General features: G+C 41.9%; 1 protein-coding gene across 3 annotated transcripts; it reads left to right on the top strand.

Annotated features, from left to right (window-relative positions):
- Positions 1-2,945: 2,945 nt before the first annotated feature.
- IL6ST (interleukin 6 cytokine family signal transducer) lies at positions 2,946-40,018 on the top strand. 3 transcript variants are annotated; one of them, XM_076363083.1, is made up of 16 exons: positions 2,946-2,967; positions 10,319-10,399; positions 11,523-11,834; positions 13,780-13,912; positions 15,191-15,351; positions 15,694-15,845; positions 19,197-19,356; positions 24,656-24,738; positions 25,940-26,159; positions 27,314-27,490; positions 28,230-28,331; positions 28,897-29,043; positions 30,004-30,144; positions 31,422-31,518; positions 32,887-32,968; positions 33,816-40,018. In XM_076363083.1, the coding sequence occupies exons 2-16, from the start codon at positions 10,333-10,335 to the stop codon at positions 34,539-34,541; spliced, it is 2,760 nt and encodes a 919-aa protein (XP_076219198.1). In that variant the 5' UTR covers positions 2,946-2,967; positions 10,319-10,332; the 3' UTR covers positions 34,542-40,018. The 3 variants fall into 3 exon arrangements, with proteins under 3 accessions (XP_076219198.1, XP_076219196.1, XP_076219197.1); XM_076363081.1 differs by lacking the exon at positions 2,946-2,967 and adding an exon at positions 3,431-3,524; XM_076363082.1 differs by lacking the exon at positions 2,946-2,967 and adding an exon at positions 4,741-4,778.
- Positions 40,019-57,548: the final 17,530 nt, after the last annotated feature.

Below are 57,548 nucleotides of genomic sequence, written 5' to 3'. Positions count from 1 at the left end.
ATGCTTTAAGGGCTTAATTGTTTTCTTTACCTGGGATCCCTAATGTCCTGATTCTATCAAATGGCAGTCATAATGCTATTAACTTGTTTTTACCTGCTTGCACCAGAAAATGTCTAATGATGTTGTAAGAACAGTCAGATTTTTGGTGTTACTGAAAGTACAGTCTGTATATTTTAAAAGGCCACAGTCCAGGCAATTTATTTTGTACTCCAGGCTACAAGACCCTGTGCCAGAATGTAAGCATTTACAGCTCCCATGGACCATGTTGTTTATGCCAGCAGAGGTTTTGGCCCAGTGTTCGTGACCACAGTTGAGTTTCACCTTCACCAACGAGATTGAAAATGAAGCACTTATTACTAGAGAAGATGCTGACACAGAACGAGAAATCACTGCAACATGAACAATCCTCCTGTCAGATTAAAACCCTAGGTTTCATAAGAATAAAAACAAAACTCAACCCACTGAGTGATGTAGCATAATTGCCCAAAACATTCAGTCCTGCCTGTGAAAGAAGGAAAAGATTAATACAAACCACATTTGGGGTAGATGGTGATCATTTAAGAAAAATATAGCTTACCACATTTAATTCCACTTCCATTTGCAACATGGATGTCAAATTATCTCCTCTGATAGCATAAGGCAAGCCAAACAGCAGCCCTGACTGAGAATTACTGGACTAACAAAATCAACAAGATCAACTAAGTGATCAACAGGGGCTATTACAACTGTCTTCAGGGCACCCACAAGGACAGTGGCTACCCCACCATCCATATCACCGTTGCAGTTAGGGCTGGTGGAAAATACAGGACTGACTTGTGCCCGCTGACTGATACCATAGAGAAATGAGATGCAGTCTGTCCATAAGGCTATTTCTTTATACTTTTGAGGTATCTTTCCATGCATCTAGAGTTTGCAAAAAGTTCTGAAGGGGAGATAAGGTATATAGGCAAGCATGCTATCATCACTTTCCAAACGTACAAACACTCTTTGGGAAAGCCAGTCATCTTAGAAGAAGAGCTCACACAATAGTGAATACAGCAACTAAACTGTTACTACATTAATGGTATTTTGTGCCAATACAGAAAAAATTAAGTACAATTGCAAACAAATTGTTCTGTTCTTCTGTGCAAATTCAGCTATGTGAAAATAGTTTTAGATTGAGTCTGTAAATAGCCTGTGAAATACAAGAGCTCTTGCTCATTTGAAGAGTTACAATACATGTCATATGTAAGTGAGGCCTGAGACGGGATTGGTTTTGAAGGGGGGGGTGTTGTTCTACAAGTTCTGGCAATAAACCAGGAATCGCTTCAGGCTATCAGATTTCGGAATGAGAATGTCACAAGAGGCTTTCTGTTGGCTGGGGGAAGGGGGGAGTTGAGCGTCTACTTCTGGAATGTCTATTTAGCAGCAGAACTCTAATGATCTTACAGGACACAGAAGATATGCTAAAACAAGAGAAAAAAAAACCATTATTTTTGCAGTCCCTCTAGTTGGAGCCTACTTCCACTTAACCTTTTGTTGCCAAACACTGATTTTTTTGAGGGTACTGAAGCAGGGATATCCATCCAAACTGGAAATCTACCAATTATACATGATTCTCAAACTGTAATCGTACATCAACATAAGCACAAACACACCACCCATAACTTGAACAGAAAGCCAAAGTGACAAATTGTAATGCTGAAGTACTTTTTTTCATAATGAAAAACTGTGAAACTTATTCCCCAGATGTCAGTTGTCCTGATACATTAAGAAGGATTTGAACACCAAAAACCCTCTGAGAAATGGAAAGGACTGGGTCTATTGAGTGTAGAGACCACCAATGGGAGGAACAGCAACACTACAAGCATCTAAGGTTGCTAGAAAGAGCATCAGCTGTGAGTAGGGTCATGAAGTAATAAATTTAATCTGCAGGTTAGATAAATACCTATCAGAAACTATTTAAGTATAGCCAATTTTGTCTTGAGGAAAGCAGAGGAACTAAATGGTATCTGAAGTGCCCATCCAGCTTTACTCTGTTATGTATAAAATACACAACATTCTCAGAGTTAGGAACAACAATATTTTTGTTGGGCATATTAAGCCATCTCAGAAAGTAAACCAAACATAACCAGAGACTGGTACTAAACATGTGAGAAATAGGTTCTTCCTATTTCTTTTCTTTCTCCAAAGTTCTTAATCTTTTCTCATTAGCAGATCATGCCAGCCAGTGTTTGAAACAGGGTATTGGATAGATGCCCTATTTGTCTAGCCAATCTGCCTATTCCTCTAAAGATGTAACTAAAAATATAATATAGCTCATATCCCACTCGAGCCCAAAGATAATCTAAGAAGTAAATGGGCAAAAGCCTAAAGTGTATGGCAGGGAGCAACTTGGGCATGCATCAGTGATGTCTGGTACTTTCCTGACTAGAAACAGCCTACTCTGACACTCTTAGTGCATAAGAGTAAGTTTGTGGATGTGGCACTGAAATATGTTCCTTCTCACTCGTGAACTGGAAAAAATTAATCTGGAATGAAGAGGACATCTTAGAGCACATTACTGTGTCCCATTTACAAAAGGCATTTTTCAGGGTTACTGAATGAAGAACTGTACAAGGATAACCATTGAGGGAACCCAGAGCCTTCCCTGGATCCTGATCACATGAACGACCTATATTAAGGACCGTTTCCTAGCAACCCAGTCTTCCACAAACACCTTTTCTAGGGACTGCTCCCGATAACAGCGTTTTGCTAACACCGCTGCTGTTGATAAGAGCAGAATCCAGCCGCCCGTGCTCCCAGGGGAGCCTTGCGAAACCATGCTCCCTCCTCAGGCCTGCCCGGGAGGACAGCCCCGCCGCGCCGGCAGCGCAGGCCCGGCCGGCTTAGGTCCGGGAGAAGCTTCCAGAGGCCTCGCCGGCGGCGGCCGGATCACGGGCCGGCTCGCCTCAGCTAGGGGTCCCGCGGCTGCCACCCACTGCGCTGGTAAGAGCCGCAGGGGGCGCGGAGGCGACTGCGCTCCCGCCCCCCTCCCCGGGAAGCGGGGCTCTCCAGCCCCTCGTCTGTTCTTGCACACCCTGAAACACACCTTGAGGGGAAAACCCTGCGGGGAGCGTTTCTCCGGGGGGGGTGTTGTCCACGCACCGCCCGAGGGGGGCGAGGAGCGCCGGGCAGATGATGGCGGCGGTCGAGCGGGGAGGGGGGGGGGGGAACACCCGCCTCCCCTCACAGACCGCCGCCGCCCTTCCCGCCCCCCGGCGGCCGCGCGCGCCCCTCGCGCCTCGGATCCTGGCACCGGCCGGTGCGTTACGGGAAGCTCCGCCCCCCCCGCCCCCTTTCGGTTCCGTCACGCCCCCAGCGCGCCATTGGCGACGCGAGTCGAGGAGGGAAGGGCACGGGGGGGGGGGGGGGAGCGTGACCGGGCGTGGGGCCGTGCGTGCGGGACGGCAGCGCGATGGTGCGGCGCGGCGGAGCCGTTATTTAGGGTCTGTCGGTGGGGTGTGGGGCGCCGTGAGGTGGCGGCAGCAGCGCCGCAGCGACAGGTAAGGGCCGGGAGGCTCGCGGCCGAAGGCGGTTTTCCCCTTCTCTTCGGCCCCCCTCAGCTTCCCCGCCGCCTCTGTGTGCCCCTTTCCCCGAGGGGCGTCCGCCGGCGGGGGCCACGTTGGCCCGTTCTTCCCCTCCGGGCCGCGGCCGGGCTCGGCAGGCCGGGCCGTGCGCTGCGGGCGGGGACGCCGGGGCGGGCGGGTGGGCGCTCGGCCAGGGCTGACTGAAGACGGGGGGGAGGACGGCAGCCCTGCGCCACTCGCTTCCCGAGCCGATCCCTCGCCTTCCCCCCGCGGCGGGGGCGTCCGGCGGCGGTCTTCCCCGCCCGCGCCCCACGGCCGTGAGCAGTCCTCCCCGAGGAGCGCCCGGCCTGGCGGGCTGTGAAGGGGGTGCGGGTGCCGCCGCCCGCTCCCCGCAGCGGCGTCTCGCCTCCCCATGGCGGGCGCTGACGGAGCTGGCCCGGCCGTGGCGCTTAAAATGCAATATGGCCTCGCCCACGGCCGGGCCGCCTGGGGCCTCCTCGCTATGGGGGCCTGAGGGGCTGTCGAGTCCTTTTTCTTGCCGGTGTGCGTAGTACCAGCTGCTGGGGGTGCCCCATCTGCAACCCTTCCCCTGTCTTGATGCGGTTTTACTGACTTGCTGGCGTGGCACAGAGGGTAAGACTGAAGATTATCCGGGTTTTTCTCTCGTGTGGTGGTTGTTAATGCCGACAGTTATAATAAAGGTTCTGCGACCCTCACTGGACTCGTGTCTTTAGGATTTTTTCAACTCTCTGGTAAGCTTGGCCGTATTATTGGCAGGCGTTTTCTTGTTGAAAAGCGTTGCATTTTGTTGGCTTCACCACAAGTGGTCTGTTCTTGCTGCCTGTAGACCAGAAGGTAAGAAAACTGCTGGCCTTGAAAGAAAAGCACAGTTTGTTTTATACCTGGTCCAACTACCAGAGGGATTCCCTGAGGTATTAGGGAAGAGCGGGTACAGTGAGTAGCCTGGATTGTCTGCTAACTTCCGACGTGCTCCTGAGCACCAGTCATCCTTGCAGTGGGTCGCTGGTGCTCCTCCTAAAGAAGAACGGTGTCGTTATTTTCATCTTCCAGATGATGAACCTGAGGCACAAAGGAAAGCGGTCTGCCAAGTGTGCTGGCAGTGCAGAGGAGAATAAATCCCAGTCTCAGTTTTCATCCTTGTTTTAGGCTGACTGATTGCCAGCTGGTGGCAGCTTGTTACTTCTGAGGCATTTCTGAAGGAGAAACCTGGTAATAGAATTATATGGGATTATAGTTTTGTTATTAGTGATTTGTTCTGTCACTGGGGGGGGGGGGGGGGGGGGGGAAGCGTGTTCCACAACCTGAAGAGGTCAGATACTTTTGGGAGTTACGGGCTTTTTTCTTTCACCCTCTTTTTCCCCTTATAGAACATAAAATTTATACTTCTTTTCCTAAATACTGTTACTTTCAGAAGAATAATGATACATAAAAGGTATCTGTTGAAAGCATGTAACTTCTGAACTTAACAAACTTTTAATGTCTATGTTGGTGTATCACAACAGGAAAGTAGGAGAGGATGATGAAAATTTGAGATTACTTCCTAGAAGTTAAGCATTAAAAATAAATATTTGGATCTTGTTTACATGTCTAGAAATGTGATCTCTTCAAGTAAAGCCTATACATACATTTGGGGGGGGCGGGGAGGAAGATACATGCACATCTGTAAGTCTGTACACAAAATGGAGATACACTGTCTCCCATGCTGCTTCTCTGGAGGATTAACACTAGCCCAGTTGTATGAAAATAAATAAACCTCTTGGCCAATTATTTTTAGAATGATTCTTATATTAGCAAGAACTGTCTAAATTAGGGAACCAGCATTGGTGGTTGTCTGTCTTGAAGGTTTGACTTCAAGATGAGAACATGGCATGCTAAGACGTTATTTTGTACAAATACACTTGCTTTTTAGACTAAAGCTACTTGCTAGCTGCAAAAAAACCTGAAGTATTTCAGAGAAAGTGATCTGCAGTTTAAGAAAGTACCAGAAAGAAGAACTTAATTCTTGCAAGTAAATATTTGGTGCCTCTAATGAGGTATTTCAGTCATTTTAATCTGTGCACTTTTGTTTGGGTTTTTTATTCTGAGTGCTATACTAAAACCCCAGAGGTAGGGAGTAGCCTCCTTCTAGAGGCAAAGGAATGAGTAATGTGGAGAAATGACTTAGCTATTTGGTGAAAGGGAGAGCGATATCATTTGTGTATAGGTATTTTAAATATGAAAATGAATTTCAGAATATTCTGTGCATATAATGTTATGTAAGACTTTCAAGTGATTCTCTTAGAGGTGTTTGGGGTTTTTTGAGTCCCCTAAATACTTCCAAGAAGGAAGGAAGTTTGGAGGAAGGAAGGATGCTTGCATGTTAAATACTCCTAATTAGAAAGCAGTTACAGCTTGAGTAATCAAAATTGCTTGAGGATAGTTACAGCCTTTAGATGGGCTTTAAGTACCACCTTGCTTATTATAAAACCTCAAGTAGTAGCTGCTATGTGCAGTATCACTTTTATGTACTGGTTTCTTGCTCCATCTGCCTGAGTAATGTGGATTCTTAGTGAGAGATTACCACTTGAAGCTGTAAGCTTAGCTCTTAATTTTTTTGAGGAATTTTTGGAAATCCATTTGCCAGCAACCTTTGGGCTTTCATGATTGATGTGATGATGAGCCTTAGCCTAACACCTTCCTGTGGTGGTTGTGGTGATATCTATACTTCCTGACTTGCAAGCTGGCTTTGCTGGCAAGAACATGTTATTTTGGCTATAGTCTCTTAAACTGAGATTGTCATTTGTAGGTCACTTGGATGATAATTGTCACCTCTCTGAGATGGAGAGGTGATAACTCATCATGTGACATATACCTGTATTCATTTTGGGGTAGTTCTCATCATATATGAAATAAGATTAATTTGTAAGACTTCCGTCTGCTCAATATAAGTAACGATACCCGTTTTGCATGAATGCCTGACATTTCTTCAAAAACTGTTATTCACAGGTTAGTCATAAAACTCAATGCTGTTGCTACTTTGTGCATGTAAAGCTTGACTTTAGGGTCGTTAATAGCTTTTCATAGGACACTGCCTGAAGCATCAGTTTAAGGTTCAGGCATAAAGGCTTAGTGCTTTCCTTTCAAAATGGTAGCAGGATGTGAAGAGTAACAGAAGTCCCATATGATTTGGAGATTAAATGGGGTGATCTCATGGCATATGAGTTTCATATGTCTGTCTTTACTGAAGTAATCACAGCATTTTAACAGTTTTTTTCCTCTTCAAGATAACTTACGTTCTGCAAGTTAAGGACTGTCACCAGCAGCAGTTCTAAATTGACCATGTTGTTTTTACTGTGTAGTATTTTGATGGACTTTGATCCTTGCCACTTTGGCAGACTTCACTATCAAAGTAACCTGACAAACTTGTAACATCAGTTTCTTTCTCTGTCCCCCTTTCCTCTTCACTTAGTGGTCCACAGCAACTACATAGCATAGATAAAGTGTTGGTTTGGCTTTTTTTTTAAATAAAAAGCTTCTGAACTGACTAGCTGCTTCAGCATCAGGTTGAACTTTCACCTTACATTCCTAATACACTACACCACTCTGTAAAACAGAAGACATTGGGCTTTGCTGCGTAATCGCTGAAACTATTGAGTTTTCTGTTGTCCAGACTTGCAGCTTACTCTGACTTAAAGTAGTTAATGGTGAACAATTGGTGTTTAGCAGCATTTCTTTTGAATTATGGCACTATGTTTTTTTGAAGTTTTGGTATAGCTTATATGCAGGGTTTCTGCACCATCTGCACCTGAGCATCTTTATATGTTCAGATTAGAAAACACTAGTTTCCATGGAAGTATCTTCCTCACTCTAATCTGAAGTATGGCTCCTTGTTTTGTTAGTTATAAGCCCCATGATTTTTTTTTTTTACAGCTTTCATCTAGGCAAGATGGATGGAAGTGCTTAGTGTAACTCTGGTTCTTTCCCCTAGAACTAAATTGCAATTAAGAATCAGTCTTGTAAAAGCCAGAGAGACTAATGTTTTTAAAAATAGCACATATTAGAAGGGATTGCAATAGCCCCTTTGTGGGTTTGGAGGTATGTAGCTTCAATCTTCTTCACACTGCATTGATCAGCAGGGGGAAAAAGTAAAATACATCAGAACAGCATAAAAACAGATATATGCTGAACTGTAGCATGATTTTGACACTATAGTCACAACTGCTTGTTTCCCATATAGTAAGTGGGTGGGCTTTCCACTTCCCATTGCAGGTGATGGAGCATGAGTGTCAGTTCTCTTGCCTTTCAGGAGCTGAGTGCAAGTGGAGTAAGTACTATAAACTGTGGAGGGTTTCTTTGCTCCCTCAAAACACATACTAAACTTTCCGAAGTGCAAAGTAGTAGAGATTTGGACTTCAGCTTCCCATGTGTAAATGAATCTGCTCAGGACAACTAAAACGTTGTACTCCAAGTCTGGAAGACAGTTGAATATAGAAATGGCACTCATTTAAAAAGATGAAGTCATTTTATTTCTTATGAAAAACATTGTACTTTGAGCAAAATATGTGATAATTCTATATTTTTGTTGAGTTGGTTATTGCTTTTTAAGTGTTGGCTTTTATGTTCCTTCAGGTGTTTCACAGTATTTTTTAACCTGAGCCATACTTAATATGACTTAATATGATTTTAAGACCAGCAGTTCTTGAATAGTTTTGTGGAAATATTGTTTAACCTGAAATAAATAATTACCAAAAAGAAAACCAGTAACTTTGTAATGATGTAATACTTAGCTTAGCTGACACTGCCATTATTCTAATGTGATACGAAATGGAAGAGAAATGCTATATTGAACATTCTTTAAAAAAACTTTCCTCTCTGCCTTTTCACATCTGCTTCACTCTTTCTTCTTCAGTGTGGAAACTGCTTCTGGTGTCGTTTTGCAGCTTTTGGCAATTAGCAGGGAAGTGGCTAGCTTTCCCCCTAGCTTGTCGTTGCCCTTGGGGTTCTCATGAGTTTCAGATCTTCTGCAACTCAGATTGTTCAACTTAAATAGCTTTAAATGAATCTTGCTTAAAATAACAAATCTTAAGGTCTATCCTTAATAGAGCACAAAAAGCTTTTGGTAGCAAGCAGTATTTATGTTAGGGTAAGTCAAGACACAAAAATAGAATCCTATGTGCTGGTTTTACTCAGTGTCTGAAGACCTAAATCAAAAAAGAATACTCTTCTGAGTTTGGTTGTATTCACCATGTGAATTTATTAAAAGTTGTGAAACCAATTGGGATTTTAAAATGCAGAAAGGCATGGGTGGGTAGAAACGTTATTTTTCAGATATTAGAAGACGTAACATCCATAATAAGCAAAAATCAATTGGTTTTGTTCTCTTACTGTACACTTGTAATAAATATCTAAAGATGTATTGCACTTAAAACTGTATAATGGTTTTCATATCCAGCCCAGTGAGACTACTTCAATGTAACATAGAAAAAATGAGTTGAGAATCAAAAAGCTATTCCATACAACTACAGTCTGATTATAAATAAGTCTTGTTATTTAGTTTAAAAAAACCCAACAACCTCTAGTGGTAAATATAAATGCTTGTTAACATAATTAAGTCTTTTAATCAGCAGTATTTCTAGTATAAAATTTCTACATAGGAAATTTTGGTGGGCTTTGAGTAATGAACTCAGAAGTATAGATGCAAATAAAGATACTGCTGAGTGATTCTGATGGCTATTATTTTAGTCCTAACTGAAACACATCTATGTTGGTGAGCCCTACAAGGACTCTGCTGAAAAGGTTTGAGATTGGCTTTTGTTTAGTTGTTGTTTTCTAATTCTTGTGAATCGACTTTTCTTTACATTATACTGTTTACCTTGATTTGTAAAAAAAAAAAAAAAAAAAAAAAAAAAAAGGCTTAGATGTGCTGATGCCTAAGGAATGAGGTTCTAGCTTGGTATTGATACATCAGTGCTTAAATATCTTGTCTAGTTTTATTGATCTATATGAAATGCCTTGCATCTTTCTGTCATTATTGTAAAGTAAACTACATGCAATCAAAGCGAAGGAGTATTTCCTGTCATAAACTGCAGTTTGTTTTCTGTCTGATAATAGTAAATGTAGCTTTTACATTTTCCTTTCTAGGGAGTACTGTGGAATTCCTTTAAACTTCTGAGTGAGTTGCCTTTTATAGGGGTAAAGCTCAGAATACCAGTTTCCAAAGAAGTTTTATCAGTTTTTGATATGGAAGCGTTGTACTTCGTAATTCTTAAATGTATTTTAAGTCAGTCTTGTGAATGAGACACACGGTTTTGTGATAAGTTGTTCTGAACCTTGTGCAAAGCATTTATATTAGTGCCTTTGAAAGCTAGGTAAGTATGGTAACCAACATCAAATTCATAGGGTTCTGTTTTAAAACCTGAGCCACAGTGTTATGCTCTCTATTCTAACTGAACCTCCCACAGAAGTACCAGTGAAGTTTGTTTCCATATATGACATGAAAACCTTAAGCTCATGCATTTCTTAAATTTGTAACTAAAGAGGCTTTAAACTGCATCAGTTGTCTTAAATAGACATTGGATTTTGTTAGAGCAGTGAGTAAAATGGAAATAATATGCCCATTCTTTCTCTAGAATGAGAAGATACTAATTCTTTAAGGAAAGTAAATGTGCATACCTGAGAAATTGTAATAGATCAAATACAGATCTGAATTTGACAGTGATCTAAAGTGAAGAGTAATAGTTCAAATTTAAAAAAATCTTTCTCTGTTACAGGAATTCTGTGCAGCATGTTTTCTGCATGGAACTGGGTGGCCCATGGCTTATATCTGCTCTTGAATATTTGTTTTCTTGAAGGTAAGACTTCTGTGTCTCAAACACAAGAGACTTGTAGAACTTCTTTAATCGGATACTTGAAGCACATACTTGCTTTTTGCCTAGATACTTGTGGGGTGGGGGCAGAAAGCAAGGTGTATTAGGATACAGAGACTTAGTCTTTGCTCTTAATACTATGGTAAAATAATGCATGTTAAACCAATACTCACTTCTGCTTCTATTCATTGCTCATCTGTGTACAGAGATAGTGAAGAGTGACTTTGGTCAGTGTTAGGTTGCTTTGGTTCTACTGGCATCACTGGAGCTGGTCACTGTAGCAACCTGAAGTTTAATTTCACATATGCCAAACAGTATCTAAATGAAAGTATGTCTTGGTCAGACTAAATGCTGTTAAAGCAGTAATCTACCAGTGAACTAGTGTAGTAGGCTCTATGATCAAGTTAGAGCTGTGGGCCACTGCTATTGTGTAGCAAATGATCATCCTCAAGATGTTTAGTATGGCTGTTGATTCAAGGCAGTATTTCAGCCATCTATTTCATCTCTAAAACTTGACACTTTTCTCTTTATGTGCCTCTGTAGCAATAGTCACAATCTTATTGTTGGGTTGAAGTTCCTTTGTAAAAAGAGTACTATCTATAATTCCCAAATATGCTTATAGTATACACACTGACGCTTTTGAAATTGACAACTCAAGTATTTAGCTGTTTGCATGCAATTCTTCTAAAACTAGTCCACCACAACAAAGGTGCACACTTATCCCAATTTTTTGTTGTTAACTTTCTCAACAGAAAATACCTTTTTTAACTGCAAGAGTAACCTCAAGTATATTGCCTTCCTCCTTCAAAACATACTAAATATTCAATCCTTGACTCTCCTCTCTCTCTCTAAAGGCCCCTGTTTATTAATAGAGCTTTTCTTGCTTGGTAAAATGCTTTTGGAAAGCCTAGGGAACACTACACTGGTTTTGCCCCTTAAATCTCCTTGGTGGTCCACTAATGCATTTCAGTTTTATAACTGTCAAGTAACTAACTCATTTTCTGCTTAGACACGTGGTATTTTTAACATTATACTAGTGTTGATCAGCAATATTGATTATGGTATGCTCTGTAGTTTTTAATAAAGATGCAATTCTTTTTCTTTTTAGTTTCAGGTGGACTTGTACAGTCATGTGGTCACATCATCCCAGAGTCTCCTGTATTGGCCCTTGGTTCCAATTTCACAGCATTATGCATTTTGAATGAGAGTTGTCTTGACTTTGGCAATATCTATGCTAATCAAATTATCTGGAAAATTAAAAATAGAGTGGTACCGAAAGAACAGTATCGTGAAATAAACAGAACAGTTTCCAGTGTCACATTTAATGACACTTCTTCACTAGCTACTCCTCTGACATGCAACATTTTAGCAGATGGACAGATTGAGCAGAACATCTATGGAATTACAGTTACAATAGGCTGTAAGTACCACATTTCTTGCTTTTCATTCTGGTCTTAAGAAAATTGCTTCTGAGAAACAGGGAAGAGAATGCAAACAATAGAAAGTGTGCACATTTTGAGACACTTATTTCCATTCCTTCAGTTCCTGGATAATTGTATAAAAACATTGTCAAATTACATGCCATCAAAGCTGGTAAATATGCACAGAATAAAGTTTTCTAAAAAATAAAAACAACTCTGGAGTATTTCAGTGTTGAAATATGAAGAAAACGGAATGACAGAAAACAGAATGACAGAAAACAACAGAAAAATGTTGAAGCAGTAAGATTTAAATTACAGAAAGACGATGTGAATTTAACTGAAACAGATCCTAGGAAATAAACTAACTTTTCCTGACTTCTGTTTCAGTGTTCAAGGAAATACAATAAGGTTGTATGTCCTGCTGTCATAATAACACTATGTCCTGGTTTCAGCAGGGATAGTGTTAATTTCCTTCCTAGTAGCTGGTACAGTGCTGTGTTTTGGATTTAGGATGAGGTTAAACCACGACACACTATGAAATTAATGTTTTTTTAATTAATGGACTGAGAAATATTTAGTCCATCTGTATCACTAAAGCTAACCTGAAGTGTCTTAAGGATGGAACGTACTATTTGGATTACTTTACCTCTATACATAAGAAAATACTTTTAACTAATTATAAGTTTTCCTTGTTCAAGCATGATAGCACTTGCATAGTTCTGAGCAAGTGCTCTTTGAGACAAGACTGAGCTCTTGAGAAGCTAACATGAATAACTTAATATACTACTTCTTAATTAGTTGGTGGACTGTTTATAAAATAAGTGTTCAAGTGTCCTTGATAGAGTATGAATAGCTGATGAACTATGTTTCCTCCTACTGTTGGCAAAAGGTATTGCAGTTGTTGCATGGTCTGTGTACAAAAGGCTGGCTTGAGTTCACAATTTAAACTAATGTGGTTCTAGCATAAGTTACAAAATGCTTTCACAGAAAAAGTGTTTTCTATTTCAACTTCTAAGGTGTAAATTTCTTACCAGAAAAGATGTGACAGGCAAAATATATGGAAAGGTGAGGACAGATACAATATCCTACGGTAAACTGAATGACAGTACAGATAACATTCTACAATTGTAATTCACGTATGAATCTTGAGATGCATTTGTATTTAAAGCTACTGTATTTTCATACTGTCAATTAAAGAAAAATTCTGTAAATAATGAGAATAACAACAGGTTTGAGAAGAATACAACTATTCAGGAACAAAACTCTAATGTTCATAAGGTACTTCAGTTGAAAATAGCATTCTGCTTGAAAGGAAATAAGATTCTTCAAGTACATTATACTCTTGTAAATAGTGATATTCTAAAAGCTAGAAACAAACTTTTAGTGTGCTATGATTTGAATTAAGAAGGAAGAAAAAATATTCAGCTGCACTCTGAAAGTTTCTTACGCTACTAAAGTGCATTGATGAAGATCTCTTATCTTTCTTGTAGGTGTTCGCAGCTAAAGCATCCTTCTTCCATAGCTCACGTGGGGGAGAATAGACCTATCACAATTGCCTTAGAGCTCAGTTTATTGACAAAGTCAGCATATGCCACTCCAGCTGTAGTGCTCATTAGCATTTTTCTGTGTGAATTAAAATAGATTTAGATGAGAAATGGTTGATACCAGGTTTTCTGTCCTAAAGAATGAGAAATCTTCTATGCTGTTCCTTACTGTCACGTACTTATTCCTTATACAGCCTGCTGTTTCTCAGAGCAGCTGGTTAAGCTTCTTGACTTCCATTGCTGGATGGTATCTAGCGCTTTTTGTCCCCTCCTTTAGAAATAAATCTGACTATAAATACTTCTGATGTTCACTGAAATTGCTCTAATGAGATGCTTAACGTGATTCTTACTGGATTGAAATGTGTATATAGATTAATTATTGCTAACTTTTTCTGTACAGTGCCCCCAGAGAAGCCCAAGAACTTAAGTTGCATTGTGCATCAGGTGTCAAAACTCACATATCCTATGACTTGTACCTGGAACCCTGGAAGGCATACATTCCTGGACACTCACTTTAGGTTGAAATACAGATGGTAAGTAGCCCTCTATAGAATATCTAAATAATTTTGAAGAATATTTGTAGGCTAAACCAAACTTCCTTGTAATTCCTTGATACTTTGGAAGAGTTCTTAACTTAAATCCAGTTTTCTGAAGCATTGCTGTCTATTTTGGGGAGAAGGGAAGAGTTAAGTTCACATTTAAAGTAACTCTAAGTCAGACTTGAAATTTTGTTGCTGCACTTGTTTTGAAGTAACAGCTATCTCATATTTTTCCATTATTCAAATACATGATTAGTGTGGCTTGAGTACAATACACCTAATTATTAGGTGGCTGGACCCAAATTACATATTTTATGTTTTTCTGTGGTGACTGTTCTATCCCACTCTAAACAAATAGATGTCTCTGCTCATTGCAGGAAGGTCAGACTAGATGACCTTTAAAGGTCACTTCCAACCCAAACCATTCTATGATTCTAAGTAGAGACACCCACATACAATGACTGATTTTGTAAAGGTATTATCTACTCTGTACTTTTCTAAGAACTCAGGATGGTGTTTGTCCATGATTAATCCTAACATGAAAGCTTCAGCGAAAGTATTTCTCCTGTGAAAGCAAATTAACTTAAGTATTTTTCAAACTCTTCAAATGGTCTCTTGTAGTTTAAAATGGAGTGGACAGAATTGTTGCTCTGCTCTGGAAACAGGAATGACTGCCTACAGCTTTCCATCTACCCCATTCCACTAAAGTGTTTTGGTAACAAGTGTGGTAGAAAGTATGGCTAGATAGAAAACCTTAATGCTTTGCAAATCTCTTGATGCCCCTAGAAGTACCTGCTGTTAGTGTAGCAGAAGATGGTGAACAGAAATAATGATGTGTTGCAGCCGTAACGCTGTACTCTTGAAGGGTACGTAGGTAATACTGAGTACACCTTTTAATGCATGAATATGCTTCCAGTTACTAGCCATATTGCTTTTGATTAAATGTATCAATTCTTGATCTTTATTTTTTAAGCTAAGTCAGTTTTTTATACAACTTTATAATTACAATACAATGGCTTGTGCTTTTGAAGGTATGTGACTTGAAGTCAAGAGATTTTATTCTAGTTTCTATTCTAATGCAATCATGCATTTGTGGCTGAACAAGCCATTCTAATCTCTTCACCTTTTCTTCCCGTGCCTCTGCTTACAAAGATAATGGCAGAGAGGAAACATGATCTAAACTGATTGATCATTCTGATCTAATTACAAATATTCTCTAAAGGAAACCAAACTTACTGCTTTATACCTTGTTTTTCCTTCTCTTTTATTTAGGCCACAAGAGAACTTTCCTGACTGTATACCAAAAGATGTAAACAATTCTTGTACAATTACTGATGTTCAGTTCTTTGTTAACCTGGAGGTCTGGGTAGAAGCAGCAAATGCTCTTGGGAAGGCTGAATCTGATCCTCTTGTTCTTGATCCCATTGAGATTGGTAACTATGTGCCTCTTAATAATGCTTTAGTAGTACATAACTGCTGCTTCTGTGCATATTGCTGAATTGGTATGTTAATGTTTCTTCACTATAAAAACTAACACTGCCAAAATATTGTTGACTAGAACTTGAACTGTGCTGGACAAAGGTAGGGAAGGTGAGATATTTGGTCACAATTCAGATAGCAAGTTCTTGTTGAGTAGTCTGCTTTAGAAACTAGTGTGAAGTAGTGGCTATTTGAGCTTATGAAAGGCTCTAATGGTAGTGTTACAGCATAGCATACCAACTGCTAGAGGCATGATAAAATACCTGTAGAGTTGACTGTAACTCCTTCTCTTCTAGTTAAACCTCTGTCTCCACATAATTTATCAGTCAACTCAGGAATACTACCTACTGTTCTGAAGCTTTCTTGGGAGAATCGGATTTCAGCCGCTGTGATGAAGCTGAAATTCAATATTCGCTATAGGATCATTGGTGACACAAACTGGATGCAGGTAATACCACTAATGTCCCTTGTCACTTTCCTGCTGTAACCCAGCCATTTGTCAAACTGCAGAAGAAGTTCCCTCACTGCTGCAGTTCAGAGGATTCACTTTATTATCCTTAGGCCTTATGTGGCCTCCCAAGGTAGTTTACCTGGCCTGTTCATGAAGGCTGTGATACAGGTTTTTTGGAACAATCTATAGTACAGTGACCTTGTCTTTTCTTTGTGGACTTCTCTGCTGTCCTCTTCATCATGTTGCATTATGTTTATTTTGAATTTTTGTTCTGTACATGCAACATCTAGAACGTTGATGAACTTTCATCTTCCCATGCACATGCAAGACTACTGATCTAAGTGTCATTTAAAGCTTGGGCAAACACTGTAAAATGCTGGGATGCTTTTTTGAAATTGCTGTACCTGCACTTGAGTCACAACAACCCTATGCAATGCTACAGGCTTGGGGAAGAGTGGCTGGAAAGCTGCCCAGCAGAAAAGGACCCCCTGGGGGTGCTGGTCAACAGCCAGCTGAATATGGATTAGCAGTGTGCCCAGGTGGCCAAGAAGGCCAACAGCATCCTAGCTTGTATCAGAAATAGTGCGGCCAGCAGGAGTAGGGAAGTGATTGTGCCCCTGTACTCAGCCGTACCTTGAATACTGTGTTCAGTTTTGGGCCCCTCACTACAAGAAGGACGTCGAGGTGCTGGAGCGTGTCCAGAGAAGAGCAACGAAGCTGGTGAAGGGTCTGGAGAACAAGTCTTATGAGGAGCGGCTGAGGGAACTGGGGTGGCTTAGCCTGGAGAAAAGGAGGCTGAGGGGAGACCTGATCGCTCTCTACAACTACCTGAAAGGAGGTTGTAGCGAGGTGGGTGTCGGTCTCTTCTCCCAAGTAACAAGCGATAGGACAAGAGGAAATGGCCTTGAGTTGCGCCAGGGGAGGTTTAGATTGGACATGAGGAAAAATTTCTTTACTGAAAGAGTGGTTAAACATTGGCACAGGCTGCCCAGGGAAGTGGTTGAGTCCCCATCCCTGGAGGTATTTAAAAGACGAGTAGATGAGGCGCTTAGGGACATGGTTTAGTAGTGGACGTGGCGGTGTTAGGTTTATGGTTCGACTCGATGATCTTAAGGGTCTTTTCCTACCTAAATGATTCTATGATTCTATATAGTATGGCTGTCCTGCATGCATGCCGTAAGCCTGATTCAGTCAAGGAACTGGAAAAGAGTAAGGAATGTGTTATCTGTAATGTACTATAGTATGTTCATGTCATCAAGAGTTGTGGTGGTTTTTTTTCTTCTAGATCAGTCTATGGACATATTTTCAATAGCTCTCAGTTTTGCCTTTTTTAAGCCTTCTCTCAGAGCAGCAGTATTCCAGAAACAGTCTTTTCATCAAGATTTGGTTGGTTCATTGATTGGTTCAACAAGGCCAAGTGCCGGGTCCTGCACTTCGGCCACAACAACCCCATGCAGCGCTACAGGCTTGGGGAAGAGTGGCTGGAAAGCTGCCTGGCGGAAAAGGACCCCCTGGGGGTGCTGGTTGACAGCCGGCTGAACATGAGCCGGCAGTGTGCCCAGGCGGCCAAGAAGGCCAATGGCATCCTGGCCTGTATCAGAAACAGTGTGGCCAGCAGGAGTAGGGAAGTGATCGTGCCCCTGTACTCGGCACTGGTGAGGCCGCACCTCGAATACTGTGTTCAGTTTTGGGCCCCTCACGACAAGAAGGACGTTGAGGTGCTGGAGCGTGTCCAGAGAAGGGCAACGAGGCTGGTGAGGGGTCTGGAGCACAAGTCTTCTGAGGAGCGGCTGAGGGAACTGGGACTGTTTAGCCTGGAGAAAAGGAGGCTGAGGGGAGACCTCATCGCTCTCTACAACTACCTGGAAGGAGGTTGTAGCGAGGTGGGTGTCGGTCTCTTCTCCCAAGTAACTAGTGATAGGACGAGAGGAAATGGCCTCAAGTTGCGCCAGGGGAGGTTTAGATTGGACGTGAGGAAAAATTTCTTTACTGAAAGAGTGGTGAAACATTGGAACAGGCTGCCCAGGGAAGTGGTGGAGTCCCCATCCCTGGAGGTATTTAAAAGACGAGTAGATGAGGCGCTTAGGGACATGGTTTAGTGGGCATGGTGGTGTTGGGTCGACGGTTGGATTTGATGATCTTAGAGGTCTTTTCCAACCTCAATGATTCTATGGTTCTATGATCTTCCCATCTTTGTGTCAGTACAGAGGCCCAAAAGTATTCTGAATTTCATTACTTGTTGGAAGGAAGATTGGCTTCTGACTTACCAAAATACAGTGTTTAAGCAGGTAGCATAACACAGCTGCTTGTGACTGATGTAGTGTATTCCTTTGGAAGAACTTTTTGAGCTTTAGATGCAGAGATTAATTATTAAGGTCACCTGTATTGATATTTTAAAGAGCAGAGTCCCACACAGCTTATTCTGCAACTCCAGGATCTGTTGATACATTGTCCTGTTAAGTCCTTTTAACTTGTCTTGACCTTTTAACATGTGCACAAGACCATTGAAAATAGTGACTTTTAAAACAACTGAGCTTGCTTAGCTGTGGTAAAATTTGAGTACTTTGACAATTCTTTGCACTCGGGATTAACCTCTTGAGTGTCCTGCATGTGTGTTTCAATCTGCAATCGTTCTTCTTGCAGGGTTGCTCACTATAAAAAAAAAAACCCTTAATTGCAAGTGGAATAATGTGATGGAGTCAGTGTGTGTGTTTACCTACATATATCTATTATCTACATCACACTTCTGTTTCTGTACATATGCAGTAAGAATATTTTCTGGCATTCAGTTGCTAATCTAAGATAAAGGAAAGATCTTATGAAAATAAATTCATTTATTAGCGAAAGTATAAACAACTCTAAAACAAACTATTTCCAATATCAGTTAAGAAACACTGTTCTGTGTCAACGGAAGCAATGATCCTGGATTCTCTAGCTTTATAGGAGGTTTCTAGCACAGGTATTTTGCAATCAATAATCAAGCAGATAACCTAGCAAAGTTCTGAAATGTGAGGCAGAATATTACAGATCAGTGAGTAGAGGAATTATATGGGAAGGAAGGAGAGGTAGACATAAACTAATTAAAAAAGAAAACAGAATATGAGAGAGAGCTGCTTACCTATTCTAGTGTATGTATTATATTACACCTGGTAAATATACACAACTATGATCCCTTACCAAACCATGGTTGAGAATTGAAGCTTTTGGAAATAAGAGGGGAGAAAAACTATATTGTTTGTATTGGGTGTGTATGTGGTGGGGAGCCTTTTTGGGTGGGAGCTGTAGTAGCACAGAGCTCAGCTTTTCAATTTTTGATCAGTGCCTTTAAAATCTTTCTTCCATTTACAGGTTCCTCCTGAAGATACAGCTTCACCAAGAACTTCATTCAGCGTTCAAGGGCTCAGACCCTACACAGAGTATGTCTTTTCAATTCGTTGCATGAAGGAAGATGGAGTGGGCTACTGGAGTGACTGGAGTGAAGAGAAGACTGGGGTCACCACTGAAGATAGTAAGTAATATATGAAAGTAGGTCACTGATTTTCAAAATGTGTGAGTGCTCAGCAATTTGGCAGCCAGATGAAATTGTGTATCCTTGCTTGAGCTGTTTGATTATACATGCAACAAGACTCTACTGAGTTACTTTCTCTACTGACTGACTTGACCCATGCATTCCAAGGAACATTAGAATAGCTTCCCATAAAGCCAGTCTAGAGGTGCTCCCTGAAAACAGCTAAAACAGGAGGTGGGGAAGAAAAGCTTTCTTCATAGAAAGTTATATTCTCAAAGTATTTTAGAAAAGATGTAGGCTTTCTGCTTGGGTTTTTTTTTGTTCTTAAGGTTATCCTCTGTAACAGAAGCTATTCTGCCTGTGTGAAAGTTGGGGGGTTTTTTGGTAGACAGACTGCCTTAGTTTATGAACAACTTGGTGTTTAGGAGGCCGTTAGATAAAGTCATAGGTGAACAAGCATCAATAAGTGTGAAACAGAAGATTTTAGTTGCATAGGATACATAGACTTCTTCACAAACTTAGTAAAGCAATAATACAAAATAATGTGCATATGGGAAGTATAGCCTTTTATGCACCAAAGCATCTAAATAAAACCCTCTGGTTTACTCTTAACTTTTCCCAAGGTATTCTGCATGTACACCACGTTCATTCTTGTCAGAGTCACTTACAGCTGCCTCTGTGCTGTCTTGTACCCACTTGTTTACAATATTCTACGCGCAGTAATCAAGAGTCTTGCTGCTCATCACTGATACAGTTGTCACTGTGGGAGCCGTAAGAGAATGCCATCTATAAACCACTGACTTTAAGCAAGATTGAGTCTGTGTGTGTAATGGTTTTATTTTGGCTATATTTAATCACAAAAATCACCGTTTCCTTGAAATTTCCCTTCTTGATGACATAATCATTGGAGTTGTCATCTTGTAGATCTGGGCTTGTAAAATCCTGTCCCTCTGCAGTAGGGGCGAACACTGAATTGCTGCTACCATGATTTAATGAGGAAAACTTCTTAGCAGCATCAGCTCTTTGGGGTCAGTATTTGGATCATGTTTAGTCTTGCACAAAACGACTTTGCAAGCAGGATATATACAATTTCAAAGTATAAATAGATCACTAAAGATACACAAAAGATGGCAAACCACTAGGTTAAGCTTTAAGTTCACAGCCCTGGAAGAAAAACTGCTTAAGAGTCTCAGTCAAATGTCAGCCCTCACTGCTTTGTGGAACAAATCCTCAGCATTGCAAAGTTGTTGCCATGCACCAAATCTGTTCACACTACAACCAGCTCATCAACTTGGCTGGCCTTTAAGCTCCTTGTGATGCTCCAGTCAGCTGTTAATGACATTGTCTGTTTCCACTGAACTGTATGTTCTTCAGGTGTGCTACATCGCCCTGGACTCATTCATATTCCTGCAGGACGATGGCACTGAGACTGTTACTGCACTCAGTGTCTTTGAAGATCTGTGTCCGCTGTATTCCACAGCATGTTTTTTAACTTCATTGATTGCTTCCAGTTGCACATTGCTTGAAATGTACTGTGGCATTAAAGTAACTACAACTCACTGTTAACAAATTTAATATACTTCACAGATCATAGAACTCATTGCAGTATTTCCCCACTAGAGAGGCTCTCCTGCAAGTTTGTTCTTAAGTACAGAGGCTGTGCCTTCTGCCACTGAGTTGTGCCAAAACGATTAGTTGAGTATGTTTTCTGTTACTGATTTTTTTATCTTGTTTGGCTGTTTTGCTTTGCAGCATTTCATGACTTAGCAATTGTTGCAGCAACTGTAAACTTGTACAAAATAAAGTTGCGGTAATTATTGGAACACTAACATTAAAATCATACCCATGCATTTGTTACAGTATGAAAAATCCTGTTCTCAAATAGTGGATTCTTACATTTTCCATTAACAGAACAAAAATACATGCAGTGTGTATACAAACACAACCTAGACCTACACATTTGGCCCTTTCATTTGGCCCTTTCATTTGCTCTCCAAATAAAAGCCCCGGGCTTTGATGTATAACTTAGCTTTCTGTGGTCTGTTTTCCTTTTGTTATTCATCTGAATAGCCCACTTAGGCTGAACTGTGACTAATTTAACGTCTTCAATAGATGCTTGAGAGGTGCTAACTGGTATCTTCTTGAATCTGAACCTCTGTTGGTGTCAGAACACCCTACATGAGTGTCTTGCTTCTTGCTAAAATGAACTAACTTCAGTGTGCTGAGCTGTTGAGGAATACTGTGCCATTAGTTGTGATATACTGCAAATGTAAATGCAGTCTGTTTTCTGCTGGTAGAACAGCATTTTAACAAATTGTTGTAGCTAGCCTTCCTAATGATAACAGGATAGCCACACTTTTTCTGCATTGCTTGCTAATCAGTTAGCATTCTTTCACATTGTAGCAATAAGTTGACAGTAAAATAATTTCCTATTCTGAGTTTGCTTACAGACAACTTCAGAGGTGTGGTCACCTCTTGCAAATGCCTAGATACACTTGCAAATTTATAGGATAGTGGGATACCTTAAGTTGGAAAGGAGCTCACGAGGTCTGTAGTTCCCTGATCCTTTTTCTAGCAAGTGTCAGGCTCAGACAAGGGACTTCAGGTTGCAATTTTGGCAAAAACCGTACCAAAATTTTATTCATCAGTTTTTACTGTACAGTTGCCTATTGCAAAGATTAAATCACACAAGCAGACACTGGACACTTATGTTACTTACACCATTATTATTACCCTCAATCAAACTATAAAACTGACATTTAGATATTGTGCTTTGTCTAAGACTGTTAGACCCATATCCCAGAAGATTCCACAGCTGCTTGCCTTCTCTATTCAAAAGACTTGGTGTTTGTCTCAATAGCAAGCTACCAAGATACAGGTGTATTTACTGCTACTATATTCAGGAAGGTATAATTCTATATTTCCATATGGTTTTATCCAAGTGTTATGTTTCCAGGTGTTAAGTACTGTAACTGTCAAGTGAAGTTTCAACGGAATCCTTAAATGCCTTGGCATTTGTGCCACGGCACAAATGTACAATCATGATGCTGAAGAGTAATGCAAGCATTCTGGCAATTTTGAAATCTTTTGGCAATTGTTTTACTACCTAATCCTTATCAGGAAACATCTACTTTGTACCTCCAAATAGTGACTGTAGCCAAGGGTCTTTATATCCAGCAGAGCAGGTTGCTGCATAGCTGTGTATACTACAATAACATGCATTGCGATTTCTCAGGATTCTAGAATCAGTAAATCACCCTCAAAGAGATTTGATTTTAAAAGCTTGTTTGGTTTCCTCCTGAATCATCAGTAGCAGCAGCACTGGGAATCACTTGCTGATTTCTGACTTCAAAGAGAATTAAACAATGTGGGGATTTTAAGTCTTGTTTTTCCAGGAACTTGGTTATTATCAGTTAGAAACTTTTCTGTTCCAATTCTAGGGTTGTGAGAAGTGAAACTACTTTAGCGTGGTCCTGTTTCCATTTCACTTCTACTTTGAAAGCCTGCAAGATTGGCTTTGTTTCTGGCCTATACTGATCCTATCCCATATGGAGCCAATGAATGGACCTTCTGATTGTGTGCTTGATACCCAGTAGGGAATCTATTCTTCTGTTTGACTACTACAAATACTTTGTGATATCTGTTTAGCTTCTAAGTCAGCCTGATTGGTCTCTTTTTTTTTTTTAAATGTGCTTTAGCCTTTCCTGCTTGCACTCTTTCTGGTCTCCTTTCTGTAATATCCTATTTGTTCCTTAGCGCCTTCCAAGGCGCCCTCTTAGGCAGTCTATTTCAGTGCACGTCTTTAAACAGTTAAACCAATACAGGCTTCATTATCAAAACATCACTTTGTTCTTGGAGCTTAACTGCACTGGATCAGAAATCCTTCCTTATTTATCCTAACTGAGTTCCCAGTAATGAGTTTTGATTGAATTCACATGTCATCTTATATTGGAGAAGTAAGAAGATTGTAGTATATACCCTGCTTATTTAAACAAAATGGAATTTATGTGTACATAATGGCATTGCTTCAGCTCTATGCAAAATTTACTTTCTCTGGGGGAGACATTGTAAAATATTATTTCAATATTCTAGTCACTTTTCAACTCCTAATGACAGTATAGTTTCTTTTCTGTGGTTACTATCTCAACCTGAGCAATGAGGATTTCAAGACTGCCTACCTGTTTAGGCTGTGGTGCTGTTCTGCTGTGGTGACTGGCTTTGCAAAAATACTGCTATTAGTGATTAAGTACCCATGTCTTATTTTAGCCTCAGAACAAAGGTGTTATAGTAGGAAATGAACATGAGGGAGGTCATGTTGCATTCATGATCTATATTAGGCAAGATGTACAATTGCTTCTGTTTCATGTGAATCAAATCAGGGTACTCAAATGAGATTAAGAGCGAGCTCCCTTTGCTGCAACTCCCAGTTCTCTTTCCCTCCTGATGTAAAGCATGAGAGACAAGATGCGCACTGTAGACTTGATACTGTTTTTTGGAGGTAAAACAGCCAAAAATTTGTAATTATTAATATAAAAAATGCAATAAAAACTCCCAGAGAAAATAAAGTCTAGCAAGACTATAAATGTAATTGCATTTTAAGATCATCTTTCTATTAGGGCTAAGACCCTCACAAAGGATTGGCCACTTTTTATTGCTTTATGCACTGTAATAGGTCGATTCATTCTACTTTGAAATTAAATTTGTAGTGGAAACACCACTTGAATTTTTTTACAGTACTGACGCCAGAAAGTATTGTACAAAAGTACTGTGGTTCTGTTACCCTTTTTAGCATAAAGGATATAGGAAACTTGGGGAATTCTGGCAGGAGAAATTTGTCTCCTTGTTAACTTTTCTGCACTTTCCTTTTTTAGGTGACTTGATATTGAGGGGTAGGGAGAGTGTTGCAGCTACAGACCATAGCAAGGTTTGCAGTATACAGATGTGCAGGGCTGTGCCTCTGGACACAGGCTGCATGGTGTAGGTTTGGTCGTGCCTCACTCAGCACTGTCATCTTCAGCACATTGTTGCAGATGCTCAGCATGGGGACTCTCAGTTATTTTGATACTGTATGCTTAGAGCAGAATTGGTGTTTTGCTCATCCCTTGAGGAAATCTTTCCATGCAGGTGTTCCACTTAATATATCAAGCATTATTTTCTTTGAGGAACTGAGGAAACACTCTTTGTATATGCTTTTATTTAAAAAAAAAAAAAGAGGTAAGCATCTAATGATAGTCAAAGGATGAATTCAAACAGATTAAATAAAAATATTTCTGCTATTAAGCACTGTTTCTTCCATCAGAACCATCTAAAGGACCACCCATATGGAGGATCATTGATGCATCTCGCTCACCAGCTTCCTGGACTGTGCATCTGATGTGGAAGGTAAAGCAACATGATAAACTGCAGGAATTGAGCATTCTTTTAAAAACGGAGTTTTTAAGTGGCAAAATTTACCTCAACAAACTTGAGTACGTAGCCGGGATAGTAGAGGTTTTATTGATATGAGAAGTGACTATAGTATTCTTATTATAATAATTAGTTATGAAATATTAAAAGTACAGATGTAAAGGCTATCAGTTAACTGACACACATCTGTGATCCAGTGTATACAGAATCCACTTTCAGACTCCTGACTTGCTGTCCTTAAGCAGTCTGTGGAATTGGAAACTTTCACCTGAACAAAGTAAACCTTCATGTTATGCCTTCTGCTGTATCCTAAAACTTTTGTAACACTGTTTGGACAGGGTTACTCAAGCTGCAAAATCCATTAAGCCTACAGACATTCTAGAGGCCAAACTTATTAAATACAGCACTGCACGTTTGCATGCAGTGGGTTGCTGTGTCTAGTTGGCTGATTAGTTCGAAGCTGAGAAAGTGAATGTAATTATAGTCAGTCCTCATCTCCTGCTTTCTTTTGGTCTGTGAACGTTATCACATTTGATCTAGCTGTCTTTTTATTACTACTTTTTCCCTATTACTAGGTGGCTTGTGTGAAGTTACAAGTATATTGATATGGCATCACTTTCTGATGTAACTCATATGCCACGTGGCACTTCTGACATTATTTAACTTAGAATTGGAAAACCGGTGCTACTTTACAGTTTCAACAATTTTCTCTAAGTTATCTGAAAACTAATAGTTACACAGAAATATAGTATTTTTCTGTGTTATCTAATAACACAGAAACAAGTATTTTTCCATGTCTAATAAAAGAAACTACTCGGGCTGTTTTGCATTCGGGTTCAACACAGCTTAAGATGTGAGATTCCTTTTATGTCAATGTGTTGTAAAGTCACATAAAATGCAGGTTTTATTAACACATGTTCTGCAATCTTTACAGAATAGCTTTTATTAAACTACTAGGTAGGATTGTGAGCCAAGAAAAAGAGGATTTAAACCAGAAAAAGTTCTGGAAGTTTCTGCATTACAGAAATGAATGCAGGTTATTTGCGCTTTCCTTAAATATGCAGCAATTTGATCTGCGTAACTTGTCTTGATCTCAGATTTTTAACCTTTATTGTCTTTGCATAGTTTAAGTCACATTTGTTCAGTATCGGTCTAATCAAAGGTGTGTTTTTAACAGGGATTGGAGCCATTTGAAGCCAATGGAGTAATCTTGCAGTATGAAGTGACTGTCAGAGCTAAATCATCTCTCTCCAGTCCACCAGAGAAATACAGTGTTAATACCACCAACCTTACATTAAAGCTGCCAAATGGAACTTACGAAGTGACTGTGATTGCCCGTAACAGAGTCGGGGCATCCCCTCCATCAGTTTTACTTATCCCAGCAAGTAATTCAAAAGGTTAGTGTCGTAGTAATGTCTCCTTCAAATGTGTCTGCATGGCTTTTGTTATAAGAAATCTTCAGTGTTGTAAAATGATACCTTTTACATGGACACATAATTAAGGTATTACTGAATGTATCTACAGTCTTATGCCTTATCATTATGCTACCATTAGTATACTAGGGAACATGTAGATTTATGTACTCACAGGTTCATTTGAAGCTATGTGTGCTATTTTGCTGTTCTTTTTCATCCTTAGAGCTACTGTGCACTATATTCCCTATTGTTTCTTTTCTTCGAATAGCAGGCATTTTTTTTGTTTTCTTTTTAAAAAAATGAAAGGGTTGGGGAAGCAAACATCTTTTACTTCATGTATATACCATCTCACCATTTTTCTTCTGCTTTCTCATCTCCACCCAGCCCTCTTCTTCTCTTGTCCCAGTCTCATTCTCCCACATTTTCAGTCCCAGTCTCACTCTCCCACATTTTCAGTATCTTGCCTGGTTGCTCTGTCATCTGCTTCCACTGTTTCCCTACTGTTCATGTTCCTTTTTATTATGGTCCTTTTGCTGTGCAGCATTAGTAACTACAGGCTGGTTTCTCCTTACTTCCAGCCTCCTCTTAGACAATCCAAACACTACCAGGACAGGAAGCAAAAAATAAGTCTACAGACAGATGCTGCTTGTAGTGTAAACACCAAGGGAGAGCCACAAGTTCTAACACTGTTAGATGAACTAATTAAGAGTGTTTCAAACAGAGTAGCATTGCAGCTGGGAGTACTTGGTAAGGTACATGAGTGTAAGGATTAGAATGGGAATTTAGAAGTGTCTCAAGGTTTGATTTCTCTCTGAAATAGACCCTTTCTCTTGAAAGAAACATAGTATCTCTTTACTGTGCAGTAAGGCAACTTACTGTGTTTGAGAACAGAGAAGCTGAGTCTAATTTCCAGTTTTTAAATAGCCTAATACTGCTTATTTTGGATCTCTGATACAAAGATTCTGATAGAAGCTTCCAAATTTCAGAAAATGGCTTTTACATTTACTTAGGTTCTGACAAATTGTCACCGTTACGATAACCCAAAAGTATCCACATTGGACAAAATAGCTATTATTATGAATATCTAGTGGCAGAACTGTCAATATTTATCACTTTTCTGTTTTCTTCCTTTACAGCCCCTGTGAAGAATGTTAGAACGCTACCTAAAGATGGCAAGTTGTGGGTAGGGTGGACTGCTCCTAACAGTTATGTTCTTAAATATGTGATTGAATGGTGTCTAGTGTCCAACAGCTCAGACTGCGTCACAGAATGGCAGAACGAACCAGGAAATGTTCAAGGAACGTACTTAAAAGGTATTTAGTTCATAAGTCTACAAATACTTCATAGAACACTCTAAAAACCTAGTAAGTATTCTCAAAGTGAGGAACATCCTCATGCTGACTAGAATTTTATTGTAGGACAGGAATCTGGGATAATGCTGAGGGCTTCTCATAGTTTATCATTAGTGTGGAAGTATATGTATATCTTTGTCACATATAAAACTGTATCTACTCTTGCATTTTGAAATTCATATTATGTAACAGCAAGGGTTTTATCTGCATTTTGTTTTCGGTCTTCTCGTTCTTGGAAACCAGTAGTGAGCAGGCTGTGTTCCTTCAAAATCAAATTCTCTGACCTCTCTTGCATTTCAAACAACAAAATTTGATCAGCTTTACAGTTCCTTTCAGATTATGATCAGTAGCTGAAATCAATAATTTTGGGGTTCGGTGCTGCAGACAGATAAAGGCTTCTTATTTAAAATAAATTAGAAAAAAACAGACTTCCATGAAGTCTGTTTATTAAATCTAACATTTGAATATGAACCATTATATTGTTCCTTTAGTTAATATTTTGGAGCAGTATATCAATGATCTCTAGAAAAAAATAGTCAGTTGCATTAGATACAAATGCATCTTAATAAAACAGCCAAAACCCAGAACCCTGTATCTGAAGTAAATGAGAAGATGAGGAATTGGTGAATGAGAAGTAAATGAGAAATGGTGAGGAATTTGACTGCCTGTGAAACAACACATTTTAAATTCCTTTTATTAGGTGATATAAAGCCGTTCAAGTGTTACTTGATAACTGTGTACCCTCTATATGCTGATGGTCAGGGAAGTGGACAGTCTGTGAAGGCTTATCTTCAGCAGGATCGTAAGTACAAAACAGTCATCTTGGAGCACATAAACTGATTTTCTTGACTAAAAATAATGAGACCTTTGCTTTAGTGTGGATGGTGTAATGAAAAATGGCCCTACATTTGAGGGTCATCTGACATAATTGATCTTGTCCCTTCTATTAACATCCGTTCTGCTTATTTACAGTATGTAGGAGTTAAACAGGTGTCTGTGGCTGACTGTCCCTTTTTCCAACCTTTATCAGATAATTTGGTATGAGTTTGTTATTTTATTGGTGTAGTATTTTATAGTATTTATAGTATTTTATTTTAAATTTCAAGTATGAAGCCAAGACTAATGAACTTCAGTTGAAGATTTTGTGTGATCTGCTGATTACTGTTTTTCATGTCTCTTTTCCTGGAGGTTTCTCTTTTAAAACATCTATGGAGTTGCTATCTTGTCTGAAAATAATGCTTTGCAGATGAGTTAGTCCAGCTATTCCATTGAAATTTTTATGCAGTAGCAATTCAGTGCTCATTAATACACAGGTTCTGTGGATGCAAGGATGCCCAACAGAAACTAATCTTCATCTCCTATTACAGGTCCTTCAAAAGGACCAACTGTTCAGACAAAAAAAGTAGGAAAAGCTGAAGCTGTTTTGACATGGAATCATCTCACAGTGGATGAACAAAATGGGTTTATCAGAAGTTACACCATATTTTACAAAACTATCGATGGAAATGAAACAGGTAACAGAAAGCAGGGAAGTGCTTTGTGGCATTGAAGTATTCCATCTGTCGCCTTCCTAATACATGTTCCTGAAAAACAAGATACAGAATTGAGTGTGGCTGACAGTCTGTTCTGATGACACAAAGCTGATGTCTGAAGGATAGCTCTCCTCCATACTGAACAGAAACGTCCCAATAAAGAATTCAGAACATTCAGTGTGTGTATAACAGGGCACTGAGTTCAGTTTCTGAAAGCTGATTTGCAGGTATTGTGCCCCCATCTTCCTATCTAAATACAGGATGAGAGAATGGTGTAGCAAGATGAAGCTAGACCGTTCAAGAAGTACAGGAGTTGACTGCATTTAAGTATGAAAAAGCCTTAAAAAAAAAAAAGGGGGGGGGGGATTTTTTTAATCTTCCTGGAGCTCTAGATCAATATTAGTGATGTAAAACATCTTGTTTGAAGTGCATTTTAGTTCTCAGTAGTGTGTATGACCTGCAGGCATAACACAGGAGCTAGTGCTATCAAAAGTTTTTCTTTTTTAGATTTGCTTAAATTGTAAGGGCCAATTACTTATGCCTACCCTACTTCTCTTTATTTCTAGTTAACCATGTTTTTTTCTAGTTAGTAACTAGCTATTTCTAGTAAGCCATGTATTCTGCTTATTAGACCTTTAAGCCTCAACTTTACTGCTAGCTTAGTTTGTAGCTACATTCTGGGGGGAAAAAAACACAGGAAATTAACACAAAAATACCATCAAGAAAGAGACTAAATTCAAACACTTGAACAGAAACAAACGAATCTCAGCATTTCTTGTACAAGTTTGTAGTCTTTCTGTGTCTGTTGTAGTTTTAGTAGAATGCATGGCTGTATGGAAAATATCTTGTGCATCTGAAGACATGATGTCCTAATGCTACTGTGTTTGTGGAGATCTAATAAAATGTATAGAAAACTAGCATAATTTTTTTTCCTCTCTTTAGCTGTGACAGTGGATCCTTCCAAGACAGAGTATACCCTTTCGTCTCTAACCAGTGACACACTGTATACTGTGCGGATGATGGCATACACAGATGAAGGAGGCAGGAGTGGTCCTGATTTTACATTTACTACACAAAAATTTGGTAAGGAAGAGTGGCATAATTAATAGAAGTGAGAAGTAATGTTGCAACAGTATAGCAAGGCTCTATGCAAGATCTGATAGGAGGGGAAGGTGATTTTATTTAAAGAAAAAAGTTTCAGTTGCAGTCACTCACAAGGTGCATGGTATCCATACTATCTATCTAGTACCCAGTCACAAAGAGGTAGTTTAGTCAGGATTTCTTCTGATTGTACAGAGGACAAACTATCCTCTGCAGGTGTCCTGGATAGCTCTTTTATGTTGGCAAACGTGCTGGTTTTGGATGTGTTTTGTGTATACTTTAGGTTATAGCATTCTTTTGCCCCAACTTTGTGTGAGTCATTAGGATTTACTCAGTACCCTTGTCTTCTCTTCTGGTGTCTGATGGCTCCTACTCTGGTCTTAGAGTCCAGAGTCATTGTTTTAATCTGAAGGTAGGTTGGCCTTTATTATCATGTGGGTGTCCTGAGAAGCTGCAAAGGTGTGCTGGGATCTTGATCTGCTAATCTATGTGCCAGTCAGCACATACTATTCTTACAGCCCTTCCTCAGGTTCCTCATTCTCATTCATACCACTATTAAAGTTTGCTCCAGTTCTCTACAGAGACTCATTTTGAAGAGTTAAATTTATTGTATGTTCAGCTTTAGAGAGTGCTTCCTATTTGTAATGGTAAGAGCAACAACATAAACTGAACTTAGTTGTGGAAAGCACTTCTTTAGATTTAGCAGGTTTTTGTATTTTTTTCTGTATAGTGTTGCTCTTCCCTAAGCATTCTGTTAGGTTTACTTAAGAGTGTGTATAACATTGGAAGGAATACATAACAATAATGCAACCTTAAGTGTTTGCAGGCAGAGAATATTTTCATGTACAGAATAAACTGATGGATGACTAGTGACTTTGCTTGCATTACTTATTTGACCATGATGTTATGGCAGCCAGTAGGCCACTGAAACACCTGGACCACAGATGAATTCACATAGATGTTACTGTCATATCTGCCCAAACTGTAACATTACTTGCTCCATCAGTATTACAGCTTCTAGAGCAACCTGTGTTTTTTGTTGATGCAAGGCATTGGATTGTTGGGACAGAGCTCTTCACGTTTTCACCAACAGGCTCTTTTCATATGGTGAAAAGGTTCTTCTGAAGGTGAAGCTTAAGACTGAGGGCTGTGGGTGTATTCAGTTTCAGATTTTTCCCTGTCCCTTTGGGAATATATGCCACTGCTGAGTTGCTTAAATGCCAAAGTGGGCTGTAACTGCTTCTCTTCGTTTTCTTCAGGGAAGGGGGAAATTGAAGCCATAGTTGTACCTGTGTGTCTAGCGTTCCTGTTGATTGTGCTCCTTGGAGTTTTGTTTTGCTTCAACAAACGTGACTTGTAAGTATAAATGAAGTCTTTCTCTTATGCTTCTGATATTTCTGGGCATAACAGAGAGATGGCAATAATTCAATACAAACAAGTAAATATTCTACAGTTAGAAAAAGAAGGTAAAACACACATACATTGATTGGTGATAAACATTTCCTTGACAAATCAGGGCCTCTTCTGATACTGATTTCTTACTGTTAACGATAGCACACAAACTAAATGTTCCATGACTCAATCCTGCAAGGAAATTCCTGCTTTTCTTGCTGGAGTTGGTCAGGATTAGGTTTGTTAAGTTTCTATCAGGATATACAGTCTGTGTTGTTTTCTTAGTCATCATATCAGAGTGGAATGATGGTCCCTAGTTTGTGAAGCACAGAAGATCTGTTTGCTGGCTGTATTTTAGCTATCTAATGAGTGTTAGCAAACTTTTAAGCTTTACAGCCAAAAAAATTACGCAGACATCTTATTTATCTACCTTGCATAACCTCAGTCAAACTCTGTGCCTATTTACTATCTGCTGGGAAACATCCTGCCTCCTCCTGCTCCCTCTACCCCAGAGCTCTTGTCTGTGGCTTTAGCTGAGAGCTTATTGCTGAAGAGTTTTCCCTGGCAAGGAGTAGCACCTCTCCCATGTCCCCAGTCAACTATCTTTTCTTTCTAGTTAAAGACAGCATTTTGTGCCCTTTTCCTTCTGACCTCCCTGCTGCTCCTAAAATCAGTTCTTAATGCGTATCAGTTGAAAAGCCCATCTTGCAATGTTCTTCAAAAGTTCTACACAGGATCTGTTGTTGGAACCTGTTTATAAAGAGCAGGATAGATGCATCAGTTTCAAAGTTAGTTTGGGGGTGATTTGTCTACAAAAACTTCTATTGTTAAGTAACAGTTACTACATTCTTAAACATAAGAGGTCAGAGTTAGAAAAGACCAAGTTTTTCTTCAGATATTTTCACTTCATTTAGCTGTGCAGTTGGCTTAGATTTTGACACCTGTGATATTCATAGTCATCTTAAAGAAGCAACAGTGTATTTTTATACTGATGTGCATCATAGACTTTACCTAAATAATTGCTCTGTAGATTCTAGAGTGCTATAAATTTGAAAATCCCTCACTAACCATTACTGTTTGTTGGTTTGCCTTATGTTGGATGGCTACATTTAATGTGTGGAGGAGTTACAAGTGCAGTGCTGTGTTTTGCTAAGTAGTACAGCTTCCTACAAAGATGTGAAGAAGTGCAGGAAGCACTCCTATTTGGAAACAAATACTCTTGCAAAATTGCTGTGTAAGGGAGTGGTGTCCTGGATTATGTAGTACCTGCTATCAACATAGGAATTTGGGGAGTGCATCTTGTAATTTTACTCTGTTTTTAATCCTTTACAGAATTAAAAAGCATATCTGGCCTATTGTCCCTGATCCATCCAAGAGTAACATTGCTCAGTGGTCTCCTCAAGTTCCAGCTAAGGTAATACTCATGTTTCTGCATCCTGTATCTTCCTAGTCCACAAGGTTTCAAATAAACTAACCAGTGGGAGTCTTCTGTCTTCTAGCACACATGGATTTCAAGGGAAAAAAACCTGGATGTTAAGTTTAATGACATTGTGATACAATATGGTTAGACTTTATTGCATCAGTAGATTCAGCATTAGAAATATATGGCCCTTAGCACAAGTTGACAGCATCAAGCAGGCTTTAACATTGTGAATTATATTCAGTTTACTAGTTGGAAGAGTCAAGTCCTAATTATTTTACTCATTCATGGGAAACCAGGATTAAGTAAACAGCATTCACGATTCCCACTCTTAAAACCCTGAAGTGACACGTCATGAATGAGAGAGAGCGCTTTAAGAGTTCCTCATGGATGAGGAGATGGCAGCAAAATTTATGCGCCATGTGGGGTGAATGACATAGCCACAGTTTATTGAACAGAATTTGCTAACTTCTGTGAAGAAGTGCTGTGATGTTGAATACATTATTGGAAGTAATGTATGTATGGCCTCAATATAGAATGTTCCTGTGCTGCACAGCAAATGGTTCTATGTTTACAGCTCTTAAGAATAATTAAAATTAGAGGAAAGCTTGCACACCCACTATGGTTTTAGCTTTGTTTCCAATACAAAGTCTTAATTATGCAGCTATTCTATGTCCTTCATTTTGTAACAGGTACTTTGGAGATATTGCCAGACTTAGTGAGGAGAAAACTTATATGAAGAAACTCGAAACAATTACAGAATAAAAATTCAGATATTTAATGGGGTTTTTGATTTTTAACATAAACTTCCTCTTAGGCAACATCCATCTCTTTCTTTCAGCATAACTTTAGTTCCAAAGATCAGATGTACCCAGAAGGCAGCTTTACAGATGTAAGCGTCGTAGAAATAGAAGCTGATGACAAGAAGTCTTTTTCAGAACAAGATTTAAAACCCTTTGATTTGCTTAAAAAGGAAAAAAGTACTTCAGAAGGGCACAGCAGTGGTATTGGAGGATCCTCGTGCATGTCTTCTCCTAGGCAAAGCGTCTCTGACAGCGATGAAGGTGAAGCTACACAAAACACTTCAAGCACTGTACAGTATTCAACTGTAGTACTTAATGGCTACAGAGACCAAACACCTGTACAAGTCTTTTCAAGGTCTGAGTCGACTCAGCCACTGCTAGATTCAGAAGAGAGGTCAGAGGATCATGCTGGAGGAGGTGACAGTGCAACACAGAGGCAGCAGTATTTCAAACGAAATGGTGGTCAGGATGAAACCAACGCAGACAGGCCATGCTTTGAAAGAACAAAGCAAATTACTCCTGCTAATGAGGGGGATCTTGTTGGATTTGCACAACTGCAGATCTCAGGTCAGAGTTCACAGCTGTTGGGCAATGAGCTGGAAAAAAATACCCAGGAAGCTGCTCTATCAGATGTTTTACAGACAAGTACTGAAGGACAAACTGTGAGACCTGAAACAGTGGAGGGAAGTCCACTGTCAGTTGATGAAATGCCAAAAAGTTACCTCCCGCAGACTGTGAGACAAGGGGGCTACATGCCTCAGTGAGAGAAGAGACTGGCTCTGTTTAGGCCTTCCTTAGTGCCTGTTCACACTTTCTCTTGTGTTTCTGATAAATTAAGCTAGGTTTTTTTATCTGAATGCAGATAGAAATACTGAAATTAAGTGAAGAGTAATTTGACAAAGTACAGTAAGGACTGTGTTTTTGTGGAAAACTTGCAGTCCAGACCTACTGGAGACTTACTTTTATGCACTACATAAAATCTTATGTCTGGATAGCTGAACAAGCCTTTGTGCTACCTTGGGTTTTTTGTCTTGTCATACCAGATCTACACATGACTGAAAATGGCAAGTTTCAGTTAATCACATCAGCCAATAGACCTAGAAGAAATACTTCAATTTGTAACAGTGTACAAGCCTAAAAAGCCAGCTTTAGTTGCCTGGAGCATCTTTGTGCAGAAGTAAGACTGAAGCTTAGTATTCTAACATGAAAGAATACTTGTGTCATATACTTTTCAGTAGCTTGATTGACTTTCTGAATTTTGACTTGGCTCAGTGTCTCAGTTTCCAGCTTACCAGACATGCAAATCATGTTCATCCCTGTTGAAAAATTATAAAAATTAAATAGAACTTGCTATGGTGTGCAAATAAGAAAACACCATGATTGCTTGACTCTGAGCTACTATAGTAATTGATACTCTGCCTACATTTAGATATGTGTGCACATGAGCTATATAATGATTTGGCCTAAAAATGTACCTTGCAACTTGACGCACAGCAATTCAGTCTCATGTTCAAAAGCTTAAAAATACAGATGAAAACACAGATTAACAGTTATTTAAAGGTTTTGTACCCAAATCACTGTCTGATTATACCCTACCTCTCTGGTCATATAAATTGCCTTTGTTTAATAAGTGCACCTTTGCTGTATACAGCTTGAGAGGCAAGTAACAAGCTGTAAGTTTTTACTGTTTTTCTAACTGCTCAGGAGAAAGGGAATATGACCTTCTTCCTGATTGACTACAATGATAAGTGTGCTGTAACCTCACTGCTAATGCTGCAGGACCTCCTTGAAACTGAAAGCAGCAAAAAACAAAGCATTGAAGTCATTGAAGCTCTCAGAAGCAAAACCAAAACTTATACCCTGAATTTGAATGTTACTGGTAGTATAGGCTATAGTATATGTTACTATAGGCTGTATCTATTAGCAATCGTGAGCCACAAATAACACTTACGTGGTTGTTAAAATTCCTCACTTTTCTCTTATGTCTCACTTTTTTCCCCTGTTCGTACAGTTTGCATTTTATTGAAGAAGATACATTTCTTGGAGACTGTCTCTACCAATGTTTAAAGAAAAGTGAAATTAATTAAAATCAACCCCTTCTCTGATGATAATTAGAAATTTTATGGCACTCTTGTAGATTTTTTTTTAACCTTAACTTAGTCTAGTCAGCTTTCTAACCTGACACTAATAAAACCTTAATTCAAAACACTATATGCTGTGTTGTGAGAATAAAACAATGGTTTTATTTCTCCTTCAGCAAAAGAATGTATTTAAGACCACCTGAAACCTTTTGTGCTGTGACCTCTGGTGCTGCTGTTCTGCAAAGCACTTGCTAAAGGCCCTGGAAAGGCAGGTGTCAGTATCATTTCAACTTCCCTTGTCCTTGTATGCCAGCTTGCATGAAAGGACAGGTATACATATAAATGTTCACATGTGCCTTCTGTTACAAAGAAATTCAATGTTTGAATAAATTTGTAAGATTACCTCTTGAAGTCTGGACTGTTTAAAACAGAGTGCAGAATCTTTAACATTTCAGTATTCCACAGTTCCTTTCTCCCAACAGTATTTTTTGTATCTGGGCACTTTTTTAAACTAAAAGGCTATGTTGCAGCTTACTAGAACTACATGTTTCTTCAAACTAGTCCCTTTCCCTTTCTCCCCCCTCCACCTCAGCACCTTCAAACTCCCTCCCAGAGGGCAAGGGCATAATGAAAACTATGCTGTCATAAGACAGCAGAGACTGTCTTTCATTTTTTCGGAGGTTGAAGGAGCATTCCTTTGTCAGAACACCTTCCTCTTGGAAAATAATAGCAGTTACTTTACTGGGGGATCAGTTGTCTTCTCTATGCAAACTTCATAGTGACTGTAGTAACCATGAGTAAAAGGGAAAGTCTGACAAAACTAACAAGTGTGCGTGCTTGTTAGAACTGCCCTGCAGCCATGTGCGTCTAATCCACCTCCTGCTCATCTCTGAAATACTGTGGGCCACAACCTAGCTACTTAGTCTGAGCATTGCTTCGAAGGCCTGGATGTTTTTAAAGCCATGCTGATGATTTATTTCTTTTATTTATTGTTTTTTGTGATCTAGTGATACTAACTTTTGGTAGCATATGTCATATTTGAGGGACATCTTCAGTTATTCCTGAAGTTGCTATTTGCCTTTCTGTTATGTAAAGGGAAGGCATTTTGTTCTCAGTTGCTGTTAATCATGGACCATTTCCAATGTTAAATAAACAGCATCAAGAGATTCTCATTTTCAAAGGTCTGTGCTAACAAGAGTTCTGGCCTGTCACTTCTGGCATTGCTCTTTCTTTGTTGCTTACGGGCCAGTGGTAATAAACTCTCAGAATTGTACAGCAGTGTATCCTAGAAAGAATTCTGTCTGTCTGGCAGAGTTATATTCTTTCAGGCTTGTACATTTCTCTAGGGCTAAAATACTAAAGACTAGGCAGGAGATACTGGTGGGTGAACAGCTTGTAGAAGCCACAATATGTGTAACTAACAGGTTTACAGCTTGTTCGTAAACCTATGTGCCAAATATTATATCATGCAGTGTTCAGGTTTAACTTGATATTGTACTTTGGATCATAACAATCTAATTGTATCAAACAGTCGCATACAGGTTTTTAGAGTGTCTGTGATGTAATTATAGCAATCCACTGAAATTCTCTGAACTTGGCCCTAACATAGTAATTAAAGAAAAAGCCTTCCCCCTCCCCCAGTAACTATGGTGCACTTTACAAAATAAAGGCATTATTAAAATAAAATCACACTTCAGTATTGACACTTTCATGTCCATCTTGATTTCCTGGACTGGAACTTTTCAGGTAGGGGTGGGAGAATAGTTGTAAAGACCTTGTTACTTTAGTGGCAGGGAAGGGAGGCTAGTAGAAATACAAAATATTTTTCCTGTATTAGCAAGTTTGAAACATCTCTTAAGTGCAGGCTGGCTAACTGTTCCTCTGTTGACAAGAAAAGTGAATATATTTCTCTCTCTAGTTCTGTTATGGTGGTTCTGTTAGAACAGGAGGTTGTTGGGGTTGTTTCCTGGCTGTGTTGGCTTGCTTTCAGGGCAGTAAGTCTGGGAATATCCTCTCCCACTGTAGTGAAAGTCTTGGGATTACGTTTTATACACCCTACTGTAGTAAACTAAACTGCCTGTAAACCTTAACCTGGCAGTGCAAAGCACAGCAGAGCAAAAATTTTTCTAAATTTTGTTCTGGAGTGTTTGGGACAAGCATGTGCCTATCTGTGCTACAGGAGCCTAGCAAAATGCTAATTATCAGGACTGGAAAAAACTTTGGCCCTGGGAAGAGGAGGGAGTTTGCATGCAAGGGCTGAGTCCTGTTCTTGGGCACTGACGAAGCCCCATGGCCTCGGGTGGGGTTCGCAGCTTCAGCTTTGACTGTAAATCATGAGCACTGCCAGATGGTTAAAACTTACATTAGTGTGCCCGATATGTGGGAATAACCATGCTGATTTAACTTCAGTAATTGAACTTGTTTAATTAGTGCCAGGTCTTGAATATCCAAGATCTCATCAATACATGCTGCTATGGTATTGACTTCACAGTGGGATCTGCAACTCCGAAGACTCTCAAATTGTTAATAGTCAGCCCTGCTCCAAGACATACACATTTTAAATTGTAATTTATGTGCATTAAATGAGACTAAATATACTAGTTTATTTTCCCTGAGACAGTTGTAATTGAGATTAACTCTTATTTGTATACATTCCTTTAACTATGTTAAAAAGTTCTCTTGACTGATGGATTGTAAAACTTCATTAATCCCTGTAACCTCTTGCCTGTTTGCTAGGATGTATACATACAGCCGTTTTAAATTCCAAGAGTTTCTTTTAATGTTATTTGGAAGCAGTTTATAACAAAAATATTGAGTCTCTTGTCATGAAACAGCCATTTGGGAATTAGAGCCAACCCCCCAGTCTTCAAGTTTGGCTCTTGATCCAGAAAGCTGTGGTAAAGCGGAGGTGTAAGTGCAAAAGTCTGGAGAAGGGTAGAATCAAGTATCTTGCATTGGATTCACAAATATGCATTTCTCTTACTTTAAAAGTGAAAGGATTAGTTAAAAAAAAAAATTAAGCTAAAACGTGTATGTGTGTTTGCTTTTACTGTTGTTTCTTTTGTAGCACTTGTGCAGTCTGAGCCATTCCTAAAAATGAAAGCAGTGCTGACTTAATACACAAGGATGCATTTTTAAGGCCACATCTTTTTGTATCTGTTTTGATACAAACAGATTTAAAATTAATGACTAAGGACCAGATCTCAACAATTGTCTACTTCCCCCCCTCTTAACTTTAGTGCAGAGAGAGAGGGTGGGCAGTAAGTATCTCCCAGAATGCAGCCTTAGCCAGTACTTGCGTTTATTTGCAAAGACAACCTTAAAGGGGATATATGCAATAAAGTCACTGATACTCTGCAGAAGCACACTTCTGTAACAATGGATGAAAAACACATATGGCACAACTGTCAGACGGCTGGAAAGCTCCACATCCTCCTGCTCAGACTGAAGCGTCTCTGGCACCCCGCACCAGCTGTTCTCCAGTGATGGCAGGCGCAGCAGATGAGCATTCTCCGTGGTGTTGAAACTGGTAACACCTATCGCTTTTCTTCATATCAAAGCACATTCGTTAATGGATCCAGTCAACTTACTGTGTTTTTTAACACACCAGTCTTGTTTACAGTGTCACATGTAGCCCGACACTCTGATACAGCGATGGATTGTCTAGGAACCACGTGCTTTTATTCGGGATTAAGGAGTCTGTGGTCAAGGTTACTGGTCACCAAATGTTGCTGTGCTGATACATGCATCTAGTTAAGCCGAGGTGTGGGACACAGGGACAGACGTACTAACAAGGAAAGTGCCTTGATGCTGGATTGGATGGCTAGTGAATGTAAACATTAAGTCAAATTTTACTATGTACTTAAAGTAGGGCTGATAAAGCTACTGGTAGTTTGAATGCCAGCTTTAAAGGGCTTGCTTACTCTGGCCAGAGGTTAAACTTGTAAATTGCTGCATAAGCTGTCACTATATGGAAATGTGTTTTAATACTAGTACACTTATGTTCATTCTTTTGCAAGCTGCATGTTTATTGTCATATAAACTCTGCTTTCTACAATTTACTTTATGGTCAGTTTTGAATGTCCTCTTTGTTACCCAACTGAGCCTGAATGTTGCATTTGTCTAATACATAATACACGAAAAGAAAACAAAATGCCATACTTACCTTGCGTGCTGGAGTCAGTGTTTTGTAAGGCTGACTTAAGTAGTAACCACAGGAGAAGAGTCTGGGCACTACCTAACAGGCAAGAAACAGAGAGGCATTCCCAGAGAGAGACATGATCATGGTGTGCCAGGACAAAGGGCTACCTAGTTGGGTATATTGGGCAAGTTCAGCAGCAGGTGAATGCTCTTTAGTCCTCCCTTTGTAATTGCTCCTGTAAATAGGTGTCAGCTGTGGCTGGCTGACCTTGGTGGTGAGGCAGGTCACTGTCCCAGGGGCCCGGCTCTGTTCCCGTTGCTGGCCATGGGTGTGTACGTACGTTCTGTGCTCCGGTGTCTCGCTAGGGAGGGGGTGGCTGTGTCTCCCTGCGGCTTGTGCTCTGAAGAGGTAGGACTGGCACTCCAGGCAGGCGTGTTTAGGTCTGTTGAAAATGGGAAGAAGAGTGTCCAAAAATCCCGTTCTAAGGAACACTATGGGAGTGAGGAGCAGGGTATAATGCTGTCTACTCACACAGACTCATTTCCAAGAAAGGAGTCGCAGACCTGGCTATGTCTGACATTGCCCTCAGTCTCACCTGGGTTTGGTTCTTTTGTTTCTAATGGGTGAAGGACCCTCACAGGCCTTTAGTGAACTTACATCTCACTCCTGAAAAAGCACAGTTGGATCTTCAAAGGATGGTCACATCCGCAAAAGGCTTCAAGGGCGGCACCTGAGGAAAGACAGCTTCCCCTTCCTGGCGAAAGTTCTGATTTGTGTAGGCAGACTCAGACCCACGTAAAACTGAGGGGGGCAGGAGGGGGATGGGGGTGTTACATTATGTGTCACCTCCAGCACCAAAAATCATTTCTGTCACTGCCACAGAAGAGCCATCCCAGACACGTCATGCCAGTTAGCACTTTGGTGTTAAATTAGGTGCAAATATAACACTAGACTCCTTTTCCAAAATGTTAGTTCACTGCACAGTAGTTCGCTTACCACTTTTTCACATAAGGCCCCTGAAGTTTCTACAGGAGCATGGGGTCTTTGCGTGTCCTCCTCACCCGAGCTCCTAGCTGCTGAGCATCAGCCCATTTGTGCTTCACAACTGCAGGGCGAAGCACATGCAGAAGAAGAGGCAGCAGCTTCGTCTTTATAGTCTGCCTCGCTGCTGGCAGAGCAAGATTGCTTCCCGTAACTGTTAAAATAAACAAAGGAAATAAGTCTGGACAGTGAATGACGGGAATGCTCTGCTTTCCACAGGAAACACATACTTGCACAGTGTACACATCAGAATACCAGAAGCCACCAGGTTCCTGGGAACAGCTCTCCATCCCCGTGGCTGGGGGCCAGCAGAGCCCACAGAGGAGCTGGGGACGTGCCTAACCACGTGCTAGCCCTGGGGCAGCCCAGGTTTGTCCAGCCAGGTCAGGTACTGGGCAGCAACACGGCACAACAGCCTCAGAACAAGGGAGAGATGCACAGGAGCCCTGTCAGCCCTGCACACCTCAGGGCGATGTGTTTGGAAGGCTGCTGGGAGATTACAGCTTTGTTTTGACCACTGATAATCACGGTAACATTGAACCTCCCTGCAAAAGCATCTTACCTGTATTTTGCGGACATTTATGCTGTTCATGGGAGAGCGATCCAGTGCCTTCCTGACTTCCCAGTGGTCTCCAACTACCACAAAATAACTAGGAGAGCCAAAAATATCCCTCCCACCCCCCACAAATAGCTAGGAAATTCCTGGCTCAGAGCACAAGTGACCCAAGCAGGAGGTACAAGATGAAATTCAGAGGGAGTAATCTGACTCCAGGCTCGCCTGCAAACATGGAAACACACTGTGCACTGGTGTGCTAGGCATCACACTGGCTTTGCTTTTACGATAACGCTTAAGTCACATTGCAGGCATGGGCACTGAGCTGGGTCAGGGGCCAGCGACAGGTTTCAGTGAGGGGACAGCTCTGCAGGAGCCATCTACCTGTATCCATGAGCACTCAGCTGGTCCTCTGCAACTGCTGTGGCACAGCCTGTTATCCTGAGTGCACAATGTCATGCAGCAGGTTCTGGGCACCAAAATCCTTCAGAAAATGCTCTTCAGGGCTGCAAGTGCCTGGGGCACTCGTTACCTCCAGCATGCAGCTAAGCAGCAGACCTATGCCAGCAAAGCTAACTGGGACCAGTGAGTGAGCACCCTGGTGCTGGGGCTGTGGGCAGGAGCCTGGGCATCATTGGGGGACCCAGAGCACTACAGATCCGCTGCTCTCAGCAGCGCAGCATGGCCCCACTCCTGGCCTTCCAGGTGCGTTTCTGGGAGGTCCTGGGCAGCCCAGCCTGGCCCCAGCACCCCAGGGCCCGTTCAGCCCACCGGGGCCATGCCAGGAGATGGCAGCAGCATGTCGCCTGTAACAGCCAGACAGGTTGACTGCTCCAGCCCCGGCTCCTACTCGCAGCCAAAGCACTCATGTATTTTTTTAATATTTCTTTTCTGACGGTTTAGCTATGTCCCCTTGGCTTCTCTCCTGCCCCTCCTTTTGTCGGCAAAAGCTCTGACCCTTGTTTTGTGCTTCCATCACCCATGATTCCGGGTGGGACATTAAATCCAGACCCTTGGGCAGGCTCAGTGCCTGCGTGCTGCCAGGCAGGTCAGCGTCCCAGTGCCCTCTGGCACACGTTCATGTGGATCAGGGCTGCACAATAGCTGGTCCACACAAAACAGGCCCAGATTACTGGCTCCTTGTCCCTGTGGACCGACTAACATGCTGGGCTTTGCTAATAGGAAGCCCGTTTCATGCATTGCTACAGACTGAATCACTGCACCATCCAGATAAGTAGTCACCACTGACCCTCATTTGTTACCAATATACATTCCTATGCACTATGGGAACAAACACTCTTGAAGACCATTTCTGGACCAGACCTGTGGCAGCAACTCTTCCTGCTTGAACGGATGCAGCTTTTTCCCCTGTTTTGAGGAGATTCAGCACTGGAGACAGAACATGTGTGGCTGTATGTGCACCGAAGAGCCATGGGGACCACCCCACCATGCACACGGTCTCTCACCACCACCGCTGCGGGACTCGGTTATGGGCAAGGCAAGGGTGCTATTTTGGTACTAATATTTGGTACAAATTTTCCTAGGTGGGGGTACTATAATAATCTTTAAAACATATTCCGACTGCCATTTATCACGTATTACGTGAAGCTTACCCTGTGTTGAGTCAGAAACGCCTGAAGAGGCTGCCTCCTTCCCTTCCCATCTTCCTCTCCCAGACATAGAATCATAGAATAGAATCATAGAATCATTGACGTTGGAAAAGACCTCTAAGATCATCGAGTCCAACCGTCAACCCAACACCACCATGCCCACTAAACCATGTCCCTAAGTGCCTCATCTACTCGTCTTTTAAATACCTCCAGGGATGGGGACTCAACCACTTCCCTGGGCAGCCTCTTCCAATGTTTAACCACTCTTTCAGTAAAGAAATTTTTCCTCACGTCCAATCTAAACCTCCCCTGGCGCAACTTGAGGCCATTTCCTCTCGTCCTATCGCTAGTTACTTGGGAGAAGAGACCAACACCCACCTCGCTACAACCTCCTTTCAGGTAGTTGTAGAGAGCGATGAGGTCTCCTTTTCTCCAGACTAAACAGGTCCAGTTCCCTCAGCCGCTCCTCATAAGACTTGTTCTCCAGACCCCTCACCAGCCTTGTTGCCCTTCTCTGGACACGCTCCAGCACCTCAACGTCCTTCTTGTAGTGAGGGGCCCAAAACTGAACACAGTATTCGAGGTGCGGCCTCACCAGTGCCAAGTACAGGGGCACGATCACTCCTGCTGGCCACACTATTTCTGCTACAAGCCAGGAGGCTATTGGCCTTCTTGGCCACCTGGGCACACTGCCGGCTCATGTTCAGCCGGCTGTTGACCAACACCCCCAGGTCCTTCTCTGCTGGGCAGCTTTCCAGCCACTCTTCCCCGAGCCTGTAGCGCTGCATGGGGTTGTTGTGGCCGAAGTGCAGGACCCGGCACTTGGCCTTGTTGAACCTCATACAGTTGGCCTGGGCCCATCGATCCAGCCTGTCCAGGTCCCTCTGCAGAGCCTTCCCACCCTCGAGCAGATCAACACTCCCGCCCAACTTGGTGTCGTCTGCAAACTTACGGAGGGTGCACTCAATCCCCTCATCCAGATCATTGATAAAGATATTGAACAAGAGCGGCCCCAAAACTGAGCCCTGGGGAACACCGCTCGTGACCGGCCGCCAACTGGATGTAACTCCATTCACCACAACTCTCTGGGCCCGGCCGTCCAGCCAGTTTTTGACCCAGCGCAGAGTACACCTGTCTAAGCCGTGAGCCTAAATGAGACATTTATCTGGACAAGCACTTGCCAACAAAAGCAGATGCCTCCAGAGCCTGCTCAGGGCACAGCTCTTTCAGAAAGTCCCTGTTATGCTCCATTTGCTGCATGCATTTTTACTCATCTGTTTGCTGGATGTCTTCCTTCTTTAAGTGAAACTAGTAACACTACTGTCTGTCTGTGTCAGCCTTTTCCTTTTATATATTAATATAAATTAATGCCATTTAGGTAGATCATGCATAGATACATATCTGTACATGAAAGCAAACTGAATCATTTCGTAAGTATGAAAAATAAAGGAACTCGTATCAGCCTTTAAAATTAGCCTGAATGCGATACGGGAAAAAGGTCATCCTCTGTGAGAGTGCAACATGTGGAGTAATTTAAATAAAAATGTCAACATAGAAACATCAACAATAAACAAACACTGCCAGAGCACAAACTCCTTTAAAGGCAGTGAAACTGAGACTCATCCACAAAAGCTGGAGTAAGTAGAGGTACCTCACGTGACGTGTTTCTGTTCAGAGAAAAACTCGAGTTAGGCAGCCCTATCATTAAAGAAAAAATCAGTCCTTACAAGAGTAAACCTCAGCAATGGGAGCAGAACAACCACAAGCTGGAGACAACGCATCCAAGAATTTATCTGAGGACATGGCAACAAAAACCACTCACCAGAAAGCAAGCAGGGGCACACGAGGGATTTTGCCCACACGCCTACACTCCTATCCCATATCAGATGCAGCATTGCCAGCTCACTTTCACTGAGAAGTGGGCTACCGCACTCCTACCTTAAACTCAGATCAGGAACCTGGGCCATATCTACAGACTAGCAGACCTACTAATAAATCCAAGGCTTAGGTAACTTCACAGCAACTTGTTTGGTAGTTTTGCATTGTGACAGTCACAGAAACCAATGACACAAGGAAATTATATGTCCCTAAGGACATGGGGCTGGGGAAGTGGGAATGTGCATGGCGAGGGTGAAGAGGAATGGGGAAAAGGATGGGGTGACCTCTATTCAAGATCAAGCATCTCCTTTCCCTCATACCCCAGTGTATCAGGAGACGTAGTGTACAGCTTATATCCAGGATCATCCTTTACTTTATAAAGACAGTACTTACAGACAGAGAACCAGCCCTGTGTGCTGGAAGAAAGGTGAAAATTAGCAAAATCTAAACTCCTGTGTGTCCATTTTCACCCAAAATGATTCAAGACTCCCCTGCTTCCTTCCTCTCACAGCTCAGACAGCATGAAACCTTGTTAGGCTCATAAACTGCAGATATCCTTCATCAGAAGTGTAAAAGCAATTAAGCCCTTCTGAAAATAAAAGCAAAAGCAAAAGAGAGATACAGTCCCTAAAGACAAACAAAACTCAGGGCCTATTCATGAGCCAAGCTATAAAACTGTAAAAAAATTGCTGGAGATGAAAGCAAATGCAGGGAGCGTGTTTGAAGGAGCTGTAAGCTCATTGGAGAGAGAAGCAGACAGCAAAAGCAGCAAGCCATGAAGGCAGCTGGATATAAGCCTTTCTGGGCAGTATGCTAGTTATGAAAAAGCTTTTCATTAAAAGCAAAGACACTATCCCCCACTGTTTAATTCTTCCTGTGTTCAGAGGATATTTAAACACACTTTGTAAATAAAAAACTCTGTAGCTCTCAAACTATTGATGCTAGCATAAACTCCTACTCCTAAAAGGGGAAAAAAAAACAGGAAAAGGAAACAAACACTAAAACCCCTCTGAGCTCAAAAAAAAACCCAGGTAACTGCTTGAGTTAAAGACAGTAACAGAAATATAACCTAGAAGCCATGCCCAGACTTAGCAGACACTGACTATGAGAAGATTCATTTCAGAAGCATGCTGTGCTCATTTGGTAGAATTAAGGGTAAGAAGAAATTTCTTGCATTCTCTTACATTAGGATATAATTTGCCATAGTATCATTTTAGAAAACCTTTCAAGCTCTTTTTTTTTTCCAGAATAAAATGTTCGTTTTAGTTCAGTGATGTTCCAAGCGGGCATCCCAGAGCATTTACCCTGATTATAATCTTATGTTCATTGTTTCTGACATCCCTGAATACTGTTGTGTAATCTTTCCATGATTATGAAACATGTTACTTCTTCATCAAACTCCATCAGACATGCAGTTGCTCATGTAATGGTGAAAATTCTGCAGGAGTTACCCTTGGCTAGGTCAGCACTGCACTCTGAGGACAGCAATGACAAACCCAGGAAATGTAAATAAGGCTGCTTTTCTGAGAAGTAAGTACTCACTTCAAAACTTCAGATCTATTGAGTCAGACACTGAAATCTAGATAATATGAAAGTTGGCTCAGCAGGCTTTCAGCAATGATAAAGCACTTGTAGCTCATCAGTGTGGGGCTGAGATTGTCTTGATTTTCAGGCATTGCTAAGTGGTGCAGAAAAACGCTGATGGCGGACATTCAAACTTGAAAGTGTTGACTTCATTACTCAGTAGGACTAGTCAATGTTAAAACAGCACTTTTGAAATATAAAACACCGTATTATAGCACAGTTTCTTTGCTTGAATTGGGAAACACAAGCCTGCTCCACGCTTAGATGGATTCTCTTACTGAGCACCTGCCGGGCTGCAGCAACTCTCCCAGCATCCTCATCCCACAGCAAATCAGCAGCAGGGTAACCCTCCACCCTCCTCCATGCTCCCAAAGCTCACCCGAATAACCCAAATAACTCGGGACCCTGGGAACGGGCATTATTAAGCTATAGTTGGGGCAGCTCAGGGCAGCCTCTGCCCTGAAGTCCTAATCTCTCAGACAAACTTAGGTACATGACTGCTTTGAAACTATTCCCCTTTCTGTTTGGGGAGAGCATTTTCTACAAACGCGTTGTCTTTTAAGAGCTGGAGAAAGTGCAGCATAGGAATGGGCAGCATGAAATAATCACTCTGCATTTACTTTTCAAGTATCCTGTTTTAAACAGAGTTAGGAGAACAAATCTACATCATACGTATACACATCTGTTTCTGTTCATGTTTTGATATCCTATTTAAAAAAATCTCATTTCACAGAAGAACACGTTAGTCAAACATCTGCTCCAACTTTTGGATTGTGACTCTTCATGTTCGTGTTCTGGGTTCAAAAGACCTAGATAAATCAATAGTTTGAATTAAATAGCAAGGTGGCAGTGAAATGATTATTTACCCTTGAAATAAGGGCAAACAAAATAATGATAGGAAAGCCCAGGAAAAGAGTGGGCAAATTAATCCCAGTTCACTAAAATAATTACATTTTTGTCAAATACTGAAAAAATAATTTCTGCTAAGTAGGAAAACTGTGAAGAGAACTGAAAGACATCAAGGATTAAAAAGCCAGTATTTTGCTTAGAGCCTCCCTCCTAAGTTATCGGACTGGGAAGCACAACATGTACACAAAAAGGGTACCATTAGTAATTTGTAATAAATATGCCTAATAAACATCATGACTAAGAACAGTTCATACTGCAAAAAGAATGCTTAATGGTTTTCTGTCGGCTCCATTTACAAATGTTATCCTTTGTATACAGGACAAAACAATTGCTTTAGATATGCTCTATTTTTGAGCCGAGGGTAGCGCATTTTCTGATAAGTAGCTCTATTACAAACACACCATAAGACCACTGTATATTTTACTTCTGTCTTGTAACAGGAGGCAGAAGAGGTTGCTATTAACAACTACCTAAACTTGCAATAAGTCCATATAGTTACAGGCTCAAGACTTACCTACACTGGGAACCCACCCTGCTTCCTGCTATCAAACGTTAACACAGAGCAGCAAAACAAGTCTTCCACCGTCTTTGCAGTAGATTTGAAACCAGAGCAAAGCGACTCGCAGCACTAGCTCAAATTAATACACATTTCAGCTTTTTACAAGCCAGTTTTATACAGTCCCAAATAATTTCATAGAATCATAGAACAGTTTGGGTTGGAAGGGGCCTCTAAAGGTCATCTAGTCCAACCCCCCTGCCGTGGGCAGGGACATCTTCAACTAGAGCAGGTTGCTCAGAGCCCCGTCCAGCCTGACCTGGAATGTTTCCAGGGATGGGGCGTTGTGAGACTGAAAGAGGTAATGCCTCAAACATTGTGGCAAAGCAGCTTGTGGTCTGCATGGCAAGGGTGGGCCGCAGGTGAGCGGCAGGGGACACGGAGGGCGCGCCGGAGGGCACGCAGTTCCGTCTGCTGATAGGCCCGGCAGGACAACGCACCACAGAGGTCCCGAGGTGTCACAGAGTTCATTTGAGGAAGGGGCTCGCGACCACCCAAAAGACCCTCTCGCGACCACCCGCAGGGTGGCGCCTGCGCAGGAGATCAGGAGTTACGTAACTCCCCGAGGGGCGTGGCTGACACGGCCGAGGGGCGGGGACTGGACTATGAAGGGCACCGCTGCAAGGAGCCACGTGCGCGCCTGCCGCTGGGGGATCGACAGGTCTGCAGCCGTCATGGCGGGGTGCAAGGGTTGTGAGATTATCTATCTATCTATCTATCTATCTATCTATCTATCTATCTATCTATCTATCTATCTATATCTCCCTCTCTCCCCCTCCCTCTCTCTCTCTCCACCCCCAGTTTCTTCCTTATATCTAGTCTCAATCTACCCCCCTTTAGTTTAAAGCCATTCCCCCTTGTCCTGTTGCAACAGGCCCTGCTAAAAAGTCTGTCCCCATCTTTCTTATAAGACCCCTTTAAGTACTGATAGGCTGCAATAAGGTCTCCCCAAAGCCTTCTCTTCTCTAGGCTGAACAACCCCAACTCTCTCAGCCTTTCCTCATAGGAGAGGTGTTCCATCCCCCTGATCATTTTCGTGGCCCTCTTCTGGACCCGCTCCAACAGGTCTGTGTCCTTCTTATGCTGAGGGCTCCAGAGCTGGACGCAGTACTCCAGGTGGGGAGTAGGAGGGGCAGAATCACCTCCCTCGACCTGCTGGCCACGCTTCTTTTGATGCAGCCCAGGACAAGATTGACCTTCTGGGCTGCGAGCGCACATTGCTGGCTCATGTCCAGCTTTTCCTCCACCAGTACCCCCAAATCCTTCTCAGCAGGGCTGCTCTCAATCCCTTCATCCCCCAGCCTATGTTGATACCGGGGGCTGCCCCGACCCAGGTACAGGACCTTGCACTTGGCCTTGTTAATCCTCATGAGGTTCACACAGGCCCACTTCTTGAGCTTGTCCAGGTCCCTCTGGATGGCATCCCGTCCCTCTGGCATGTCGACCGCACCACTCAGCTTGGTGTCATCTGCAAACTTGCTGAGGGTGCACTTGATCCCACTGTCTATGGCATTGATGAAGATATTACAACAGTACTGGTCCCAATATGGACCCCTGAGGGACACCACTCATCACTGATCTCCATCTGGACATTGAGCCGTTGACCACTACCCTCTGGATGCGACCATCCAACCAACTCCTCATTCATTGAACAGTCAATCCATCAAATCCTTCTCTCTCCAATTTAGAGAGAAGGATGTTGTGGGGGACCATGTCAAAGGCCTTACAGAAGCCCAGATAGATGACATCTGTAGCTCTTCCCTTCCTTGTCCACTGATGTAGTTACTCCATCACAGAAGGCCACTAGGATGGTCAGGCAAGACCTGCCCTTGATGAAGCCATGCTGGCTGTCTCGAATCACCTCCCTGTCCTCCGTGTGCCTTAGCATAGCTTCTGGGAGGATCTGTTCCATGATCTTCCCAGGCACAGAGGTGAGGCTGCCAGGTCGGTAGTTCCCAGGGTCCTCCTTTCTACCCTTCTTAAAAATGGGTGCAATGTTTCCCTTTTTCCAGTCACCAGAGACTTCACCCGACTGCCATGTCTTTTCAAATATCATGGAGAGTGGCTTGACAACTACATCAGCCAGTTCCCTCAGGGCTCTGGGATGCATCTCATCAGGTCCCATAGACTTGCCTATGTTGAGGTTTCTCAGGTGGTCACAAACCTGGTCTTCTCTTACACTCGGAGGGACTTCGTGGTCCATGCCTTGCGGTCCATCCACTCGAGAGGTGTGGGAAGAGAGGCTGCGAGGGAAGGGAAGACTGAGGCAAAAAAGTTGTTGAGTACCTCAGCCTTCTCCTCGTCCGTTGTTACCAGTTTGCCAGCCGTGTTCATCAGGGGGTACGCTTTCTTTGACCTTCCTTTTCTGGCTGACATACCTGTAGAAGCCCTTCTTATTATTCTTTGCATCCCTTGCCAAGTTCAGCTCCATCCACGCCTTGCCCTTCCTGACCCCATCCCTACACAACCAGGCAGCGTCCCTGTACTCTTCCCAGGATACCTGTCCCTGCTGCCACCGCCTGTGCATTTCCTTCTTGCCCTTTAGTTTGTCAGCAGGTCTTGACTCATCCGTGCTGGTCTCTTGCCTTCCTTTCCTGATTTCTCACACCTGGGGATCGAGAGCTCTTGTGCTCTGTGGAAAGCGTCCTTAAAGATCTGCCAGCTCTGTTCTGCTCCCCTGTCCCTGAGGGCAGTTTCCCAGAGGGCCCTATTGACTAACTCCTTGAACAGCTGGAAGTTTGCTTTCCTAAAATTCAGGGTCCTGCCTTTACTCTTTGCCTGTCCCATATCCCTCAGGACTGCAAACTCCACCAGTGCATGATCACTGCAGCCCAGGCTGCCTCCAATCTTGACATCACCGATTAGCTTACTTGCATTGGTAACCAACAGGTCCAGTATCGCATCCCCTCTGGTAGGGCTGCCTATTACCTGGCTTAAGAAGTTATCCTCAATGCACTCCAGGAGTCTCCTGGATTGTCTACAGCTCACCGTGCTACTTTTCCAGCAGGTGTCGGGGTGGTTGAAGTCCCCCAGCAGGACGAAAGCCTGCAAGCACAATGCCTCCTGTAGCTGGAGTAAGAAGGCTTCATCAATAGGCTCCCCTTGATCGGGCGGCCTGTAGTAGACACCAACCACAAGGTTCCCTTTGTTGCCTCGGTCTCTAATTCTTACCCATAAGCTTTCAGCCTGCTCATGGCTATTCTTCAGAGACAGCTCTTCACAATCTATCCATTTCTTGATGTAGAGGGCAACCCCTCTGCCCCTCCTTCCTCACCTGTCCCTTCTGAACAGCCTGTAGCTATCAATAGCCACAGTCCAGTCATGGGATTTGTCCCACCAAATTTCAGTAATGGCAACTAGGTCGTAGCTTTCTAGCAGCACGATGGCTTCCAGCTCCTCCTGTTTGTTGCCCATGCTGCGTGCATTGCTGTAGAGGCACTTCAGCTGGGCTGTCAGCCATGTCACCTTCTTAGGGGAACACCCCTTAACCCCTTTGAGGTATTTCACTGGTGTTTCCCTGTTGGCTCCTGTTACCTTAGGAGCCCCTGGCTCATCTCCGTAAGACTTCAGGTGTGCTGCAGTGTACCCGGCACGTCTCAGAGCAACAGGCTGAGGGCCCTCGCTAGCACCCTGTCCCTCTAACCTTGGTATGTCATCCCCCAGCTTGTCACAGGCAAGCCTGATATTATCTTCCTCCCCCTTCAAGCCCAGTTTAAAGCTTTATGGTATATAAGCTCTATGTGTTATTTCCAAGTAACCTTTGGCAGAGTATCTTACCTGAATATTTCAGAATAGCTGCTAGTAAAACATAAAGCTATTGAACAAATATTCACAAATTACCTCTTATAATCCTAAGGAGCATGACATTTGTTATTAAAAACACTGTTTTGTGTGACCACTGAGATTTAGAATTGCATTGCTTGTTGCATAAACAACTTCCCAAATGTTGTGCTGTTGAATCTTCAGTATTTTGTATTTTGACATCTAGGCTAGCAAAGTTAAAATGTTGCAACCTAATGCCTGAAACCCCTGTTATAACAAAGCCCTCTTACTCACATTCATCAAGGGAGATTTCAAAATTAAAATCCGAGATTTCTTTGAAATAGAGCTTCAGAGTTGATTCATTATCTTTTCTTGTGATATTTCTTATCTCTGACAACATAAGGCCAAAGGATTTGGTGCCATTCAAGTGCTAAAACTACCGCTGAAACCTCACTTTCGTGACCACATCCCATTGCGTGCACCACAGTTCATCTGAGGCGACAGATAGCATGACCTCCAGCATTTTTTCTGTCCAGACTTCCCATGTCATTTTGAAATGTATGAAACAGAGCCCAACATTACTGCCCTAAGATCTTTGTGTCTGCAGAGATCTACTCAACTTATCCATGACAGTTGCTTTGCCTATCACAGCTGCAATCACTAAGTATTTAAAGCTATTACCTTACTATTGATGGGAGCACTAGAAGATATACCTACACTGTCACTGTTGTTCTGGACTTCAGCCTGCCTGTGTCTCAAGCTTCTTGATCATCCACACTGCTTAAGTGCTGGTTTGCACTGAACTGCGAATGGAAGGAGCCAGCCACCTTCATACATTGGAAACTTAGACATGAAGGCGATGCATACACTGAAACAAGGAGCGTCAATCTAAAAGCATAGCAACAAGTAAGGTAAAAAAATATATTAGGATTTCTGGTCAAGGGCCATAATCTTGCGGGCTCTTGCGCTACACTCCACGCATAACATAAAACAGAAGATACCAGCAGCAAAGCAGCTTGCAGTCTCATCCATGATGATGAATAAGACTAAGCAGCAATATAAATGACATAAACAACTTCCTTCTCTGCAGGTATTGCTGCACAAACACTAGATTAATTATGATACCTCACTGTGTCAGGGCTTAGGCACATGCGTACACAAACATACTTAGATGTACAAAAACACTTCAACAGGCAGTTTCTTAATCAATGTAGTTGCATGGATGGTATATATCTGCATAGCTGCATCACTTCTGCTGAGGCTACACCAACTTGCAGCAGCAACAGGGCCACCTCCTCTTTTTCAAAGTCTACGTCTGAAGATACTCTGCTCGCACAAACTCTAAAGGAAGCAAACAGTGAATGTAACATTCAAACTTTCCTTACCTGTGAATGTCCAACATACTGGAAAAATCATGCCATGTACAGAAACAGCACAATGTGCTTTCCATTGCATATGTAATTATGTTCTCACAACAAGGATGCTTAAGTTTTCTCATACAGGCCAATTTGATGAAGACAGGCATACATGCATAACGTGTGGTAACTCTGAACATATCTTCTTATAAAGTCTATCAACCATTAGGGAGACCATGAAGTGGGGGGAGGATCAAAATGCCCATACAAGTAATTTAAGACTAGCTGGCAAGAAGCTCAGAACAAGCAAGACATGAGTGTATCAAGTAGGTTAAAAAGCATTACGATAATTCTAAAGTCATTTTTGTGTTTAGGGGTGGTATGCATGAGTGTACCTATAAAAAGTCTGTAACAGGATCAAATTTCAGATCTCATTAAGTTCTCAGCTCCTGTCTGCCCTGGGAAATAATTAACATCAACAGAGTGGATTATATCTAGAATGCACCTTATAGAATCATAGAATTATTTAGGTTGGAAAAGACTCTTAAGACCATTGAGTCGAACCATAAACCTAGCACTGCCATGTCCACCACTAAACCATGTCCCTAAGCACCACATCTACACGTCTTTTAAATACCTCCAGGGATGGGGACTCCACCACTTCCCTGGGCAGCCTGTGCCAATGCTTGACAACACTTTCAGTGAAGAAATTTTTCCTCATGTCCAATCTAAACCTCCCCTGGCGCAACTTGAGGCCATTTCCTCTCGTCCTATCACTAGTTACTTGGGAGAAGAGACCGACACCCACCTCGCTACAACCTCCTTTCAGGGAGTTGTAGAGAGCGATGAGGTCTCCCCTCAGCCTCCTTTTCTCCAGGCTAAACAACCCCAGTTCCCTCAGCCGCTCCTCAGAAGACTTGTGCTCCAGACCCCTCACCAGCCTCGTTGCCCTTCTCTGGACACGCTCCAGCACCTCGACGTCCTTCTTGTAGTGAGGGGCCCAAAACTGAACACAGTATTCGAGGTGCGGCCTCACCAGGGCCGAGTACAGGGGCACGATCACTTCCCTACTCCTGCTGGCCACACTGTTTCTGATACAGGCCAGGATGCCATTGGCCTTCTTGGCCGCCTGGGCACACTGCCGGCTCATGTTCAGCCGGCTGTCAACCAGCACCCCCAGGTCCTTTTCCAACAGGCAGCTTCCCAGCCACTCTTCCCCAAGCCTGTAGCGCTGCATGGGGTTGTTGTGGCCGAAGTGCAGGACCCGGCACTTGGCCTTGTTGAACCTCATACAGTTGGCCTGGGCCCATCGATCCAGCCTGTCCAGGTCCCTCTGCAGAGCCTTCCCACCCTCGAGCAGATCAACACTCCTGCCCAACTTGGTGTCGCCTGCAAACTTACTGAGGGTGCACTTGATCCCCTCATCCAGATCATTGATAAAGATATTGAACAGAACTGGCCCCAGTACTGAGCCCTGGGGAACTCCACTTGTGACCGGCCACCAACTGGATGTAACTCCATTCACCACAACTCTTTGGGCCTGGCCATCCAGCCAGTTTTTTACCAGTGAAGAGTATGCCCATCCAAGCCACGAGCAGCCGTTTTCTCCAGGAGAATGCTGTGGGAAACTGTGTCAAAGTCTTTACTAAAGTCTAGGTGGTAGACAACATCCACAGCCTTTCCCTCATCCACTAAGGGGGTCACTTTGTCATAGAAGGAGATCAGGTTAGTCAAGCAGGACCTGCCTTTCTTAAACCCATGCTGACTGGGCCTGATCACCTGGTTGTCCTGTACATGCTGCGTGATGGCAGTCAAGATGATCTGCTCCATAACCTTCCCCGGCACCGAGGTCAGACTGACAGGTCTGTAGTTCCCTGGATCTTCCTTCTGGCCCTTCTTGTAGATGGGTGTCACATTTGCTAACCTCCAGTCATCTGGGACCTCCCCGGTTAGCCAGGACTGCTGATAAATGATTGACAGTGGCTTGGCAAGCTCCTCCGCCAGCTCCCTCAGCACTCCCGGGTGGATCCCATCCAGCCCCATAGACCTGTGTGTATCTAAGTAGTGTAGCAGGTCGCTAACCATTTCCCCTTGGGTTATGGGGGCTCCATTCTGCTCCTTGTCTCTGTCTTCCAGCTCAGGGGGATGGGTATCCGGAAAACAACTGGTCTTACTGTTAAAGACCAAGGCAAAGAAGGCATTAAGTACCTCAGCCTTTTCCTCATCCTTTGTCACTATGTTTTCCCCCACATCCAATAAAGGATGGAGATTCTCCTTAGCCCTCCTTTTGTTGCTAATGTATTTATAGAAACATTTTTTATTGTCTTTTACAGCAGTAGCCAAAGTTCTAGTTGGGCTTTGGCCCTTCTAATTTTCTCCCTGCATAACCTCACGACATCCTCGTAGTCCTCCTGAGTTGCCTGCGCCTTCTTCCAAAGGTCATAAACTCTCTCCTTTTTTTCCTGAGTTCCAGCCAAAGCTCTGCTCAGCCAGGCCGGTCGTCTTCCCCACCGGTTCATCTTCCAGCACATGGGGAGGGCCTGCTCCTGCGCCTTTAAGATCTCCTTCCTGAAGAATGTCCAGCCTTCCTGGACTCCTTTAGCCATCTTGCAGTGTTAAATCTCAAAGCAACATACAAACATGAAGCCTATGGCATCACTGTGCAAAACTGGTAAAAAGGAATTGTAGCAGGACTGTTGAAATGACTGCAAAGGTGATGTGAACCCATTTGCTGAGCACGAATAGAAGCTGCGAGTCCCACACACCCACTCTGTGCTCAGATTAGGGCTCTGTTGCATGCAAACATTTACCTCTGCTACATGAGATACCAAACTCAGACTAGCAGTGCAACTCTTCTTAGTAAGTTCTCACTGGTGAACAGAAGTTGAAAAATCTATCTTGAGAAGTCATCAACTATCTCAAAATGAGAGATCTATTTATAATAAATCAATCTTTCAGGAATAGGAAAAGATAACTTATCTGTAATGAAATACACGTTGTGGCAAGACAAACACTAAATAGCACCAGCTAAGTCAGACCCCTTGCCAGTCCGTTTACAGCAGCTGTTCAGCAGCAATCACATCATCTCTGGAGGAGCACACGCTGACCAGGTGAGTGCTAACTGGAGGAAGTAAGCTTCCTTCTCTTTGCTGCATTAACCACTAACATACTTTTCCCCCCTATTTGGGCAATTGTAAACGGCATGAGGAACACAGAAATATCATAGGTTATGTAGTATGGAAAATTTGCCTGTAATAGGTTATTCTGTTATATCAAAGAGTTTGTGGGATTCCTGTTCAAAGAATTTGAAATTCTGGGGAGTTAAAGGTAAACTCAGGTAACAAAGAACGGAAAGTTTAAATTTAGCCAAAAATCTGGTAAGTGAAAAACATGACCTATTAATAATTTGCAGGGCGTAAACCTTAAGGTCAGAAAGGAACTATTTGTATGATACACAGAAGAATAACAACTGTGAAGATGCGTGAATAGCTTCTTGAAATTATGCTGCAAACTGGTCTCCATTAACCTTGCAAAGACACATGCACCTGAGAGATTAATTTTCTGCATTTTAAGAAGGGGTAGAAATGGGCATTTTTCAGATCAGTGATGGTGAAATCAAATGAAATCTGGGAAAACCGCCCTCTAGGAATAATGACACCAGGTGTTCTATAAAAAAAAAGTACCAAAAATGTTAAAGTGTTGTAATGTCCAACCTGCCATTGCCACTTGACATTATGAAAGTGGAATAACTGCCCAAATACCCCATCTATTTGTGGATGCCTCTCAAAATAGAATCACATTTCTAAGTGAATATGAAAATCCAAAATGTCTAAATGGTGTATTTAGTATAAATTGATAACAACTTTTCCATGTGCTCTCAGTTTTATTTTTTCATGGTTCACAGCATTAGTTTGAAAGACAAATTGTAAAAGGTCAGAAAGAGTACAACTCAATGCAAAACAAACCAAGTCCAGAAGTTGGTGTTCCAAAGCATGGGCAAGAGGCAGCCCTAATTTCTGAGATGTACTGAGCCCATTTACTGCATTACTCTTTTTCAGAGAAAATAATGGGCAAGGAAATCAGAAGTGAGGAGAGAAAAGCAGAATAGCTATAGAGAAGGAAATAAAATGGGATGGAAAAGCAGGTTATTACCTACACTCCAGAAGTTAAGAGATGTTACAGGGAGACCCTACCCAAACCACCCAGCAAGAACCTCCCCTTTTCTAATGATCCCTTAAAGGTTGCATTATTTTTATTTTTTACCTGACTCAATCATGCAACTCAAGAGTATGCAGCTTTCA

Source organism: Aptenodytes patagonicus, chromosome Z (assembly GCF_965638725.1).
Source record: "Aptenodytes patagonicus chromosome Z, bAptPat1.pri.cur, whole genome shotgun sequence".
In the NCBI taxonomy this organism is placed as follows: domain Eukaryota; kingdom Metazoa; phylum Chordata; class Aves; order Sphenisciformes; family Spheniscidae; genus Aptenodytes; species Aptenodytes patagonicus.
This window is presented reverse-complemented; position numbering and strand designations above follow the sequence as displayed.

Coding starts and splice junctions, on each gene's coding strand:
- IL6ST (XM_076363083.1), top strand. CDS start 10,333: ATGTTTTCTGCATGGAACTGGGTGGCCCATGGCTTATATCTGCTCTTG. Junction 19,357..24,655: donor TGGGGTCACCACTGAAGATA/GTAAGTAATATA, acceptor TTCTTCCATCAG/AACCATCTAAAGGACCACCC. Junction 26,160..27,313: donor CCCAGCAAGTAATTCAAAAG/GTTAGTGTCGTA, acceptor CTTCCTTTACAG/CCCCTGTGAAGAATGTTAGA.